Source organism: Electrona antarctica (genome assembly GCF_951216825.1).
Source record: "Electrona antarctica genome assembly, chromosome: 16".
In the NCBI taxonomy this organism is placed as follows: domain Eukaryota; kingdom Metazoa; phylum Chordata; class Actinopteri; order Myctophiformes; family Myctophidae; genus Electrona; species Electrona antarctica.
In genome coordinates, this window is record NC_136797.1 from 2,037,171 (window position 1) to 2,109,259 (window position 72,089).

The 72,089-nt window shown below is 44.8% G+C and overlaps 1 protein-coding gene across 3 annotated transcripts; it reads left to right on the plus strand.

Annotated features, from left to right (window-relative positions):
• The first annotated feature begins 3,816 nt into the window (after positions 1-3,816).
• Positions 3,817-60,054, plus strand: LOC306939913 (3-hydroxy-3-methylglutaryl-coenzyme A reductase-like). 3 transcript variants are annotated; one of them, XM_079524722.1, is made up of 21 exons: positions 3,817-3,858; positions 9,152-9,372; positions 10,251-10,353; positions 12,284-12,371; positions 14,151-14,235; positions 14,398-14,503; positions 16,772-16,878; positions 17,923-18,042; positions 19,461-19,603; positions 21,640-21,767; positions 22,578-22,952; positions 33,909-34,312; positions 37,321-37,515; positions 44,488-44,646; positions 46,462-46,619; positions 49,286-49,391; positions 51,258-51,428; positions 53,693-53,833; positions 54,660-54,818; positions 56,320-56,474; positions 59,920-60,054. In XM_079524722.1, the coding sequence occupies exons 2-21, from the start codon at positions 9,208-9,210 to the stop codon at positions 59,954-59,956; spliced, it is 3,105 nt and encodes a 1,034-aa protein (XP_079380848.1). In that variant the 5' UTR covers positions 3,817-3,858; positions 9,152-9,207; the 3' UTR covers positions 59,957-60,054. The 3 variants fall into 3 exon arrangements, with proteins under 3 accessions (XP_079380848.1, XP_079380847.1, XP_079380849.1); XM_079524721.1 differs by lacking the exon at positions 3,817-3,858 and adding an exon at positions 5,988-6,117; XM_079524723.1 differs by lacking the exon at positions 3,817-3,858 and adding an exon at positions 6,049-6,116 and having other exon boundaries at positions 9,158-9,372.
• The last annotated feature ends 12,035 nt before the right edge of the window (positions 60,055-72,089 follow it).

The following is a 72,089-nucleotide window of genomic DNA, read 5'->3' on the forward strand; positions in this document are numbered from 1 at the left end:
GCGCTATAGTGTAGCCCAGTGGCTCAGAGCCTCAGCCTGATGGTGGCGCTATAGTGTAGCCCAGTGGCTCAGAGCCTCAGCCTGATGGTGGCGCTATAGTGTAGCCCAGTGGCTCAGAGCCTCAGCCTGATGGTGGCGCTATAGTGTAGCAGAGTGGCTCAGAGCCTCAGCCTGATGGTGGCGCTATAGTGTAGCCCAGTGGCTCAGAGCCTCAGCTTGATGGTGGCGCTATAGTGTAGCCCAGTGGCTCAGAGCCTCAGCCTGATGGTGGCGCTATAGTGTAGCCCAGTGGCTCAGAGCCTCAGCCTGATGGTGGCGCTATAGTGTAGCCCAGTGGCTCAGAGCATCAGCCTGATGGTGGCGCTATAGTGTAGCAGAGTGGCTCAGAGCCTCAGCCTGATGGTGGCGCTATAGTGTAGCCCAGTGGCTCAGAGCCTCAGCCTGATGGTGGCGCTATATTGTAGCCCAGTGGCTCAGAGCCTCAGCCTGATGGTGGCGCTATAGTGTAGCCCAGTGGCTCAGAGCCTCAGCCTGATGGTGGCGCTATAGTGTAGCCCAGTGGCTCAGAGCCTCAGCCTGATGGTGGCGCTATAGTGTAGCCCAGTGGCTCAGAGCCTCAACAGTCTAATTTCTCCCCCGGTCCAGAGGGATGTCCCTTTGGTCTAGTGGTTAAGATGTTGGACTTTCACACGGCCCACGGGAGACCTGAGTTTGAATCATCTGCACATGTTCGGAACCCGGGTGGGTTCCCCATTCCAAAGGCACAGTACGTTACCAGTCGACTAAAGAGCCATGGCCCGATAGGCGAGTAGTAACGCAGCACTCTATAGCCTACAGTCGTCTGCCCAACCTGGAAGCACGTCCACGCGCGCCAGCCAGGAGCTAGTCTCGACTGACTGGGGGGACCTCCACCCCAGCAAGGAGCTAGGCTCCACTGACTAGGGGGACCTCCACCCCAGCAAGGAGCTAGGCTCCACTGACTAGGGGGACCTCCACCCCAGCCAGGAGCTAGGCTCCACTGACTGGGGGGACCTCCACCCCAGCAAGGAGCTAGGTTCCACTGACTGTGGGGACCTCCACCCCAGCAAGGAGCTAGGCTCCACTGACTAGGGGGACCTCCACCCCAGCCAGGAGCTAGGCTCCACTGACTGGGGGGACCTCCACCCCAGCCAGGAATTAGGCTCCACTGACTGAGAGGACCTCCACACCCAGCCAGGAGCTAGGCTCCACTGACTGGGGGGACCTCCACCCCAGCCAGGAGTTAGTCTCGACTGACTGGGGGGACCTCCACCCCAGCCAGGAGCTAGGCTCCACTGACTGGGGGGACCTCCACCCCAGCCAGGAGTTAGTCTCGACTGACTGGGGGGACCTCCACCCCAGCCAGGAGTTAGTCTCGACTGACTGGGGGGACCTCCACCCCAGCCAGGAGCCAGGCTCCACTGACTGGGGGGACCTCCACCCCAGCCAGGAATTAGGCTCCACTGACTGGGAGGACCTCCACACCCAGCCAGGAGCTAGGCTCCACTGACTGGGGGGACCTTCACCCCAGCCAGGAGCTAGGCTCCACCTGACTGGAGGGACCTCCACCCCAGCCAGGAGCTAGGTTCCACTGACTGGGGGGACCTCCACACCCAGCCAGGAGCTAGGCTCCACTGACTGGGGGGACCTCCACCCCAGCCAGGAGCTAGGCTCCACTGACTGGGGGGACCTCCACCCCAGCCAGGAGTTAGTCTCGACTGACTGGGGGGACCTCCACCCCAGCCAGGAGCTAGGCTCCACTGACTGGGGGGACCTCCACACCCAGCCAGGAGCTAGGCTCCACTGACTGGGGGGACCTTCACCCCAGCCAGGAGCTAGGCTCCACTGACTGGAGGGACCTCCACACCCAGCCAGGAGCTAGGCTCCACTGACTGGGGGGACCTCCACACCCAGCCAGGAGCTAGGCTCCACTGACTGGGGGGACCTCCACCCCAGCCAGGAATTAGGCTCCACTGACTGGGAGGACCTCCACACCCAGCCAGGAGTTAGGCTCCACTGACTGGGGGGACCTCCACCCCAGCCAGGAGCTAGGCTCCACTGACTGGGGGGACCTCCACCCCAGCCAGGAGCTAGGCTCCACTGACTGGAGGGACCTCCACCCCAGCCAGGAGCTAGGCTACACTGACTGGGAGGACCTCCACACCCAGCCACAGTCTCAAAGTGTTTTTACTGGTTAAATAAAGGTTAAAAATCACACCCGTGTGAAGTGAGGGGCGCAGCTCTTATCATCTCACAACATCAATTACAACATAATGTGTGTTTAAGCAGCGGGTGCTAATGTTTGTTTTAGTCTCAAAACAAACATTACATTTATCTTTATTGTCTAATGTTTGTTTTAGTCTCAAAACAAACATTACATTTATCTTTATTGTCTAATGTTTGTTTTAGTCTCAAAACAAACATTACATTTATCTTTATTGTCTAATGTTTGTTTTAGTCTCAGAACAAACATTACATTTATCTTTATTGTCTAATGTTTGTTTTAGTCTCAGAACAAACATTACATTTATCTTTATTGTCTAATGTTTGTTTTAGTCTCAAAACAAACATTACATTTATCTTTATTGTCTAATGTTTGTTTTAGTCTCAAAACAAACATTACATTTATCTTTATTGTCTAATGTTTGTTTTAGTCTCAAAACAAACATTACATTTATCTTTATCGTCTATGAGGCGTTTTCTTAAACAAGCATCGTTGAAAAACAAACATTAAAGCTAAACCCTCAAAAAAGACAAAATAAAGGACCTCCAAATTGACACATATTAATGTTTTGTGCCAGGGACCTCCAGAAGAGAAGAGTTATGTTGCACGGTGGCACAGTTGGTAGTGCTGTCGCCTCACAGCTAGAAGGTCCTGGGTTCGATTCCCGCTCGGGACTCTGTGGCTGCTGGCGGCGTGTTTCCTATTCCGCGTCATCAGTGCCCATACCTGAGGCGGGGTTGGCGAAAGGGCCTTTCTGTGTGGAGTTTGCATGTTCTGAATTTGCCCGTGTCCCCTAGGGTAGGTACCCTCACAAAAACATGCAGTAATCCTGGTCTCTAAACTGCCTCCCCCTGGCCAGAAAGGAACTGGTTGGAATAACGTGTTCCTTCCACGCGCTACGTCCAACCAGGGAAACTCCCCCCTGTCAGGTGTAAAGGAGCAACTTGGACACTCAGGCATGAAGGAAGCATGAGTTCAAGTCCGTTGCTCTCCCCATGTCCCCCATATATGGGGACTAGGTTGGCGGAGGGTGTGCAGAGCCCAGGATCACATTCGATAATTGACACAGGGGTGAAAAATGGGTTACAAAATCGTGGGATAAAAATTATACAAAAAAAGAAAAGAGTTATGTTAAAATCATGTCAACATTATTCACAGTTCTCTAAACGTTTCGAATTTCTGCAAAAAATAGCAGGTGCACAAGTGCAATCAGTGCTTGTTGATCTGCTATTTTTGAGTATATATGCAACATAAATGCATGAAGAAGCATTTAAAACGATTGTGATGCTGTATTAACTACTGAGTCATGCTGGGGACCCCCTGGAACCCCCTCAAGGACCCCTGAGGGTCCCTGGACCCCACTTTGAGAACCACTGGCGTGTTTGGAGAGGACATGTACCCCCTTTCTGAAACCAGCTCCTCGCCACTCGCTCTACACACTTGCCCTCGATATGCGCGTTCACGCGAGGCTGCGCCATATTAAGTGTCGTCCGAAACCAAGCAGCCTTGAGTGGAAGTGGCTTATAAAGCCCTCAAGAGCGAGTCTGTGCCGATCTAGACTCGATTGCCTTGTGCAGCCCTGTTCTCTGTCCGCATGGAAAACGCGACCTACAAATGTAAGTACCACCACAAATAAATGATAAATAAACTCCTCCTAAACAATCTTCATCTGATGCAGAATAGACAACACTCCAACTGATGTTCACAAGGGCTCTTTATTTACCCCACCGTGAAAAAAACGATAAATGAAAGTTATGAAACCACACAAACAAAACAACTTATGATTTATAAACACCATGGATGTATATGACATGTCATTTTTGACACGCTGTATTTCCTTTTTCCATATTAATGAAATCCACATGTCACAAACATACACGATAAAATGCAATATAACTGTACAAACAAAATAACAGGTAACACAATTGCGTGATGGTAACCATGGCAACGAATGGTGTCTGTTTCCTGTTTCTGCACAAGGAGGGCGAGTGTATTTCCAAACAGTTTTTTATACCCAGCACCCTTATCAATGGAACTTGATTCAGCTGGAGGGGCACTTTCTGACGAGGGAACCTCCCGAGAGCACTTCAAGTCAAGGGACTGGTTTCAGAAAGGGCTTAGGGTGTAGGGCTGTAGGCCTATATACTTCATTTATACAGTGTGATTCTACTGCCCCCATGTGGTACAAGAACGCCAGATCATGATCATTAAATAATCCTGAAAATGTGAAAATGTATAGGCTATTTTCTGTTTTATTAATGAGCTGGAGAGACGGGGAGACTCCTTTTCTCTTCGCAGATAAGTAAGCCTGGGACGGAGGCTAGGGAGACCCCTGCTACTGAACACACACTATGAATTTGAACTGGGGACCACCCACCACATCCTGACAACAAGCATTTGGCATAACGTTTAGGCATTCAATTAAATATTGTGAAAATAGCAGATCTACAAGCTCACAACGCCTCGCAACACATATAGGCTATTATTTGAGAATTTGCCCATTTTTATAGTAGGCACATAGTTTGCTAATTACTTTTGAGGCAGTAGGCCTAATGGTTTTTTTGTATAAGTATTCCTTAAATTGTCACTTTTTGTCATCTGTGGTCATCTTTGTTTTTTTTTGTTATAAATTGTTTTAATGTAAGTTTGCTTGGCCTCAATCTCAAATACAAAGAAAGAAGGTTCATTTGGAAAGACTACATTTGGATGTATGTGAACTTTAGCTAGAATAATGATCAAATTAATTTGAATTTAATCTTATTACTATCACTACTGAAGCCAAACAGAAACAGCACTTTTCATTTTTCCAATAAAGACAAAAGTCAGAGTCAATTATTGTCGAGCAATTATTAAAGTTAAAAACTATTCACGACGTCATCACGCGGCGACGGATGCGTCCTGCTCCTAGTGACGTCATTTACTGTACCATCCCAATGTTGCCATGTCTGCTTATTATAAGCGACTTACTTTGGGCTTGTTTTTCTGTAAAGTGTCTTGTAATTTAAATATATTGGCAGTTGCAGGTTGCTGTTAGTTGGGGCTTGTTTCCCAATGTGTAGTTGCTTATTTGGGCTTGTTTCCTATAATATCGTTTAAACCAGTGATCCTCAAACATTTCCATGTCAAGGACCCCCAGATAAATGTATTTGTCCAAAAGCGTACAGCATCTAAACATATGTGTTGTTAAAATGTTTCAAAGAATATTCCACATTTTCTCCCCCCATGATTGTTTTGAAACTAGCAGATCTACAAGCTCACAACGCGTCACAACGCATCGCATTGCGACGCGTTGTGAGCTTGTAGATCTGCTAGTTTCCAATAGCCTAAAGGTCAGGCTTCTTTTGGGCTTGTTTTATAATGTTGTTTAAACCAGTGAATTCTCACACATTTCCATGTGAAGGACCCCCAGATTAATGTAGGCCTATTTATAGACCCAACATCTAAAAAGAAAATATGTTGTGCCATGTGTCATTAAAATGTTTCACTTTTTTCCACAATAGGCTATTTGTCCTTGAAAATAGTAGATCTACTGAGCTCACAACAACGCGTCGCATTGCGACCTCTAGCCGTTGTGAGCTTGTAGATCTGCTATTTTCCAGTAGACTGCACTGAGGTCGATCAGGCTTTCTTTTGGGCTTGTTTTTCATGATGAACCTGGTTTGCTTGTTTCTCTCACACAATCTGGCAACCCTGCTAGTGTCGTCATCGTTGACTCACCAATGGGTGTGGACCATAGGGTGTGGACCAATGGGTGTGGACCATGGACAGTGTGTTAATGTTAATGTTAATGTCATGTCGTGTCATCAGGGTTGATGTCAGTCAGTCTGTCTGTCATTAAATGAAGGTTAAATCCTCCTAAAAGCTTCTCCGTCACGGTAAGACTCTCCAGGTGTTTAATTAACGCTCACAGTGTCGTCACGTCACGTTATAACCTCCTTATAAGGACTTATTATCTGTTATTAATCTGACCGTTAGCATGACTAGCCTAGCACCATGCTAACGCAATGCAACGCTGCAGACACAGTGCTACACAAGGATGCTAACATGCTAATAACAACAACAACAGTTATCGCATAAACCAGTGGTTCCTTCGAAGTGGGGTCCGGGGACCCCCAGGGGTCCTTGAGGCTAAATGATAGTTAGGAACCAAATGGACCCTTATGGGTCTGTAACTCTGAGTGTACAAATGCAACCAAATGGACCCTTATGGGTCTGTAACTCTGAGAGTGTAACGCATGGAACCAAACGGACCCTTATGGGTCTGTAACTCTGAGAGTGTACAGATGGAACCAATCCATTTGTACTCTCTCAGAGTTAAATTAACATTGATTTTACAATATAAATTCCAGATCCCAGAGATAGATATACCCGTTAAATGGGGGTCCGTAGACTAATGCATGTCAAACTGGGGGTCCTTAATTGAAATTAAACGGGTTGAGAATCACTGCTAGAGCCGTAAAAATCTTCTCTTATGGGGGGGTCCCTGTCATATCTTTTCAAATGGGGGTCCGCGAGGTTGGGGGTCCGCGAGGTTGGGGGTCCGCGAGGTTGATTAAACAATGTGTCACAACTTTTCCTAACTATAGTGACATTTAGCCTAGCTGTGGTGTGGCTAAATGTCTCTCAGCTAAGCTAAGAAGCGAGATGAAGCAGGGACCACCTTAGCTGAGAGAGATGAAGCAGGGACCCCCTTAGCTGAGAGAGATGAAGCAGGGACCACCTTAGCTGAGAGAGATGAAGCAGGGACCCCCTTAGCTGAGAGAGATGAAGCAGGGACCACCTTAGCTGAGAGAGATGAAGCAGGGACCACCTTAGCTGAGAGAGATGAAGCAGGGACCACCTTAGCTGAGAGAGATGAAGCAGGGACCCCTTAGCTGAGAGAGATGAAGCAGGGACCCCCTTAGCTGAGAGAGATGAAGCAGGGACCACCTTAGCTGAGAGAGATGAAGCAGGGACCCCCTTAGCTGAGAGAGATGAAGCAGGGACCACCTTAGCTGAGAGAGATGAAGCAGGGACCCCCTTAGCTGAGAGAGAGATGAAGCAGGGACCCCCTTAGCTGAGAGAGATGAAGCAGGGACCACCTTAGCTGAGAGAGATGAAGCAGGGACCCCCTTAGCTGAGAGAGATGAAGCAGGGACCCCCTTAGCTGAGAGAGATGAAGCAGGGACCCCTTTAGCTGAGAGAGAGATGAAGCAGGGACCCCCTTAGCTGAGAGAGAGATGAAGCAGGGACCCCCTTAGCTGAGAGAGATGAAGCAGGGACCCCCTTAGCTGAGAGAGAGATGAAGCAGGGAGCCCCTTAGCTGAGAGAGATGAAGCAGGGACCCCCTTAGCTGAGAGAGAGATGAAGCAGGGACCCCCTTAGCTGAGAGATGAAGCAGGGACCCCTTAGTTGAGAGGGATGAAGTGGGGACCCCCTTAGCTGAGAGAGAGATGAAGCAGGGACCCCTTAGCTGAGAGATGAAGCAGGGACCACCTTAGCTGAGAGAGATGAAGCAGGGACCCCTTAGCTGAGAGAGAGATGAAGCAGGGACCCCCTTAGCTGAGAGAGAGATGAAGCAGGGACCCCCTTAGCTGAGAGAGATGAAGCAGGGACCACCTTAGCTGAGAGAGATGAAGCAGGGACCCCCTTAGCTGAGAGAGAGATGAAGCAGGGACCCCCTTAGCTGAGAGAGAGATGAAGCAGGGACCCCCTTAGCTGAGAGAGATGAAACGGGGACCCCCTTAGCTGAGAGATATGAAGCAGGGACCCCCTTAGCTGAGAGATATGAAGCAGGGACCCCCTTAGCTGAGAGAGATGAAGCAGGGACCCCCTTAGCTGAGAGAGATGAAGCAGGGACCCCCTTAGCTGAGAGAGATGAAACAGGGACCCCCTTAGTGTGTTCAGTGTGCCGAAGTCCTGACGTCACTCGCTCATCTCCTGGTTCACGGAAGTTTTTCTCTATGGAGAATAACATTGGGGTCATCTGAAAATCGTCTCATATAAGAACTGTGGTCCAAAAAGAAAAACAATCAACAAACAAAACGTCTCAGCGAAATTGTCAGGGAGGTGTGTCTATATCGTTTACGACAGTCAGTCACTCATATTTGATAGTCTGTTTCTAGTAAAATGTAACTAATTCAACAGCAGTAACAATAGCGTTTTCTCTCAGTCAATTGATTCTTCATATCATGAGTGAAACGGCCGGGATGATTTGCTTATTTTTCAAACACAGTTCTTATATGAGGCGATCTAAGATCCCCCTATGGGGATTATAATACAAGTAAAACACAGTTCTTATATGAGACGATCTAAGATCCCCCTATGGGGATTATAATACAAGTAAAACACAGTTCTTATATGAGGTGATCTAAGATCCCCCTATGGGGATTATAATACAAGTAAAACACAGTTCTTATATGAGACGATCTAAGATCCCCCTATGGGGATTATAATACAAGTAAAACACAGTTCTTATATGAGGCGATCTAAGATCCCCCTATGGGGATTATAATACAAGTAAAACACAGTTCTTATATGAGGCGATCTAAGATCCCCCTATGGGGATTATAATACAAGTAAAACACAGTTCTTATATGAGGTGATCTAAGATCCCCCTATGGGGATTATAATACAAATACAACACAGTTCTTATATGAGGCGATCTAAGATCCCCCTATGGGGATTATAATACAAATACAACACAGTTCTTATATGAGACGATCTAAGATCCTCCCTATGGGGATTATAATACAAATACAACACAGTTCTTATATGAGACGATCTAAGATCCTCCCTATGGGGATTATAATACAAATACAACACAGTTCTTATATGAGGTGATCTAAGATCCTCCCTATGGGGATTACAATGCAAATAACACTTCTTATATGAGGTTATCTAAGATCCCTCTATGGTGTCATTCTCCAGACAGGTGACTCAGCAACCAGCAGCAGGTACCAGCAGCAGGGACCAGCAGCAGCACCATGCTGGCGTGCGTGTTCAGGCGCTACGGCCTGCTGGTGGCCTCCCACCCGTGGGAGGTGATCGTGGGGACCATCGCTCTGACCGTGTGCCTCATGTCCGTCAGCGGCCTGCCGGGCAACCAGCAGCAAGTGTGCACCTGGAACCAGTGTCCTGAGGTCCAGGAGGTCAGTTCACTGCTCCTCTATTAATACCTGCACCTAGAACCAGTGTCCTGAGGTCCAGGAGGTACTACGTGCCAATTTAATGTGTTTATTACAATGTGTTTATTACAATTTAACACCTGTTAGTGTTTTAAAGCATTATGTTATACTTTAGCTATTGAAAAAATAGCAGATCTACAAGTTCATAGTGCGGCACCGAGAGCCGCGCTACGAACTGTTAATTCTTTTTGAAAATTTGTGAAAATGTGCCTCAACGTTTTTAACTCAATCTTTGCTTCTGGGGATGTCCCTGAAACAGTGACCTCATCCTCTGTATTCTCTCCTCCAATAGCAGAAGGTCCCGAGCAGTGACCTCATCCTCTGTATTCTCTCCTCCAATAGCAGAAGGTCCCGAGCAGTGACCTCATCCTCTGTATTCTCTCCTCCAATAGCAGAAGGTCCTGAGGAGTGACCTCATCCTCTGTATTCTCTCCTCCAATAGCAGAAGGTCCTGAGGAGTGACCTCATCCTCTGTATTCTCTCCTCCAATAGCAGAAGGTCCTGAGCAGTGTCCTCATCCTCTGTATTCTCTCCTCCAATAGCAGAAGGTCCCGAGGAGTGACCCCATCCTCTGTATTCTCTCCTCCAATAGCAGAAGGTCCTGAGGAGTGACCTCATCCTCTGTATTCTCTCCTCCAATAGCAGAAGGTCCTGAGGAGTGACCTCATCCTCTGTATTCTCTCCTCCAATAGCAGAAGGTCCTGAGGAGTGACCTCATCCTCTGTATTCTCTCCTCCAATAGCAGAAGGTCCTGAGCAGTGACCTCATCCTCTGTATTCTCTCCTCCAATAGCAGAAGGTCCTGAGGAGTGACCTCATCCTCTGTATTCTCTCCTCCAATAGCAGAAGGTCCCGAGCAGTGACCTCATCCTCCGCTGCATGGCCATCGTCTACGTCTACTTCCAGTTCAAGAACCTCCGGCAGCTAGGATCCAAGTACATCCTGGGTATGGGATATTAAATATAATATATATATACATCCTGGGTATGGGATATTAAATATAATATACAATTTACAATTTAGGCATTTAGCAGACGCTCTTAATCCAGAGCGATTTACATTAAGCAAGAACAAAAAGCATGGGAATACATCACATATATAAAAAGCATTTATCAAGAAACATGCGTAAGCTAAGAACGTAACTAGAACATTATCTATATAATGACACTATACATATAAACTATACATATATATTATACTATGCTGTACATATATACTATGAAGTGCTATGACTACATACAATGCAATTATTGTGCTGTCTACATGACATGCTATAAGTCTGTTTCAAATGCTATCTAAGTCTAAAAAGTGCTGTCTAAGGGGGGTAGGGTAAGTGCTATGGGCCATGGTGGAGTCTGAAAAGGTGGGTTTTCAGACTACGGCAGAAGATCGGGAGTGATGCTGCAGTTCTGATTGCAACGGGAAGTGCATTCCACAGTTTTGGGGCCAGAAGGGAGAAGAGTTTGGGACGTGTGGAGCGTTGTCCCGGCGTTTTTAGTGAGGGTACTTCCAGCTTCCCTGCGTTGGCTGATCTGAGTGCGCGGGAGGGTTTGTAGGGTTCAATCATGCTTGCAAGATATGGGGGAGCCATACCTTTGGTTGCTTTAAATGCCAGCATCAGAGTTTTGTATTCTGTGCGGGCAGCGACCGAGAGCCAGTGCAGGGAGCGGAGAAGGGGGGAGACATGTGAGAATTTTGGCTGGTTGAAGACCAAGCGAGCTGCGGCATTTTGGATCAGTTGGAGAGGCTTAAGTGCACATGCCGGTAGGCCAGTGAGGAGGGAGTTACAATATACATCCTGGGTATGGGATATTAAACATATACACATCCTGGTTATGGGATATTAAACATATATACATCCTGTGTCAATAGTACTATTTAAATACATCTGTGCATAACTTCGACAGCAATAGTGTTTGCCATAGTTTTAGTCGACAGGATTAACACAGACTGGTCGGTGTGACAATCTATCCTGGGACCACCCGGGTCAGAATAAGGTCATGTGTTCAACGTCTCTGTGGGCCGAGTGTAACAATCTGCCTTTTACACTGAAAGGATCATTATTGCTAAAGGAAAAAAAAACAACGTGATCGTCGGGTTAAATCTGTGGTAGTTTATATAGAAGCCACAAAAGGATGTTGAGCGAACAGAATGCCAAGTAATACAGTCCTACAGCAATAAGGTCATGTGTCCACCATGTGTCCACCATGTGTCCACCATGTGTCCACCATGTGCCCACCATGTGCCCACCATGTGTCCACCATGTGCCCACCATGTGTCCACCATGTGTCCACCATGTGTCCACCATGTGTCCACCATGTGTCCACCATGTGTCCACCGTGTGCCCACCGTGTGCCCACCGTGTGCCCACCGTGTGTCCACCGTGTGTCCACCGTGTGTCCACCGTGTGTCCACTGTGTGTCCACCGTGTGCCCACCATGTGTCCACCGTGTGTCCACCGTGTGCCCACCGTGTGCCCACCATGTGCCCACCATGTGTCCACCATGTGCCCACCATGTGCCCACCATGTGCCCACCATGTGCCCACCATGTGTCCACCATGTGTCCACCATGTGTCCACCATGTGTCCATCATGTGGCCACCATGTGTCCACCATGTGTCCATGTGTCCACCATGTGTCCACCATGTGTCCATCATGTGTCCATGTGTCCATCATGTGTCCATCATGTGTCCATCATGTGTCCTCCATGTGTCCACCGTGTGTCCACCATGTGTCCACCGTGTGTCCACCATGTGTCCACCATGTGTCCACCATGTGTCCATCATGTGTCCATGTGTCCATCGTGTGTCCATGTGTCCACCGTGTGTCCACCATGTGTCCACCGTGTGTCCACCGTGTGTCCACCATGTGTCCAGGTATCGCGGGTCTCTTCACAGTCTTCTCCAGCTTCGTCTTCAGCACGGTGGTCATTCACTTCTTCGGGAAGGAACTGACGGGCCTCAAGTAAGTCATCATCACACGCACGCACGCACGCACGCACGCATGCACGCACGCACGCACGCACGCACGCACGCACGCACGCACGCACGCACGCGCGACTGAAGGAACTGACAGGCCTCAAGTAAGTCATCACACACACACGCGCGCACGTGCACACACAGACACGCACACACACACACACGCCTGACGGGCCTCAAGTAAGTCATCGCACTCAGTTCCTACATTCTTTCTAAGAATGACCCAAACCATTGATTCATCATGCAACTACGACATAATGGTGCTTTAACTGGACATATTACATGGCTTGGTTGAATGCTTGATCCTGATTGGTCAATCGCTGAATTCAGTGGTGTGTTATTTCTTGATAACGGACCGCTCCGCTCTATAACAGACCTCTGCCTAATCAAGCCCTCAGAGCACCAGCTGCGACCCGCTTGATTTACTGCTGTTTCCAACATGACAGCCATGTAAACACACACACACACTAGTGACACACCATGTCATTTACAGCTAAACGTTGCTCTCAAAAATGTTTTTGAAAACATTTGAGCGAGAAATAGACTAAGCAGTAAAACCCGGAAATGGATTCTATTTGATCAACTCACTTCCTTGTTTTCCGACAGTGCTCCAGCCTTGCGGCTGGGCAGACGCAGCCAGGGCGAACTTATGGAATACTTTTTTTGTTGTGTTTTGGGTCAATGTATTAATTTCTGCGGATACAAAGGGTGATTAACTCAGGGTTAAACTCCATGTCAGTGAATGATCTCCCGATAATGACCACCTAGCCAGATATTATCCCTTACACATCACACAAGACAGAATGGTGAACTTTATTCAGTTTTTATTTAGTTTTGGTCAATGAAAAAAGGTATATATAGTCGACGAACATGATAACCCATGATAATATTGCTGTTTTCATTCCAGTGAAGCGCTGCCATTCTTCTGTTTTCATTCCAGTGAAGCGCTGCCATTCTTCTGTTTTCATTCCAGTGAAGCGCTGCCATTCTTCATGATAACCCATGATAATATTGCTGTTTTCATTCCAGTGAAGCGCTGCCATTCTTCATGATAACCCATGATAATATTGCTGTTTTCATTCCAGTGAAGCGCTGCCATTCTTCTGTTTTCATTCCAGTGAAGCGCTGCCATTCTTCATGATAAGTTATCATGAAGAATGGCAGCGCTTCACTGGAATGAAAACAGCAATATTATCATGGGTTATCATTGATAACCCATGATAATATTGCTGTTTTCATTCCAGTGAAGCGCTGCCATTCTTCATGATAACCCATGATAATATTGCTGTTTTCATTCCAGTGAAGCGCTGCCATTCTTCTGTTTTCATTCCAGTGAAGCGCTGCCATTCTTCTGTTTTCATTCCAGTGAAGCGCTGCCATTCTTCTGTTTTCATTCCAGTGAAGCGCTGCCATTCTTCTGTTTTCATTCCAGTGAAGCGCTGCCATTCTTCTGTTTTCATTCCAGTGAAGCGCTGCCATTCTTCTGTTTCCATTCCAGTGAAGCGCTGCCATTCTTCATGATAACACATGATAATATTGCTGTTTTCATTCCAGTGAAGCGCTGCCATTCTTCTGTTTTCATTCCAGTGAAGCGCTGCCATTCTTCATGATAACACATGATAATATTGCTGTTTTCATTCCAGTGAAGCGCTGCCATTCTTCTGTTTTCATTCCAGTGAAGCGCTGCCATTCTTCTGTTTTCATTCCAGTGAAGCGCTGCCATTCTTCATGATAACACATGATAATATTGCTGTTTTCATTCCAGTGAAGCGCTGCCATTCTTCCTGCTGCTCATCGACCTCTCCAAAGCCTGCACGTTGGCCAAGTTCGCCCTCAGCTCCAACTCACAGGTGACCTTTCACCCCTGACCCCTGACCCCCGTCAAACACGACACCACACACCCCATTTATATTCAGAGAGTTGTGGGCATACTTGACATATCTCTGTGTACGTGTGTCATCACTGTCTCCTCAAACCTGTGTGTCTGTGCGTGCGTGCCTGTGTGCGCGCAGGAGGAGGTGAGGGAGAACATCTCTCAAGGAATGTCCATCCTGGGACCGACCTTCACTCTGGACGCTCTGGTGGAGTGTCTGGTCATCGGTGTGGGAACCATGTCAGGTCAGTTAAACTACATTACCCAGAACACACTGCATTAGAACTACATTACCCAGAACACACTGCATGTAGGAACCATGTCAGGTCAGTTAGAACTACATTACCCAGCACACACTGCATTATAACTACATTACCCAGAACACACTGCATTAGAACTACATTACCCAGAACACACTGCATGTAGGAACCATGTCAGGTCAGTTAGAACTACATTACCCAGCACACACTGCATTATAACTACATTACCCAGAACACACTGCATTAGAACTACATTACCCAGAACACACTGCATGTAGGAACCATGTCAGGTCAGTTAGAACTACATTACCCAGCACACACTGCATTATAACTACATTACCCAGAACACACTGCATTAGAACTACATTACCCAGAACACACTGCATTAGAACTACATTACCCAGAACACACTGCATGTAGGAACCATGTCAGGTCAGTTAACCTAATGTCCTATTAATATGGTTACTGGTACGGTACCAGTGGTACGGTACCAGTGGTACGGTACCAGTGTGTAAACCTAATGGACCCTTGTTTGGTCTGTATGTGAAACGGGATAATCATTGTCCTCCTAACAGGTGCTGTTGTGGTTGTCCTCCTAACAGGTGTTGTTGTTGTTGTCCTCCTAACAGGTGTTGTTGTTGTTGTTGTTGTCCTCCTAACAGGTGTTGTTGTTGTTGTCCTCCTAACAGGTGTTGTTGTTGTCCTCCTAACAGGTGTTGTTGTTGTTGTTGTTGTTGTCCTCCTAACAGGTGTTGTTGTTGTTGTTGTTGTTGTTGTTGTCCTAACAGGTGTTGTGGTTGTCCTCCTAACAGGTGTTGTTGTTGTTGTCCTCCTAACAGGTGTTGTTGTTGTTGTCCTCCTAACAGGTGTTGTTGTTGTCCTCCTAACAGGTGTTGTTGTTGTCCTCCTAACAGGTGGTGTTGTTGTTGTCCTCCTAACAGGTGTTGTTGTTGTTGTCCTAACAGGTGTTGTTGTTGTTGTCCTCCTAACAGGTGTTGTTGTTGTCCTCCTAACAGGTGTTGTTGTTGTCCTCCTAACAGGTGGTGTTGTTGTTGTCCTAACAGGTGGTGTTGTTGTTGTCCTCCTAACATGTGTTGTTGTTGTCCTCCTAACAGGTGTTGTTGTTGTTGTCCTCCTAACAGGTGGTGTTGTTGTTGTCCTCCTAACAGGTGTTGTTGTTGTTGTTGTCCTCCTAACATGTGTTGTTGTTGTCCTCCTAACAGGTGTTGTTGTTGTCCTCCTAACAGGTGTTGTTGTCGTCCTAACAGGTGTTGTTGTTGTCCTAACAGGTGTTGTTGTTGTTGTCCTCCTAACAGGTGTTGTTGTTGTTGTCCTCCTAACAGGTGTTGTTGTTGTCCTCCTAACATGTGTTGTTGTTGTTGTTGTCCTCCTAACAGGTGTTGTTGTTGTTGTCCTCCTAACAGGTGTTGTTGTTGTTGTCCTCCTAACAGGTGTTGTTGTTGTCCTCCTAACAGGTGTTGTTGTTGTCCTCCTAACAGGTGTTGTTGTTGTCCTCCTAACAGGTGTTGTTGTTGTTGTCCTCCTAACAGGTGTTGTTGTTGTTGTCGTCCTAACAGGTGTTGTTGTTGTTGTCCTAACAGGTGTTGTTGTTGTCCTCCTTACAGGTGTTGTTGTTGTCCTCCTTACAGGTGTTGTTGTTGTCCTCCTAACAGGTGTTGTTGTTGTTGTCCTCCTAACAGGTGTTGTTGTTGTTGTTGTCCTCCTAACAGGTGTTGTTGTTGTCCTCCTAACAGGTGTTGTTGTTGTTGTCCTCCTAACAGGTGGTGTTGTTGTTGTCCTCCTAACAGGTGGTGTTGTTGTTGTCCTCCTAACAGGTGTTGTTGTTGTTGTCCTCCTAACAGGTGTTGTTGTTGTTGTCGTCCTAACAGGTGTTGTTGTTGTCCTCCTAACAGGTGGTGTTGTTGTTGTCCTCCTAACAGGTGGTGTTGTTGTTGTCCTCCTAACAGGTGTTGTTGTTGTTGTCCTCCTAACAGATGTTGTTGTTGTTGTCCTCCTAACAGGTGTTGTTGTTGTCGTCCTAACAGGTGTTGTTGCTGTTGTTGTCCTCCGTCCTAACAGGTGTTGTTGTTGTTGTTGTCCTCCTAACAGGTGTTCCTCAGCTGGAGATCATGTGTTGTTTCGGCTGCATGTCGGTGCTCGCCAACTACTTTGTCTTCATGACCTAACAGGTGTTGTTGCTGTTGTTGTCCTCCGTCCTAACAGGTGTTGTTGTTGTTGTTGTCCTCCTAACAGGTGTTCCTCAGCTGGAGATCATGTGTTGTTTCGGCTGCATGTCGGTGCTCGCCAACTACTTTGTCTTCATGACCTTCTTCCCTGCCTGCGTCTCCCTGGTGCTGGAGGTAATTAACATGGTGTACAACATTTATCTAACCTTCATCTGTGCCTTGCGTTGCGTGCGTGCGTGCGTGCGTGCGTTGTGTGCGTGCGTGCGTGCGTGCGTGCGCCCTGTATGCACCTGTAGAATTTAAGATGTGCGTAGTACTTCCCTTTCTATTTTCGATTCTATTTCATGTATGTATAGTGTGTCCTCATACACGCCAGCTTAATGGTCACTCGGAAGCCACTCTGTCTCTGGCGCATTTTTTTTAATGTTTACAGGTATTTGTAGTGTATTTGTACTAGTGCTGTCCCGACTAAGGATTTGTATAGTCGAAATTAATATGAATAAATTTGCTGTTAGTCGACTGATAGTCGACTGAACACCCCCCTGCCCCGAAAAAAACAAAAACAAAAAAATTAAATTACTACAACTACAATTAGGATATACCAGTCATTGTGAGAACGTTTCTAGCATATGGCTTTTCTAGCATTAGTTGCCTAATTACTGTAGGCCCTGTTGCACACCGTTCACATATAATGCTTGGGTTAATCCATCCCTGACCGCTGAAAGATCATACAATAGCCTAAATATATATATACTAATGGTTTGTCATAATGGATATAGATTTTTTTAATTAATTTAATTTGAAATGAACATTGTCAGATATTAAGAAATGGAATAATGTTACAGCTTGTAAGTTTGTATGGAGTATGGAGTGTGTATTCAATATAATTTGCCATTGCATTCTATAAAACAATGGCAGTGAATCGTGATGCATTGGGAGATTGTAGATCTGCTACTTTCGCATCATTTTTAAAAGTGTCTAACACATTTTCTTCATACTTCTTCATACTTTAGTAACTTTAAAAACACAAGAAAAAATGGTATCAGTGAAAAAACAAAAAAAACTAAACATTTCTTTTTTTTTTTGGTGAACATTGACTGAGAGGTTGTCAGTCGACTGAGACCCGTTCCGATCGATTAGTCGACTATTCGACTAATCGAGGTCAGCACTAATTTGTACTATGTTTACAGGTATTTGTAACCATGTATTTATCTCCAGTTATCCAGGGAGAGCCGTGAGGGTCGTCCCGTCTGGCAGCTGAGCCACTTCGCCTCCGTCCTGGCCGAGGAGGAGGACAACAAACCCAACCCTGTCACCCAAAGGGTTAAAATGATCATGGTGAGAAATAATACCTCTGTTTGATATGAACACGCACGCACACACACACACACACACACACACACACACACACACACACACACACACACACACACACACACACACACACATACACACACACACACACACACACACACACACATTTGAATTATTTTATTTGGATCTGCACAAGAGGCGCAATAGAGAGTATGCGCATGCTTAAAGTGAATGGCACATCGAGTGGCAAAGCAACAGGCAAAGTGAGTTTAACATTGTTTAATGTTGTTTAATGCAATCAGACAGGACTTCTCTGTGTGGATGTCTGGGCTGTCGAGGCCAGAAAGTAGTTTTTTGCCACTCAGTAGGCGTTCCTGCATAACTTCCTGGTTTGATGATGTCACATGCATACCCTCTATACAATAGACCCAAACACTGATCAGAATTAGGTTACATTATATGGTCCAACTAGATATAACTGCTGCACATGCTTAACACACAGAGGGAAGCACATTGATGACATACTATTACTTGACACTACTAGACAGGATGTTTTTTATTTTTTTAAGCCACCTAGGGATAAATGAAACAACGCCTTCTCCAGATAGACAGACGCGCACACACACACACACACACACGCACACGCACACGCACGCGCGCGCGCATGCAAGCCATACCATAAAGAACCATCTAGTTGATTTAAAAAAAAATCATATAGAGCGTCACAGTCCCGCCCCCTTTCATGACAACGAGCCCGGAAGAGAATCCCCCATTCATTTTTCCCATAGACGTTTCAGAAAGTATTTATTTAAAGACCTTTAAGCCTGTATTATTGTCATGAGTTGTCACCATCCGAGTTGTCACCACTCACACATGACACAAGGTTTTGGGCCCAACAATTAATGAGAAAGAATAAAAATAAGTGTTGTACCGTGCCCTTTTTTTCTTCTTTCTAATTATTTGTTCGGCCCAAAAATTTTTTTTTATTGTCATGATTTGTCAACACAAGAGTTGTCTTTGTCCGCGACTTACAGGTCTTTAAATAAATACTTTAAATATGTATAACTCTCTACTACAGTCTCTAGGCCTGGTCCTGGTCCATTCATGTTGATGCTCTGTCTCTCTATCTCTATCTCTATCTCTCTCTCTCTCTCTCTCTCTCTCTCTGTCTCTCTCTGTCTCTCTCTGTCTCTCTCTGTCTCTCTCTGTCTCTGTCTCTGTCTCTCTCTCTGTCTCTCTCTCTCTCTCTGTCTCTCTCTCTCTCTCTCTCTCTCTCTCTCTCTCTCTCTCTCTCTCTCTCTCTCTCTCTCTCTCTCTGTCTCTCTCTCTCTCTGTCTCTCTCTCTCTCTGTCTCTCTCTCTCTCTGTCTCTCTCTCTCTCTGTCTCTCTCTCTCTCTCTCTCTCTCTCTCTCTCTCTCTCTCTCTCTCTCTCTACACCATAGTCTCTCGGCCTGGTCCTGGTCCACGCTCACAGCCGTCTAGCGGCAGAGAAGTCGGGTCACAACAGCACGTCGGAGGAGGGGGAGGGTCCCGTCGGCCACCGCCTGGACCCCCCCGGCTCCGTGTGGTCTCCCCACATCTCCAGGTAAACCCCTGAAATGTCACGTCGCTTGTAGACCAAAGACTGTGATCGATGTATTATATCCATTCTGATATTTTGCGTATACCGTATATATCACCACATAGTAGCCCCACTAGCCTGGGCGGCAGGTGTTTATCACCACATAGTAGCCCCACTAGCCCGGGCGGCAGGTGTTTATCACCACATAGTAGCCCCACTAGCCTGGGCGGCAGGTGTTTCTCACCACATAGTAGCCCCACTAGCCTGGGCGGCAGGTGTTTATCACCACATAGTAGCCCCACTAGCCTGGGCGGCAGGTGTTTATCACCACATAGTAGCCCCACTAGCCTGGGCGGCAGGTGTTTATCACAACATAGTAGCCCCACTAGCCTGGGCGGCAGGTGTTTATCACCACATAGTAGCCCCACTAGCCTGGGCGGCAGGTGTTTATCACCACATAGTAGCCCCACTAGCCTGGGCGGCAGGTGTTTATCACCACATAGTAGCCCCACTAGCCTGGGCGGCAGGTGTTTATCACCACATAGTAGCCCCACTAGCCTGGGCGGCAGGTGTTTATCACCACATAGTAGCCCCACTAGCCCGGGCGGCAGGTGTTTATCGCGCAACATTGATTTGGCCCCCGGGGGCGTTTAAAAGAAACAACATTGATTTGGCCCCCGGGGGCGTTTAAAAGAAACATGCCACTATTCACAGCAGGCTTTTATTTATTCCTGCACCGGGCCAGTATTTGGTTACAGCTCCAATTAACCTTTTTACTATTTTGAAATAGTAATGTAATGTAGATCGGCTGAACACAAAAAGTAGAAATGGTAAAAATGGCAAAAGAAGGGCTAAGGCACTGCATGGCGCAAACAGGGCCCCCGGTGTCCAAGTCTGTCATCGATACGCAAATGTCAGACTCGATAAAATACGTCAATGTCTTGGTCATGTGAAAGCAGGGAATCATAGCTTCAAATTGACATATTGGTTGTTCAGTTTGACCCACCAGTTTTGGAGATATGGCTTATAGAGTAATGTCTTGCAGAGAAACAGCGAGTTGAGAAAACAGGCTTGAAAAGGTTCACTTCTGTGGTCTCTAACATTACACCTAGCTACATGTTTAAGCATTTATTTCATATTTACATGTCTTCTGTGGTCTCTAACATTACACCTAGCTACATGTTTAAGCATTTATTTCATATTTACATGTCTTCTGTGGTCTCTAACATTACACCTAGCTACATGTTTAAGCATTTATTTCATATTTACATGTCTTCTGTGGTCTCTAACATTACACCTAGCTACATGTTTAAGCATTTATTTCATATTTACATGTCTTCTGTGGTCTCTAACATTACACCTAGCTACATGTTGAAGCATTTATTTCATATTTACATGTCTTCTGTGGTCTCTAACATTACACCTAGCTACATGTTGAAGCATTTATTTCATATTTACATGTCTTCTGTGGTCTCTAACATTACACCTAGCTACATGTTTAAGCATTTATTTCATATTTACATGTCTTCTGTGGTCTCTAACATTACACCTAGCTACATGTTTAAGCATTTATTTCATATTTACATGTCCATTTCAGCTCTGACACTTATTTCAGACATGCTCTAGTATGTGAAGAGTCTGCCTGTGCTATTAACTCGTCTTGCCGCCATGACTGTCTCTGTATCATAAAGAGTCACACATTGTATTCCTTAGCAATTGTATTTTTTTTGTAACTGACACACATTAGTTTGCATAACTGTTTCTGTGTTGTTGTCGTCAGCGTGGAGCAGGTGATCACTCTGGGCCTGGCGTTGCTCCTTGACTAACTGTTTCTGTGTTGTTGTCGTCAGCGTGGAGCAGGTGATCACTCTGGGCCTGGCGTTGCTCCTTGACTAACTGTTTCTGTGTTGTTGTCGTCAGCATGGAGCAGGTGATCACTCTGGGCCTGGCGTTGCTCCTTGACTAACTGTTTCTGTGTTGTTGTCGTCAGCGTGGAGCAGGTGATCACTCTGGGCCTGGCGTTGCTCCTTGACTAACTGTTTCTGTGTTGTTGTCGTCAGCGTGGAGCAGGTGATCACTCTGGGCCTGGCGTTGCTCCTGGCTGTGAAGTACGTGTTCTTTGAGAAGACGGAGGCCGAGTCCTCTCTGTCCCTGAAAGGACCATCCATCAGCTGTCACAGAGGGACAGGTGGGTCATTATTATTATCAGCTGGTCATTTTCTACACTAAAAACTGACTACCTTTTTACACTTAAAAACTAAGCAACGATGACTGAAACTGTGACTAAAATGTGTCCACAGTTTCGTCAACAAATACAATCTAGACTAAAATGTTAGCCTAAATGTTGTACTAACGGAGAAGAGATCCAGTACAACTACAAGACAAGTCTGTCAAGATTGTGTGCAGAAATAGCTGAAAATACATTGGCTATTATTTTACCTGTTTATTTAGGCTATTGTATACGGTGCTGCGTTACTACTCGCCTATCGGGCCATGTCTCTTTAGTGGACTGGTAACGTACTGTGTCTTTAGTGGACTGGTAACGTACTGTGTCTTTAGTGGACTGGTAACGTACTGTGTCTTTAGTGGACTGGTAACGTACTGTGTCTTTAGTGGACTGGTAACGTACTGTGTCTTTAGTGGACTGGTAACGTACTGTGTCTTTAGTGGACTGGTAACGTACTGTGTCTTTAGTGGACTGGTAACGTACTGTGTCTTTAGTGGACTGGTAACGTACTGTGCCTTTAGTGGACTGGTAACGTACTGTGTCTTTAGTGGACTGGTAACGTACTGTGCCTTTAGTGGACTGGTAACGTACTGTGTCTGGGGAACGGGGAACCCGGGTTCGCCTCCCGGCTGAGGCTGCATTTATACTGAGGCTGAGGCGCCACACTGTCTCTCTGCATTCTACACACCTGTTTGTTTACCTGGCTTATTGTCCTGAGTCCCTCTGGACTAAAGAGCGTCCGACTAAACGCCCTTCTTTGTAAATTGACAGAGTCGGAGTTCTGCAGGACCAGAACCACTTCAGAGAACTCGTCCTCCTCCTCCTTGTCTCTGAGGACTCCAGTCACCGTCTGTCCTCCTCCCCGGAGACTCAGAGGAGAGACAGAGACAGACAGCTGTCCTCCCCAGTCTCTGAGACACAGAGGAGAGACAGACAGCTGTCCCCCTCCTCCCCAGTCTCTGAGACACAGAGGAGACACAGAGACAGACAGCTGTCCTCCTCCTCCACAGTCTCTGAGACACAGAGGAGACACAGAGACTGAGTCCCGGTCTCCTAAACCTCCGAGCGCTGGCGTGTCCTCCCCTGCCTGCTGCAGAAGCACCACACCTGAGCCTGAGGTGCTCTCCAACGCACGCGAGACCGCTGGTGAGACTTCAGCGTCCATTCACGCACGCACGCACGCACGCACGCACGCACGTACGCACGCACGCACGCACGCACGCACGCACGCACGCACGCACGCACGCACGCACGCACGCACGCACGCACGCACGCACACACACACACACACACACGCACGCACGCACGCACGCACACACGCACGCACGTTGCTCTCAGCCATGATCACACAGTCATGATCGCCGCTCCTCGCTCGCAGCACTCTCGGGATGCTTGGAAGTTATTATCATTTCTGTGGTACACAGAACTACAGTACACAGAACTACAGTACACAGAACTACAGTACACAGAACTACAGTACACAGAACTACAGTACACAGTACACAGTACACAGAACTACAGTACACAGTACACAGTACACAGAACTACAGTACACAGTACACAGTACACAGAACTACAGTACACAGTACACAGTACACAGAACTACAGTACACAGTACACAGTACACAGAACTACAGTACACAGTACACAGAACTACAGTACACAGTACACAGAACTACAGTACACAGTACACAGTACACAGAACTACAGTACACAGAACTACAGTACACAGAACTACAGTACACAGTACACAGAACTACAGTACACAGTACACAGTACACAGAACTACAGTACACAGTACACAGTACACAGAACTACAGTACACAGTACACAGTACACAGAACTACAGTACACAGTACACAGTACACAGAACTACAGTACACAGTACACAGTACACAGAACTACAGTACACAGTACACAGTACACAGAACTACAGTACACAGAACTACAGTACACAGAACTACAGTACACAGTACACAGTACACAGAACTACAGTACACAGAACTACAGTACACAGTACACAGTACACAGAACTACAGTACACAGTACACAGTACACAGTACACAGAACTACAGTACACAGTACACAGTACACAGTACACAGAACTACAGTACACAGTACACAGTACACAGAACTACAGTACACAGTACACAGTACACAGAACTACAGTACACAGTACACAGTACACAGAACTACAGTACACAGTACACAGTACACAGTACACAGTACACAGTACACAGAACTACAGTACACAGTACACAGTACACAGAACTACAGTACACAGTACACAGTACACAATTTACAATTTACAATTTAGGCATTTAGCAGACGCTCTTAATCCAGAGCGACTTACATTAAGCAAAAACAAAAAGCATGGCATACATCACATGTATAAAAAGTAGTTATCATGAATCATGCGTAAACTAAGAACGTAACAGTGGAGTATCTATGTAAACTATACATACTATACTATATAATATATTATACATGTGTACTATAAAGTGCTATGACTACATAAAGTGCAATTCTAGAGCTGTCTACATAACAAGCTATAAGTCTGTTTAAAATACTATCTAAGTCTACATAATGTGCTATCTAAGGGGCTAGGCTAGGGCAAGTGCTACACAGTACACAGTACACAGAACTACAGTACACAGAACTACAGTACACAGAACTACAGTACACAGAACTACAGTACACAGAACTACAGTACACAGTACACAGTACACAGTACACAGAACTACAGTACACAGTACACAGTACACAGAACTACAGTACACAGTACACAGTACACAGTACACAGAACTACAGTACACAGTACACAGTACACAGAACTACAGTACACAGTACACAGTACACAGTACACAGTACACAGTACACAGAACTACAGTACACAGTACACAGTACACAGAACTACAGTACACAGTACACAGTACACAGTACACAGAACTACAGTACACAGTACACAGTACACAGAACTACAGTACACAGTACACAGTACACAGTACACAGAACTACAGTACACAGTACACAGTACACAGAACTACAGTACACAGTACACAGTACACAGTACACAGAACTACAGTACACAGAACTACAGTACACAGTACACAGTACACAGAACTACAGTACACAGAACTACAGTACACAGAACTACAGTACACAGAACTACAGTACACAGAACTACAGTACACAGAACTACAGTACACAGAACTACAGTACACAGTACACAGTACACAGAACTACAGTACACAGAACTACAGTACACAGTACACAGTACACAGAACTACAGTACACAGAACTACAGTACACAGAACTACAGTACACAGAACTACAGTACACAGAACTACAGTACACAGAACTACAGTACACAGTACACAGTACACAGAACTACAGTACACAGAACTACAGTACACAGTACACAGTACACAGAACTACAGTACACAGAACTACAGTACACAGAACTACAGTACACAGAACTACAGTACACAGTACACAGTACACAGAACTACAGTACACAGAACTACAGTACACACACACAGAACTACAGTACACACACACAGAACTACAGTACACAGAACTACAGTACACAGAACTACAGTACACAGAACTACAGTACACACACACAGAACTACAGTACACACACACAGAACTACAGTACACAGAACTACAGTACACAGAACTACAGTACACAGAACTACAGTACACAGAACTACAGTACACAGTACACAGAACTACAGTACACAGAACTACAGTACACAGAACTACAGTACACACACACACAGAACTACAGTACACAGAACTACAGTACACAGAACTACAGTACACAGTACACAGAACTACAGTACACACACACAGAACTACAGTACACAGAACTACAGTACACAGAACTACAGTACACAGAACTACAGTACACAGAACTACAGTACACAGAACTACAGTACACACACACACACACACAGAACTACAGTACACAGAACTACAGTACACAGAACTACAGTACACAGAACTACAGTACACACACACAGAACTACAGTACACAGAACTACAGTACACAGAACTACAGTACACAGAACTACAGTACACAGAACTACAGTACACAGAACTACAGTACACAGAACTACAGTACACAGAACTACAGTACACAGAACTACAGTACACACACACAGAACTACAGTACACAGAACTACAGTACACAGTACACAGAACTACAGTACACACACACACAGAACTACAGTACACACACACACAGAACTACAGTACACAGAACTACAGTACACAGAACTACAGTACACAGAACTACAGTACACAGAACTACAGTACACAGAACTACAGTACACAGAACTACAGTACACAGAACACAGAACACAGAACTACAGTACACAGAACTACAGTACACAGTACACAGAACTACAGTACACAGAACACAGAACTACAGTACACAGAACTACAGTACACAGTACACAGAACTACAGTACACAGAACACAGAACTACAGTACACAGTACACAGAACTACAGTACACAGAACTACAGTACACAGTACACAGTACACAGAACTACAGTACACAGAACACAGAACTACAGTACACAGAACTACAGTACACAGTACACAGAACTACAGTACACAGTACACAGAACTACAGTACACAGAACACAGAACTACAGTACACAGTACACAGAACTACAGTACACAGAACTACAGTACACAGTACACAGTACACAGAACTACAGTACACAGAACACAGAACTACAGTACACAGAACTACAGTACACAGAACACAGAACTACAGTACACACACACAGAACTACAGTACACAGTACACAGTACACAGTACACAGAACACAGAACTACAGTACACAGTACACAGTACACAGAACTACAGTACACAGAACACAGAACTACAGTACACACACACAGAACTACAGTACACAGTACACAGAACTACAGTACACAGTACACAGAACTACAGTACACAGAACACAGAACTACAGTACACAGTACACAGAACTACAGTACACAGAACTACAGTACACAGTACACAGTACACAGAACTACAGTACACAGTACACAGAACTACAGTACACAGTACAACAGTACACAGAACACAGAACTACAGTACACAGTACACAGAACTACAGTACACAGAACTACAGTACACAGTACACAGTACACAGAACTACAGTACACAGAACACAGAACTACAGTACACAGAACTACAGTACACAGTACACAGAACTACAGTACACAGTACACAGAACTACAGTACACAGAACACAGAACTACAGTACACAGTACACAGAACTACAGTACACAGAACTACAGTACACAGTACACAGAACTACAGTACACAGAACTACAGTACACAGAACTACAGTACACAGAACTACAGTACACAGTACACAGAACTACAGTACACAGAACACAGAACTACAGTACACAGAACTACAGTACACAGTACACAGAACTACAGTACACAGAACACAGAACTACAGTACACAGTACACAGAACTACAGTACACAGAACTACAGTACACAGTACACAGTACACAGAACTACAGTACACAGAACACAGAACTACAGTACACAGAACTACAATACACAGTACACAGAACTACAGTACACAGTACACAGAACTACAGTACACAGAACACAGAACTACAGTACACACACACAGAACTACAGTACACAGTACACAGAACTACAGTACACAGTACACAGAACTACAGTACACAGAACACAGAACTACAGTACACAGTACACAGAACTACAGTACACAGAACTACAGTACACAGTACACAGTACACAGAACTACAGTACACAGTACACAGAACTACAGTACACAGTACACAGAACTACAGTACACAGAACACAGAACTACAGTACACAGTACACAGAACTACAGTACACAGAACACAGAACTACAGTACACAGAACTACAGTACACAGTACACAGAACTACAGTACACAGAACACAGAACTACAGTACACAGAACTACAGTACACAGTACACAGAACTACAGTACACAGTACACAGAACTACAGTACACAGAACACAGAACTACAGTACACAGAACTACAGTACACAGAACTACAGTACACAGTACACAGAACTACAGTACACAGAACTACAGTACACAGTACACAGAACTACAGTACACAGAACACAGAACTACAGTACACAGAACTACAGTACACAGTACACAGAACTACAGTACACAGAACTACAGTACACAGTACACAGAACTACAGTACACAGAACTACAGTACACAGAACACAGAACTACAGTACACAGAACTACAGTACACAGTACACAGAACTACAGTACACAGAACTACAGTACACAGAACTACAGTACACAGTACACAGAACTACAGTACACAGAACTACAGTACACAGAACTACAGTACACAGTACACAGAACTACAGTACACAGAACTACAGTACACAGAACACAGAACTACAGTACACAGAACTACAGTACACAGTACACAGAACTACAGTACACAAAACTACAGTACACAGTACACAGAACTACAGTACACAGAACTACAGTACACAGAACTACAGTACACAGTACACAGAACTACAGTACACAGAACTACAGTACACAGAACTACAGTACACAGTACACAGAACTACAGTACACAGTACACAGAACTACAGTACACAGTACACAGAACTACAGTACACAGTACACAGTACACAGAACTACAGTACACAGAACACAGAACTACAGTACACAGAACTACAGTACACAGAACTACAGTACACAGAACTACAGTACACAGAACTACAGTACACAGAACTACAGTACACAGTACACAGAACTACAGTACACAGTACACATAACTACAGTACACAGAACACAGAACTACAGTACACAGTACACAGAACTACAGTACACAGAACTACAGTACACAGTACACAGAACTACAGTACACAGAACTACAGTACACAGTACACAGAACTACAGTACACAGAACTACAGTACACAGAACACAGAACTACAGTACACAGAACTACAGTACACAGTACTACACACACACACACACACACACAGAACTACACACACACACACACACACACACACACACACACACACACACACACAGAACTACAGTACACAGTACTACACACACACACACACACACACACAGTACTACAGTACACAGTACTACACACACACACACACACACACACACACACACACACACACACACACACACACACACACACACACACACACACACACAGTACTACAGTACACAGTACTACACACACACACACACACAGTACTACACACACACACACACACACACACAGTACTACAGTACACAGTACTACACACACACAGTACTACAGTACTACACACACACACACACACACACAGTACTACACACACACACACAGTACTACACACACACAGAACTACACACACACACACACACACACACACACACACAGTACTACAGTACACAGTACTACACACACACACACACACAGTACTACACACACACACACACAGAACTACACACACACACACACACAGTACTACACACACACACACACACACACACACACAGTACTACACACACACACACACAGTACTACACACACACACACACACACACACACACACACACACACACACACACACACACACACACAGTACTACAGTACACAGTACTACACACACACACACACACACACACACACACACACACAGTACTACACACACACACACACACAGTACTACACACACACACACACACACAGAACTACACACACACACACACACACACACACACACACACACACACACACACACACACACACACACACAGTACTACACACACACACACACAGTACTACACACACACACACACACACACACACAGTACTACACACACACACACACACACACACACACACATAACTACAGTACACAGTACTACACACACACACACAGTACTACACACACACACACAGTACTACACACACACACACACACAGTACTACACACACACAGTACTACACACACACAGTACTACACACACAAAGTACTACACACACACACAGTACTACACACACACACACACACACACACACACACACACACAGTACTACAGTACACACACACAGTACTACACACACACACACACACACACACACACACACACACACAGTACTACACACACACACACACACAGTACTACACACACACACACACACACACACACACACACACACACAGTACTACACACACACACACACACACACAGTACTACAGTACACACACACACACACACACACACACACAGTACTCCACACACACACACACACACACACACACACACACACACACACACACACACACACACACACACACACACACAGTACTACACACACACACACACACACACACACAGTACTACACACACACACACACACACACACACAGTACTACACACACACACACACACACACACACACACACACACACACAGTACTACACACACACACACACACACAGTACTACAGTACACAGTACTACACACACACACACACACACACACAGTACCACACACACACACACACACACACACACACACACACACACAGTACTACAGTACACACACACACACACACACACACACACACACACACACACACACACACACACACACAGTACTACACACACACACACACACACACAGTACTACACACACACACAGTACACAGTACTACACACACACAGTACACAGTACTACACACACACACACACACACACACACAGTACTACACACACACAGTACACACACACACACACACACACACACACACACACAGTACTACACACACACACACACACACACACACACAGTACTACACACACACACACAGTACTACACACACACACACACACACACACACACAGTACTACACACACAGTACACAGTACTACACACACACAGTACACAGTACTACACACACACACACACACACACACACACACAGTACTACACACACACACAGTACACAGTACTACACACACACACACACACACACACACACACACACACACACACACACACACACAGTACTACACACACACAGTAAACAGTACTACACACGCACAGTACACAGTACTACACACACACACACACAGTACTACACACACACACACACACAGTACTACACACACACACACACAGTACACAGTACTACACACACACACAGTACACAGTACTACACACACACACACACACACACAGTACTACACACACACACAGTACACAGTACTACACACGCACAGTACACAGTACTACACACACACACACACACAGTACTACACACACACACACACAGTACTACACACACACACACAGTACTACACACACACAGTACACAGTACTACACACACACACACACACACACACACAGTACTACACACACACACAGTACACAGTACTACACACACACACAGTACACAGTACTACACACACACACACACACAGTACTACACACACACACACACACAGTACTACACACACACACAGTACACAGTACTACACACACACAGTACACAGTACTACACACACACACACACAGTACTACACACACACACACACACACACACACACACACACAGTACTACACACACACACACACACACACAGTACTACACAAACACACACACACACACACACACACACACACACACACAGTACTACACACACACACACAATACTACACACACACAGTACACAGTACTACACACACACACACACACAGTACACAGTACTACACACACACACACACACACACAGTACTACACACACACACGCACACAGTACTACACACACACATTACACAGTACTACACACACACACATTACTACACACACACACACACACACACACAGTACTACACACACAGTACACAGTACTACACACACACACACAGTACTACACACACACACACACACACACACAGTACTACACACACACACAGTACTACACACACACAGTACACAGTACTACACACACACACACAGTACTACACACACACACACACACACACACACAGTACTACACACACACACAGTACACAGTACTACACACACACACAGTACTACACACACACACACACACACACACACACACACAGTACTACACACACACACAGTACACAGTACTACACACACACACACACACACACACACAGTACTACACACACACACACACACACACACAGTACTACACACACACACACACACACACACACACACACACACACACAGTACTACACACACACAGTACTACACACACATAGTACACAGTACTACACACACACACACACACACACACACAGTACTACACACACACACACACAGTACTACACACACAGTACACAGTACTACACACACACACACACACACACACACACACACACACACACACACACACACACACACACACACACACACAGTACACAGTACTACACACACACACAGTACACAGTACTACACACACACACAGTACTACACACACACACACACACACACACACAGTACTACACACACACACACACACACACACACAGTACTACACACACACACACACACACACACACACACACACACACACACACAGTACTACACACACACACACACACACAGTACTACACACACACAGTACACAGTACTACACACACACACACACACAGTACTACACACACACACACACACACACACACACAGTACTACACACACACACACACACACACAGTACTACACACACACACACACACACACAGTACTACACACACACACACACACACACACACACACACACACACACACACACACACACACACACACAGTACTACACACACACAGTACTACACACACACACACACACACAGTACTACACACACACACACACACAGTACTACACACACACACACACACACACAGTACTACACACACAGTACACAGTACTACACACACACACACACACACACACACACACACACACACACACAGTACACAGTACTACACACACACAGTACACAGTACCACACACACACACACACACACACACACACAGTACTACACACACACACACACACACACACACAGTACTACACACACACAGTACACAGTACTACACACACACACAGTACTACACACACACACACACACACACACACACACACACACACACAGTACTACACACACACACAGTACTACACACACAGTACACAGTACTACACACACACACACACACAGTACTACACACACACAGTACACAGTACTACACACACAGTACACAGTACTACACACACACACACAGTACTACACACACACACACACACACACACAGTACTACACACACACAGTACACAGTACTACACACACAGTACACAGTACTACACACACACACAGTACTACACACACACACACACACACACACAGTACTACACACACACAGTACACAGTACTACACACACACACAGTACACAGTACTACACACACACACAGTACACAGTACTACACACACACACAGTACTACACACACACACACACACAGTACTACACACACACACACACACACAGTACTACATAGGAGCATAGGAGGGGCTATCACCCTGTGGTACACAGTACTACACACACACAGCTGGGCATAGGAGGGGCTATCACCCTCAGTACTACACACACACAGCTGGGCATAGGAGGGGCTATCACCCTCAGTACTACACACACATAGCTGGGCATAGGAGGGGCTATCACCCTCAGTACTACACACACACAGCTGGGCATAGGAGGGGCTATCACCCTAAAAAAATGATATAAAAATCACACCCGTGTGAAGTGAGGGACGCTCTTATCATTGTACATCATGCATTCATTGTAAATGGGAATTGAATGTTTGTAAGAGGAAAATCTACACTATAGCTGAATATAGGAGGGGCTAGAGCCCCTCAATAACATCACTACACGCCCTGTTTAATAGTTTTGGTTGTTCACATGTATTTCTTTATGGCTGTCTCTCATGTTGTTGAACTGTCCTGTACGTCTTCATTGCTTTCTATCAGACGTCAGTGAGCCCTCGGAGACGGAGAGCCCCCCCTCGTCTCGACCTCAGCCCCCCCCGGAGACAGAGTGCCCCCCCTCGTCTCGACCTCAGCCCCCCCCGGAGACAGAGAGCCCCCCCTCGTCTCGACCTCAGCCCCCCCCGGTGACAGAGAGCCCCCCCTCGTCTCGACCTCAGCCCCCCCCGGTGACAGAGTGCCCCCCCTCGTCTCGACCTCAGCCCCCCCCGGTGACAGAGAGTCCCCCCTCGTCTCGACCTCAGCCCCCCCCGGAGACAGAGTGCCCCCCCTCGTCTCGACCTCAGCCCCCCCCGGTGACAGAGAGCCCCCCCTCGTCTCGACCTCAGCCCCCCCCGGAGGAGCCTCGAACCCTGGAGCAGTGCTTATCCATCCTCATGGACCCACGGGTAGGTGTTTGGTTATCGTACACCAAAACAACTTTACTTTCATGTTTTAGGTTGTTATTATTAGAGAAAGTAAAAGATGAGTGTTGAGTTTTTTTTCTCATTTGCTGCTTTCTTTCGTTTTGCGATTTTAACTATTTTTGACAGGAGGCTAAATATGTCTTTTTTTTTTTTTTACACAATTTTTTAGCGATTTATTTTTTTATATTTACTATAGTCCTACTAGACCCCATAAAATTACATCTGGCCACAAAAGATCCCAGGATCTACTGAATGTGAAGGGGGGTACTATAGGGGGGCTGCCATACTGTGTTGTATTCAGTATTTTAGCCGTGACGTGAGCGCCCCCTCCAGAGATACTTCAGTATTTCAGCCGTGACGTGAGCGCCCCCTCCAGAGATACTTCAGTATTTCAGCCGTGACGTGAGCGCCCCCTCCAGAGATACTTCAGTATTTCAGCCGTGACGTGAGCGCCCCCTCCAGAGATACTTCAGTATTTCAGCCGTGACGTGAGCGCCCCCTCCAGAGATACTTCAGTATTTTAGCCGTGACGTGAGCGCCCCCCTCCAGAGATACTTCAGTATTTTAGCCGTGACGTGAGCGCCCCCCTCCAGAGATACTTCAGTATTTTAGCCGTGACGTGAGCGCCCCCCTCCAGAGATACTTCCGGGTCCTACTTGTGTGTCGCTTTTGTGTCCCCATAGAGTTATACTGTGACGCTCCGTCGGACTAAATCTGAGACGAAAACAACCACGAAAGTCTAATTTTACTGCTTTCCTTTCCTCGCAACAACAAAGCTGCTGCTCTCCCAAATCTGGCTGACAGGCCGTCTGCCCCACACTGGATACTATCGCCATTTTATTTCATTGTGTAACTAAATCCTCATTAATTGCAAACTAGATTCAACATACTCAAGCCTGCACACATTCTAAATATGCCCCCGAAATATTGTACTGAGCAAATGGACTGTTACCACCTTCAATAATAATGATAATAATAGTCTTTAATAACATTAATAATTCTACTCGAGTTGGAAGCATTAAGACCCATTTTAACCCTCAATGGCTTCCTTTCTGAAAAATAACGTCATTGTAAAAAGATTCACGCGTTTAGATATTCTATTTACAATGAGATGCGGACGGGAGCTGGTGCCACTTGGACCCGGACGTAACGTAGCACTACAAAATGAGATGCGGACGGGAGCTGGTGCCACTTGGACCCGGACGTAACGTAGGACGGGAGCTGGTGCCACTTGGACCCGGACGTAACGTAGCACTACAAAATGACGTCAGATTTAAATACTGAATGGGCTCAATATGTCAGTTTGTCACCTCCAGGGTTGAATCGCTTCTGTTCATTTTTCCCCTGCCTAATTTTGAACGCAGTTCAGACTTTGTTTCTGACCGATCTTCTGCAGTCACATTGGGACAAATAGAAGCTCTGGTCCATAGCCTTCTACTGCTTCTACGATTCTGCCCTGCAGTATAAGGCTATGGGACTTTCAGTTTTAAATCTCAAATCGAAATCAGACCAGCCTCTCCTCTTTAGTGGAAATCTCACAAACGTTTGACCTACTCACCAATACAAAGACGGGTTGTGTCAATAGAAAGCCTACTTTCCTTAGTGGACGCACTCTGAGCCCCCCACCACACGTATAAACGGTACTTTTTGGCCAAAAGGGGATTTTGTTTCCACCGGAAAATAAATACTTTTAGTTACTCCAATTCGCCCTCTACCGATATTGCTTGTAGATCTGCTATTTTTCAATAGCTAAATTATAACATAATGTTTAAAACACCAAAAGGGGTTTCCCGCCCTGAATGGGTTAAAACCTTTTACCATGTAACGGCCGGGCTCCACCGGGCGCGTCAGCGTCGCGTCTCCGTCACCGTCAGGGAATGTTCCCTTTTTAATCAATGAAGGGTGGCTCCACTGCCCGCGTTGACGGAGACGCGACGCGTGCATTAAAATTGAACCGGTGCGTTTTTTGACGCGACGCGACGGAGACGCAACGCGTCCGGTGGAGCCCTGGCGTTAGGACTACGACTATACAAAGTAGACGGTATCGTCCATAAAAATGCCGTATCGGTATCGGTCTCAAAATAATCCAGATTAATTTCCCCGATATCGATGCAATAACAATGTGACCGTCAATGGCTCTGTATTCGGTCGTGATAACAGACACTTGGAACAAAGCATAGGCTATTTATTGATGGATTGAATACTTAAGTCCCTAGAGCCCTCAAGAGTTAAAGTATTGTTAAACATCTGCATTACTTAATTTACAAGAAGTCTACACAATTAGAGAATGTAGAAGTGTTGAATTGTTGTTTTGATCAACATTTGCCTGTTATCTCTCCTAATGGTACCAACATCAATACAGCATGGAACTATGTGGACAAAATATTATCCGACGACAACAAAATATTCTTTAGTTTTGGGTCTGAGAGACTAAATGTCATCAAACGGTGGTCCGTGGCTCAAATGGGTCTGAGAGGCTAAATGTCATCAGATGGTGGTCCGTGGCTCAAATGGGTCTGAGAGGCTAAATGTCATCAGATGGTGGTCCGTGGCTCAGATGGGTCTGAGAGGCTAAATGTCATCAAACGGTGGTAGGCTTTCTAATGACACAACCCGTCTTTGTTTTGGTGAGTAGCAAAAACGTTCCTTTAAAATACGCTAAAGAGGAGAGGCTGGTCTGATTTCGATTTGAGATTTAAAACTGAAAGTCCCATAGCCTTATACTGCAGGGCAGAATGGTAGAAGCAGTAGAAGGCTATGGACCAGAGCTAGACAAATAGAAGCATTTTTGTGTTGGCTAGTTTCACGCTGTTTCACAAATTACATATTATAGGAAGCGACATTTTTCATTTGTGATATTTGATTTCGCTTTAAGTTAATCCATGTGACATCTTCTCTCCGTCCCTCCAGAGGGGGGCGCCCGTCGCCTGATTCAGTCCAGATGTTTTGTAGATCTGTGATGTGTGTGTTCTCTCCGTCCCATCCTCCAGAGGGGCGCCCGTTGCCTTAGCGACGCGGAGGTGGTGAGCCTGGTGATGTCACGGGACATCCTGCCCTATAAGCTGGAGGTCGTCATGGAGACGGCCGAGAGGGGCGTGGCCATACGGAGAGAGATGCTGTCGTCCAAATTACCCAGTCCGTCAGCGCTGAAACTATTACCTTATAAGGACTACGATTATACCAAGGTAATTAACCCTTTACCTTATAAGGACTACGATTATACCAAGGTAATTAAACCCTTTACCTTATAAGGACTACGATTATACCAAGGTAATTAAACCCTTTACCTTATAAGGACTACGATTATACCAAGGTAATTAACCCTTTACCTTATAAGGACTACGATTATACCACGGTAATTAAACCCTTTACCTTATAAGGACTACGATTATACCAAGGTAATTAACCCTTTACCTTATAAGGACTACGATTATACCAAGGTAATTAAACCCTTTACCTTATAAGGACTACGATTATACCAAGGTAATTAAACCCTTTACCTTATAAGGACTACGATTATACCAAGGTAATTAAACCCTTTACCTTATAAGGACTACGATTATACCAAGGTAATTAAACCCTTTACCTTATAAGGACTACGACTATACCAAGGTAATTAACCCTTTACCTTATAAGGACTACAATTATACCAAGGTAATTAAACCCTTTACCTTATAAGGACTACGATTATACCAAGGTAATTAAACCCTTTACCTTATAAGGACTACGATTATACCAAGGTAATTAAACCCTTTACCTTATAAGGACTACGATTATACCAAGGTAATTAAACCCTTTACCTTATAAGGACTACGATTATACCAAGGTAATTAAACCCTTTACCTTATAAGGACTACGACTATACCAAGGTAATTAAACCCTTTACCTTATAAGGACTACGATTATACCAAGGTAATTAAACCCTTTACCTTATAAGGACTACGACTATACCAAGGTAATTAAACCCTTTACCTTATAAGGACTACGATTATACCAAGGTAATTAAACCCTTTACCTTATAAGGACTACGACTATACCAAGGTAATTAAACCCTTTACCTTATAAGGACTACGACTATACCAAGGTAATTAAACCCTTTACCTTATAAGGACTACGATTATACCAAGGTAATTAAACCCTTTACCTTATAAGGACTACGACTATACCAAGGTAATTAAACCCTTTACCTTATAAGGACTACGACTATACCAAGGTAATTAAACCCTTTACCTTATAAGGACTACGATTATACCAAGGTAATTAAACCCTTTACCTTATAAGGACTACGATTATACCAAGGTAATTAAACCCTTTACCTTATAAGGACTACGATTATACCAAGGTAATTAACCCTTTACCTTATAAGGACTACGATTATACCAAGGTAATTAACCCTTTACCTTATAAGGACTACGATTATACCAAGGTAATTAAACCCTTTACCTTATAAGGACTACGACTATACCAAGGTAATTAAACCCTTTACCTTATAAGGACTACGATTATACCAAGGTAATTAAACCCTTTACCTTATAAGGACTACGATTATACCAAGGTAATTAACCCATTTAGGCCTGACATTGAAATAAAAAAAAAGGCTTCAAAATCCTAATATGTTTCTGAAAACCCCATGTTTCTATGTCAGTGGTGCTCAACCTTTTTCATGTCAAGGACCCCCAGAATTATCTCTATTGGGCCACGGACCCCCATCTCAAAATATGTTGTTCCAGGGACCCCCCCAGAAACCAATATTTTAGTTAAAAATGTTCACTCTGAAATATATATTCAAAGATTTGCGCCACATTTTCACGATTTTTCAAAAATAGCAGACCCACAAGCTCGTAGCGCGCCACTCGGTGGCGTGCTACGAGCTTGTAGATCTGCTATTTTTCAATAGCTAAATTATAACAATGTTTAAAACACCAAAAGGGGTTCCCGCCTAAAATGCGTTAAACCTTTTACCTTATAAGGACTACGATTAGGTAATTAAACCCTTTAGGCCTGACGTCGAAATAAAAAAAACGTTCGCTCTGAAAGAATATATATTCAAAGATTTGTGCCGCATTTTTACGATTTTTCAAAAATAGCAGACCTACAAGCTCATAGCGCGCCACTCGGTGGCGCGCTATGAGCTTGTAGATCTGCTATTTTCCAATAGCTAAAGTATAACATGATGATTAGTTAAAACACCAAAAGGGGTTCCCGTCCAGAATGGGTTAAACCTTTTAGACCTGAGCTCGATTCTACAAATGTCTTCTATATCCTGACAGTTTTCTGAAAAACCTCATGTTTCTGTATCAGTGGTTCTCAAACTATTTCATGTCAAGGACCCCCAGAAATATATGTAATTGGCCGCCGACCCCCATCTGAAAATATGTTGTTCCAGGGACCCCCCCCCCCCCCCCCCCCGAAGCAAAGATTTGAGTTGAAAAAGTTCGCTCTGAAAGAATATATATTCAAAGAGTTGCGCCACATTTTCAACGATTTTTTCAAAAATAGCAGATCCGAGCTTGTAGATCTGCTATTTTTCAACAGCTAAAGTATAACATGATAATGCTTAAAACACCAAAAGGGGTTTCCCGCCCTGAATGGGTTAAAACCTTTTACCATGTAAGGACTACGACTATACAAAGTAGACGGTATCGTCCATAAAAATGGCGTATCGGTATCGGTCTCAAAATAATCCAGATTAATTTCCCCGATATCGATGCAATAACAATGTGACCGTCAATGGCTCGGTACTCATTTGGTCGTGATAACAGACACTTGGAACAAAGCATAGGCTATTTATTGATGGATTGAATAGACGCCTTATCAGACGACGTCACACTGATAAGAAACAGCATGCGCGCGCACAACGGCAGCAGAAGAACACCACCTCTCATAAGATGCAATGGAAAAGTTCTAACTGCATCACGTGTAGAAAATGCCCCATCAAACTTTCAGATGCTGTTTTTCTCCCAGTGTGGAGGAAGAATGATTAGGATTTGTATTGTGATCTCTCGCCCTTGAAATATATAGTCCTTGGTTTCTGTTGTGTTTGAACAATAATAGCAATTCAAAACAGTTGTCCTCCAAACCACACCTCCAGTCGCTGTCATACGAACGGGAGGTGCGCTCATGATAACGGCAGCAGAGCCTGTTTGTGCACGGCTGCACGCGCACCTGCAGCCCATCAAGTATAATTTATGCTTCGTCCCGCGATGGTGTCGCGCACGCAGACCTCTACGCTCACAACAGTCGCATCTGTGATGCGATGTGAGCTTGTATATCAGCTGTTCTCTGTGCGCAATACTGTTGGGCTTTGAAGTATAAATGTCTCCTAGGGTGCATCTCACTAGCCAACTCACAAGAGGAGGTTGAATGGACTGAAACCAGCGCTCCCCAAAACAACAGGTTTGGAGATCTGTTGGGAATTGATTCAATTAAACAGTGTGCCCAGTCCCAATGTTTGTAAACAAATAATTGGTCTATACTTAAGCCCCTAGAGCCCTCAAGAGTTAAATTATTGTTAAACATCTGCATTACTTAATTTACAAGAAGTCTACACAATTAGAGAATGTAGAAGTGTTGAATTGTTGTTTTGATCAACATTTGCCTGTTATCTCTCCTAATGGTACCAACATCAATACAGCATGGAACTATGTGGACAAAATATTATCCGACGACAACAAAATATTCTTTAGTTTTGGGTCTGAGAGACTAAATGTCATCAGATGGTGGTCCGTGGCTCAAATGGGTCTGAGAGACTAAATGTCATCAGATGGTGGTCCGTGGCTCAAATGGGTCTGAGAGACTAAATGTCATCAGATGGTGGTCCGTGGCTCAAATGGGTCTGAGAGACTAAATGTCATCAGATGGTGGTCCGTGGCTCAGATGGGTCTGAGAGACTAAATGTCATCAAACGGTGGTCCGTGGCTCAAAATGGTCTGAGAGACTAAATGTCATCAAACGGTGGTCCGTGGCTCAAATGGGTCTGAGAGACTAAATGTCATCAGATGGTGGTCCGTGGCTCAAATGGGTCTGAGAGACTAAATGTCATCAGATGGTGGTCCGTGGCTCAAATGGGTCTGAGAGACTAAATGTCATCAGATGGTGGTCCGTGGCTCAAATGGGTCTGAGAAGCTAAATGTCATCAGATGGTGGTCCGTGGCTCAAATGGGTCCGAGAGGCTAAATGTCATCAGATGGTGGTCCGTGGCTCAAATGGGTCCGAGAGGCTAAATGTCATCAGATGGTGGTCCGTGGCTCAAATGGGTCCGAGAGACTAAATGTCATCAGATGGTGGTCCGTGGCTCAAATGGGTCCGAGAGACTAAATGTCATCAAACGGTGGTCCGTGGCTCAAATGGGTCTGAGAGACTAAATGTCATCAAACGGTGGTCCGTGGCTCAAATGGGTCTGAGAGACTAAATGTCATCAAACGGTGGTCCGTGGCTCAAATGGGTCCGAGAGACTAAATGTCATCAGATGGTGGTCCGTGGCTCAAATGGGTCTGAGAGGCTAAATGTCATCAAACGGTGGTCCGTGGCTCAGATGGGTCTGAGAGGCTAAATGTCATCAAACGGTGGTTCCGTGGCTCAAATGATGAATAAATAAATCATGGACGTTGATGTGAAAAGGGTTGAAAACCACTGATTTAACGTATTCTTGTTCTAGTGTTTGCCATGTTGCATTACAGAACTCTATAGTGTGTACTCGTAGTTCACTGAACAGATATTCTACTGTTAGACAGATGTTAGGTTCTTATCTTACATAATCCTAGATGACTAGGATCACCATGTGTTGTTCCTGCTTACTGTCATTCGCTCTGGATTAAGTACCCATTTTGACCTGAGATCAGATTCTAAAAATGTCTTCTACATCCTGACAGTTTTCTGAAAAAGCTATGTTTCTATGTCAGTCGTTCTTTGATTTTTTCAAAAATAGCAGATCTACAAGCTCATAGCGCGCCACCGAGTGGCGCGCTACAAGCTTGTAGATCTGCTATTTTTCAATAGCTAAAGCATAACATAATGCTAACACCCAAAGGGCTTCCCGCCCAGAATGGATTAAGAGCGTCTGATAGTAAATTGTACATCAGAGAAATGTCCGTGGGGCTTTTTCCTCCTTCCGTTGAGTGTAGCTGTAGTAACATATTTCCGTCACCAGGTGTCACTAAATACAAGCCAGATTACTTGACTTGAACATTGTACAGTGTTTGTTATATTGTCTGTATGCTGTCCAGAGCCCCCCCCCCCACCCCCCCCTTTTAAGATCGTTCTAATCTATACCTAAAGAAGAAAAAAACATCACTGCATCAAAATCAATCTACAAACCAATACTATAATAAATAGTAAAACATTGGCCAAATTGTAAAATAATATGAGAAAATCTATAGGCGATCCCGAGGCGTTCCAAGGCCAGTTGGGAGATATAATCCATCTGGTCCTTGGTCTGCCCCGGGGTCTCCTCCCAGTGGAGATATAATCCATCTGGTCCTTGGTCTGCCCCCGGGGTCTCCTCCCAGTGGAGATATAATCCATCTGGTCCTTGGTCTGCCCCGGGGTCTCCTCCCAGTGGAGATATAATCCATCTGGTCCTTGGTCTGCCACCGGGGTCTCCTCCCAGTGGAGATATAATCCATCTGGTCCTTGTTCTGCCCCGAGGTCTCCTCCCAGTGGAGATATAATCCATCTGGTCCTTGGTCTGCCCCGGGGTCTCATCCCAGTGGAGATATAATCCATCTGGTCCTTGGTCTGCCACGGGGTCTCCTCCCAGTGGAGATATAATCCATCTGGTCCTTGGTGTGCCCCGGGGTCTCCTCCCAGTGGAGATATAATCCATCTGGTCCTTGGTCTGCCCCGGGGTCTCCTCCCAGTGGAGATATAATCCATCTGGTCCTTGGTCTGCCCCGGGGTCTCCTCCCAGTGGAGATATAATCCATCTGGTCCTTGGTCTGCCCCGGGGTCTCCTCCCAGTGGAGATATAATCCATCTGGTCCTTGGTCTGCCACGGGGTCTCCTCCCAGTGGAGATATAATCCATCTGGTCCTTGGTCTGCCCCGGGGTCTCCTCCCAGTGGAGATATAATCCATCTGGTCCTTGGTCTGCCCCGGGGTCTCCTCCCAGTGGAGATATAATCCATCTGGTCCTTGTTCTGCCCCGGGGTCTCCTCCCAGTGGGGATATAATCCATCTGGTCCTTGGTGTGCCCCGGGGTCTCCTCCCAGTGGAGATATAATCCATCTGGTCCTTGGTCTGCCCCGGGGTCTCCTCCCAGTGGGGATATAATCCATCTGGTCCTTGGTCTGCCCCGGGGTCTCCTCCCAGTGGAGATATAATCCATCTGGTCCTTGGTCTGCCCCGGGGTCTCCTCCCAGTGGAGATATAATCCATCTGGTCCTTGTTCTGCCCCGGGGTCTCCTCCCAGTGGAGATATAATCCATCTGGTCCTTGGTCTGCCCCGGGGTCTCCTCCCAGTGGAGATATAATCCATCTGGTCCTTGGTCTGCCCCGGGGTCTCCTCCCAGTGGAGATATAATCCATCTGGTCCTTGGTCTGCCCCGGGGTCTCCTCCCAGTGGAGATATAATCCATCTGGTCCTTGGTGTGCCCCGGGGTCTCCTCCCAGTGGAGATATAATCCATCTGGTCCTTGGTGTGCCCCGGGGTCTCCTCCCAGTGGAGATATAATCCATCTGGTCCTTGGTCTGCCCCGGGGTCTCCTCCCAGTGGGGATATAATCCATCTGGTCCTTGGTGTGCCCCGGGGTCTCCTCCCAGTGGAGATATAATCCATCTGGTCCTTGGTCTGCCCCGGGGTCTCCTCCCAGTGGGGATATAATCCATCTGGTCCTTGGTCTGCCCCGGGGTCTCCTCCCAGTGGAGATATAATCCATCTGGTCCTTGGTCTGCCCCGGGGTCTCCTCCCAGTGGAGATATAATCCATCTGGTCCTTGTTCTGCCCCGGGGTCTCCTCCCAGTGGAGATATAATCCATCTGGTCCTTGTTCTGCCCCGGGGTCTCCTCCCAGTGGGACGTGCATCGAGGACCTCCCTAGGAAGACGCCCGAGAGGCATCCTAACCAGATTCCAGGCGAAGAAGCAGCAACTCTACTCCGAGTCTCTCTCGTGTGACTTAACTTCTGACTGACGGGTTGTTGTTGTTGACGTCGTTTCCTAGGTGATGGGCGCCTGCTGCGAGAACGTCATTGGCTACATGCCGGTTCCTGTGGGCGTGGCCGGGCCTCTCCTATTGGACGGGACGCAGTGTCACGTTCCCTTGGCGACCACGGAAGGCTGCCTGGTGGCGAGCACCAACCGAGGGTGCAGAGCGCTGGCTGTGAGTACAACGTCTAAATAAACTCCTCACAAAAGAAGTTTGGAAATGTACATTTTGTCGGTCATTTCTCCAATTTAATAAAACCAATTGGTATTGTATTCTATGTCGCTTTCATTGTTGATTGGTCACCTTTGCAACAAGGTACAGCCTCTCCAATATGGCACAGTGTATGTATCATCTATATGGCAAAGCACTGATTATCAAAACATCAAAATGTAATGTAATGCACACACGCAAGTGGTGCACAGACCAGAAAAGAGAACACAACAGGAGAGGGGGCATAATTGGCACACAGCGCAGCACAGCACAGCGGCAAGAGAACAGACAATACAAAATATAACACTAGTGGCAGTACAGCCACTTCAGAACACAATAGACGACATAGGTCTATATTAACAATTATAGCAGCCAGCAGCAGTTTGGCACATCACCAGAATACAATCTGCTGTTACCTTCCACATTCACCACGTGAACCTTCTCCTCCTCCTCCTCCGAGAACAACTCGATGACGTTCTCATTAGTTTGTTATTTGCATGCAAATAAACAACAACCCGCACTGACCGGAGACGGAGAGGTTCATGCGTCCCGCGCGTAGAGCTAACCCAGAAACAGGACAGTCACTGCGTCAGCACAGATGTAGCCTCGGAAACCCAGACGTTTTATTTCCAGCACGGAGGTGGGGGGGATAAAGTTTGCGCGCTTCTATCTGTTACTTCTCTGACACGCAGTTCAACTTCATAGCCAGTCAACAGTGGGACACCTCACGCTGAGAGCCACACAGCTGCAGTTAGGTTCTTAATTAAGGGCACGTTCTGAATGCAATGCAAACTAATAGCGCTCCGGTGCGTTATGCAAAGGGAAAGAATGCTACAGTTTGAATTCTGTACACACGCAAGAGCAAAAAATATATGGGGAAAACAATTGAAAAAAAATGTTTTATTTTTTGACTTTCGACTTCTCCTATTTGAATTTGATTTGAATCGACTTGTGTTAATGAAATTGATGCATCAATGTTTTTAATGAATGCCCTAGTGCTTAGTGGATTGGATGATTGCACTCTCTCCAGGGTCCTCAGTAATGTGCGTGTGTGTGTTCCAGCTCAGTGAGGGTCTCCAGGGTCCTCAGTAGTATTCAGTATTTAAGTCCGACGTCATTTTGCAGTGCTACGTTATGTCCGGGTCCAAGTGGCACCAGCTCCCGTCCGCTTCTCATTGTAAATAGCAATATCCAAACGCGTGAATCTTTTTACAATAACGTTATTTTTCAGAAAGGAAGCCATTGAGGGTTAAAATGGGTCTTAATGCTTCCAACTCGAGTAGAATTATTAATGTTTTGTACAAGTGTCCATGACAAAGAAAATATATGATGTGGAGACAATAAAGACTATTATTATCATTATTATAGAAGGTGGTAACAGTCTATTTGCTCAGTACAATATTTCGGGAGCATATTTAGAATGTGTACAGGGTTGAGTATGTTGAATCTAGTTTGCAATTAATGAGGATTTAGTTGACACAATGAAATAAAACGGCGATAGTATCCAGTGTGGGGCAGACGGCCTGTCAGCCAGATTTGGGAGAGCAGCAGCTTTGTTGTTGCGAGGAAAGGAAAGCAGTAAAATTAGACTTTCGTGGTTGTTTTCGTCTCAGATTTAGTCCGACGGAGCGTCACAGTACAAAAGTAGGACCCGGAAGTATCTCTGGAGGGGGCGCTCACGTCACGGCTAAAATACTGAATAGTAACTGTGTGTGTGTGTGTGTGTGTGTGTGTGTGTGTGTGTGTGTGACTGTGTGACTGTGTGTGTGTGTGCTCCAGCTCAGTGGGGGCGTGGTCTCCAGGGTCCTAGCTGACAGTATGACCAGGGGTCCAGTGGTCCGGCTGCCCTCTGCCTGCCGGGCGGCGGAGGTCAAGGCCTGGCTGGAGAGCCAGGAGGGCTTCGCTCTGCTGAAGGAGACCTTCGACCAGACCAGCAGGTCAGTCAGATGAGACCCCTCCCCTCGATTCATGACATTTATATCAGTGGAGACCCCTCCCATCGATTCATGACATTTATATCAGTGGAGACCCCTCCCATCGATTCATGACATTTATATCAGTGGAGACCCCTCCCCTCGAGTAATGACATTTATATCAGTGGAGACCCCTCCCCTCGATTCATGACATTTATATCAGTGGAGACCCCTCCCCTCGATTCATGACATTTATATCAGTGGAGACCCCTCCCCTCGATTCATGACATTTATATCAGTGGAGACCCCTCCCCTCGATTCATGACATTTATATCAGTGGAGACCCCTCCCCTCGATTCATGACATTTATATGATGACCAGACCAGCAGGTCAGTCAGGGGAGACTAGAGATGTTCCGATACTGTATCGGAAAGGTATCGGTATCGGCCCTTATTTGGTCATATCGGTATCCGACACAGGGGTAAGGGGTTGACACTATAGAGCGTCGCAGTCCCCCCCCCCTTTCATGACGACGCCAGGCCCAGGAAATAATTCCCAATGCATTTTTCCTCCTAGACATTTCAAAAAGTATTCATTTAACCCATTTTGGGCGGGAACCCCTTTTGGTGTTTTAAACATTATGTTATAATTTAGCTATTGAAAAATAGCAGATCTACAAGCTCGTAGCGCGCCACCGAGTGGCGCGCTATGAGCTCGTAGGTCTGCTATTTTTGAAAAATCGTGAAAATATTTATTTCAGAAAACTGGAGGATTTAGAAGATTTGTTTTAATTTCGAGGTCAGGCCTCAATGGGTCAAAGACCTTTTAAGCGTCGTACGAAGCCAACTGGAGTCGTGACAAATCATGACATCATGAGTCATGACATCATGAGTCATGACATCATGAGTCATGACAAATCATGACAACAAACACAATATTTTGGACCAAACAAATAATTACAAAGAAGAAAAACAACAAAAAAAAGTGTAACCTGTCGTTTTCTTCTTTCTAATTATTTTGTATGGCCGAAATATTGTGTTTGTTGTGATGATTTCTCACAACTCGAGTTGGCTTCGTACGAGGCTTAAAAGGTCTTTAAATAAATACTTTTTGAAATGTCGGAGAATTATTTACTGGGCCCTGGTAGGGGTGTGGGACTGCGACGCTCTATGGCAGGTAAATACAATGTTGGTGCATGTGGAGTTTGCTTTGGAGTTTCCCAAAGTGCAAGTGCACATTTGAGTGAGGAGTCTGCTATAAACACAACACCAGATATAACCATAGAACCAAATGGACCTTAACGGGTCCATTTGGTTCCATTTGTACACTCTCAGAGTTAAATTAACTTTGGTTTTACAATACAAAAATTGTGGGTCCCAGAGATAGAAATGCCATTAAATGGGGGGTCCGTAGACTAATCCATGTCAAACTGGGGGTCCTTGAAATGAAACGGGTTGAGAATCACTGCTAGAGCCGTAAATATCTTCTCTCAAATGGGGGTCCACGGGGCTGATTAGTGTAGGATTTGGGGGTCCATGACATGAAAATGTTTTGGAACCCCTGCTTAATATGATGATGATGCTTGCACCTCTTGGTTCTCTGACATCTCCATGTGATTAAATATGACTACATTTACAATGTAGTCATGTATCAGACGCACAACACATTTTGTGCCCAAGACGTCTGTGGACGTCTTGGGTATTACCGCACGTGCATAGCCCAAGACGTCTGTGGACGTCTTTGGAAAAATATATATATATATATATTTTTTTATTTTAACCCTATTAAAAAAATCAAAACAATGATATATATTTTTTTTTAATACGTGGTGCCAAAGTTTGTGTTTTCGCCATTGAGAATGCATTTGGCGTTTAAATCAAAGTAAAAAGTTCCAGCATGTGTCTCCACAGTCAGCTGAATTATAAAAAATGTGAATGGATTTTCTAAGTGAAAGTGATTTTTGGGCAGTTTTGCGTGGGCTCTCAATGTGTTAAATATGACTACATTTACAATGTAGTCATTTATCAGACGCTCTTAATCCAGAGTGATTTACAGTAAGCAGGAACAACACATGGTGACACGTCACATACTTTAGAAACAGTTAATTCAGATTTTGCTTTAGTCAAACTCTTTTGAATGAACTTTAATTTAGTTTTAGTCACATTTTCGTCGACTGAAATGTTTTAGTGTTAGTCTAAACACTAAGACATGAAATGTATTTTTTGTCAGGCCTCGATGGCGTAACGGCTGATTTTACACATGGTTCCATGCTGAAAATAGCAGATCTTTAAGCTCACAACGCAGATCTGTTATTTTCAGCATAAAGTGACTTATCTTTTAGTTCTACTGGATCTCCACTAGTCCCTCACTGACGTTTTAGTCCAGTTTATATTTGTTAAAACGACATTGTCAACATACTTAGTCTCAGCTTTAGGCATCGTAGCTTAGTTTATATTTAGTTTTCCTCAGTAAAAAATGGCAGTCGACGAACATTCCTCGTCACAGTTTTAATCTGCGAAATCAACACTGTTGTGTGTGTGTGTGTGTGTGTGTGTGTGTGTGTGTGTGTGTGTGTGTGTGTGTGTGTGTGTGTGTGTGTGTGTGTGTGTGTGTGTGTGTGTGTGTGTGTGTGTGTGTGTGTGTGTGTGTGTGTGTGTGTGTGTGTGTGTGTGTGTGTGTTCGTGTTCCAGGTATGCTCGTCTAGAGAGGCTCCAGGTGGGTCTAGCAGGGAGGAACCTGTACGTCCGCTTCCAGTCTCACACTGGAGACGCCATGGGGATGAACATGTTGTCTAAGGTAGGGCTTGTAGATCTGATGCCATGGGGATGAACATGTTGTCTAAGGTAGGGCTTGTAGATCTGATGCCATGGGGATGAACATGTCTAAGGTAGGGCTTGTAGATCTGATGCCATGGGGATGAACATGTTGTCTAAGGTAGGGCTTGTAGATCTGATGCCATGGGGATGAACACGTTGTCTAAGGTAGGGCTTGTAGATCTGATGCCATGGGGATGAACATGTTGTCTAAGGTAGGGCTTGTAGATCTGATGCCATGGGGATGAACATGTTGTCTAAGGTAGGGCTTGTAGATCTGATGCCATGGGGATGAACATGTTGTCTAAGGTAGGGCTTGTAGATCTGATGCCATGGGGATGAACATGTTGTCTAAGGTAGGGCTTGTAGATCTGATGCCATGGGGATGAACATGTTGTCTAAGGTAGGGCTTGTAGATCTGATGCCATGGGGATGAACATGTCTAAGGTAGGGCTTGTAGATCTGATGCCATGGGGATGAACATGTTGTCTAAGGTAGGGCTTGTAGATCTGATGCCATGGGGATGAACATGTTGTCTAAGGTAGGGCTTGTAGATCTGATCCCATGGGGATGAACATGTTGTCTAAGGTAGGGCTTGTAGATCTGATGCCATGGGGATGAACATGTTGTCTAAGGTAGGGCTTGTAGATCTGATGCCATGGGGATGAACATGTTGTCTAAGGTAGGGCTTGTAGATCTGATGCCATGGGGATGAACATGTCTAAGGTAGGGCTTGTAGATCTGATGCCATGGGGATGAACATGTTGTCTAAGGTAGGGCTTGTAGATCTGATGCCATGGGGATGAACATGTTGTCTAAGGTAGGGCTTGTAGATCTGATGCCATGGGGATGAACATGTTGTCTAAGGTAGGGCTTGTAGATCTGATGCCATGGGGATGAACATGTTGTCTAAGGTAGGGCTTGTAGATCTGATGCCATGGGGATGAACATGTTGTCTAAGGTAGGGCTTGTAGATCTGATGCCATGGGGATGAACATGTTGTCTAAGGTAGGGCTTGTAGATCTGATGCCATGGGGATGAACATGTTGTCTAAGGTAGGGCTTGTAGATCTGATGCCATGGGGATGAACATGTTGTCTAAGGTAGGGCTTGTAGATCTGATGCCATGGGGATGAACATGTTGTCTAAGGTAGGGCTTGTAGATCTGATGCCATGGGGATGAACATGTTGTCTAAGGTAGGGCTTGTAGATCTGATGCCATGGGGATGAACATGTTGTCTAAGGTAGGGCTTGTAGATCTGATGCCATGGGGATGAACATGTTGTCTAAGGTAGGGCTTGTAGATCTGATGCCATGGGGATGAACATGTTGTCTAAGGTAGGGCTTGTAGATCTGATGCCATGGGGATGAACATGTTGTCTAAGGTAGGGCTTGTAGATCTGATGCCATGGGGATGAACATGTTGTCTAAGGTAGGGCTTGTAGATCTGATGCCATGGGGATGAACATGTTGTCTAAGGTAGGGCTTGTAGATCTGATGCCATGGGGATGAACATGTCTAAGGTAGGGCTTGTAGATCTGATGCCATGGGGATGAACATGTTGTCTAAGGTAGGGCTTGTAGATCTGATGCCATGGGGATGAACATGTTGTTAACGTTGTTAACTCAAATCTTTGCTTCTGAGGGGGTCCCTCCCTGGAACAACATATTTTCAGATGGGGGTTGGCAGCCGATTACAGATAATTTTTGGGGCTCCTTGACATAAAATATTGAGAACGACTGATATAGAAACATTTCAGAAAACTGTCAGGATTTAGAAGACATTTTTTAAATTCCGACGTCGGGCCTAAATGGGTTAACTGTATTTCCGTGCGTTGTGGTGTGTTCCAGGGAACGGAGAAGGCCGTGGCGAAGCTGAAGCAGCGTTTTCCAGACATGGAGGTCCTCTCGGTCAGCGGGAACTACTGCACGGATAAGAAGCCTGCCGCCATGAACTGGATCCTGGGCCGTGGGAAGTCTGTGGTGTGTGAGGCCACCATACCTGCCAGCGTGGTCAGAGAGGTAAGTCTGTGGTGTGTGAGGCCACCGTACCTGCCAGCGTGGTCAGAGAGGTAAGTCTGTGGTGTGTGAGGCCACCATACCTGCCAGCGTGGTCAGGGGTCTTTCACTACCTCCATAGTCTCGTATTGCCAGACTGTTGCCTCTCGCACATTTCAAACGCTTCCGTCGTACAGTCTGGAGCAACGGAAGCTCTGATCATGAGTAAAATATAAACGCTTCCGTCATACAGTCTGGAGCAACGGAAGCTCTGATCATGAGTAAAATATAAATGCTTCCGTCATACAGACTGGAGCAACGGAAGCTCTGATCATGAGTAAAATATAAACGCTTCCGTCATACAGTCTGGAGCAACGGAAGCTCTGATCATGAGTAACATATAAATGCTTCCGTCATACAGTCTGGAGCAACGGAAGCTCTGATCACGAGTAAAATATAAATGCTTCCGTCATACAGTCTGGAGCAACGGAAGCTCTGATCATGAGTAAAATATAAATGCAACGGAAGCTCTGATCACGAGTAAAATATAAATGCTTCCGTCGTACAGTCTGGAGCAACGGAAGCTCTGATCACGAGTAAAATATAAATGCTTCCGTCATACAGTCTGGAGCAACGGAAGCTCTGATCACGAGTAAAATATAAACGCTTCCGTCATACAGTCTGGAGCAACGGAAGCTCTGATCACGAGTAAAATATAAATGCTTCCGTTGTACAGTCTGGAGCAACGGAAGCTCTGATCATGAGTCAAATATAAATGCTTCCGTCGTACAGTCTGGAGCAACGGAAGCTCTGATCACGAGTAAAATATAAATGCTTCCGTCGTACAGTCTGGAGCAACGGAAGCTCTGATCACAAGTAAAATATAAATGCTTCCGTCGTACAGTCTGGAGCAACGGAAGCTCTGATCACGAGTAAAATATAAACGCTTCCGTCGTACAGTCTGGAGCAACGGAAGCTCTGATCACGAGTAAAATATAAACGCTTCCGTCATACAGTCTGGAGCAACGGAAGCTCTGATCACGAGTAAAATATAAACGCTTCCGTCATACAGTCTGGAGCAACGGAAGCTCTGATCATGAGTCAAATATAAATGCTTCCGTCGTACAGTCTGGAGCAACGGAAGCTCTGATCACGAATAAAATATAAATGCTTCCGTCGTACAGTCTGGAGCAACGGAAGCTCTGATCACGAGTAAAATATAAATGCTTCCGTCGTACAGTCTGGAGCAACGGAAGCTCTGATCACGAGTAAAATATAAAGCGGAAGTGGAGCCTCCTCCCCACTTCCGTTTCGTCTTTACAGTTGCGCAAATGTATCCTAGTAAAAATCTAAATCATCTAAGCATATATAGCTTGCTGCTTAGCAGAAATGGAAATAAAAAAATAAGCTCTAAAGATATTTTACAATTTACAATATATTTAGAACAGAAATGGAAGCTTCCTTACTCTGAATTCCGGAGGTGTAGTTCCAGACTCTATAGCATTCAGGAGGTGTAGTTCCAGACTCTATAGCATTCAGGAGGTGTAGTTCCAGACTCTATAGCATTCAGGAGGTGTAGTTCCAGACTCTATAGCATTCAGGAGGTGTAGGTCCAGACTCTATAGCATTCAGGAGGTGTAGTTCCAGACTCTATAGCATTCAGGAGGTGTAGTTCCAGACTCTATAGCATTCCGGAGGTGTAGTTCCAGACTCTATAGCATTCAGGAGGTGTAGTTCCAGACTCTATAGCATTCAGGAGGTGTAGTTCCAGACTCTATAGCATTCCGGAGGTGTAGTTCCAGACTCTATAGCATTCAGGAGGTGTAGTTCCAGACTCTATAGCATTCAGGAGGTGTAGTTGTACATGCTTACATGCTCTACTCTACTCTACTGTACTGTACTGTACTGTACTGTACTGTACTGTACTGTACTGTACTGTACTGTACTGTACTGTACTGTACTCTACTCTACTCTACTCTACTCTACTCTACTCTACTCTACTCTACTCTACTCTACTCTACTGTACTGTGGCTGTAAAATGGAGACATGCTTACACCTTCCCTAATGATTATATCTGGTTTCAGTATTTATTTATGGTGTATTGTCTCTATTACTAAGGTTATTGTAGCAGTCAATTTATATTGGGGGTTGGGAGGGGGTCCCGAGACTTTGCCAAAGCATTTTCGGGGGTCCCCGGCCAAAAACGTTGAGAACCCCTACTGTACTGTACTGTGCTGTACTGTACTGTACTCAGTGTACTGTACTCAGTGTACTGTACTGTATTGAAGGTTCTGAAGAGCTCTACAGCTGCGCTGGTGGAGTTGAACATCAATAAGAACTTGGTGGGTTCTGCCATGGCGGGAAGCATCGGAGGATTCAACGCCCACGCCGCCAACATCGTAGCTGCCATTTACATCGCCTGTGGACAGGTACTGGAAATATCACTATGTTCTAACGTACCGTAAATCCTCAAATACATTCCTTCCTTCAATAAAAAAGCCGTCCCCCCATTAAATACCGGGGGTGGCGTTGAATTAACCCATTTTGGGCGGGAACCCCTTTTGGTGTTAGCATTATGTTATGCTTTATAAAAACCGGGTTTTATGCTTTTATTAGCCGGGTTTTTTTGTGTTTTGTTTTTTTCAAGTGCCGTATCTGTTCCCTTCGCTGCCCGGCTGGCTGGTGTCACTATAGTGTCCAGATGCCGGTGGTCGCGTTGCTCGCGCACAACACAACAAACGGGAGAGAACGCCACTATGAGCACTTTTCATGGCCATGGACAACGAGAGCAGCAGTCTAACTGTTTCTGTTTGTGACATGACGTGCTGCGAGCTCGCAGATCTACGCTTCATGCAACGAATGTACCGTATACGTTCTATTAAAGGGTAGATCGCTAGCGGATCTAGCCTTTATAGAACCAACGTACCGATATGCTGTGAGCTTAGCCTGTCGCTAACGCGACCCCCTCCTCTCTCTCTCTCTCTGCGTCTCTCTCTCTCTCTCTCTCTCGTCTCTCTCTCGCGTCTCTCTCTCTCTCTCTCTCTCTCTCTCTGCGTCTCACTCTCTCTCTCTCTCTCTCTCTCTCTGCGTCTCACTCTCTCTCTCTCTCTAACGCGACTCTCTCTCTCTCTCTCGTCTCTCTCTCTCCCCCGTTGAAGTTGCAACAGTTGGATCACTGCAGTGTTGCACTGTTCATATTAGCTGCTTTGATATTATAGGAAATGGCCTACCGTACATTTTATTGTTATCCTCCAGGACGCCGCTCAGACGGTCGGATCTTCTAACTGCATCACGCAGATGGAAGCGTCCGGTTCGCACAGAGAGGATCTATACATCAGCTGTACCATGCCTTCTATTGAGCTGGGAACGGTGGGGGGGGGCACCAACCTACCACCGCAACAAGCCTGTCTACAGGTAATGCCTCCTTAAATCTAACTGATCTACAAGCCTGTCTACAGGTAATGCCTCCTTAAATCTAACTGATCTACAAGCCTGTCTACAGGTAATGCCACCTTAAATCTAACTGATCTACAAGCATGTCTACAGGTAATGCCAACTTTACCCATTTAGGCCTGACCTCGAAATTTAAAAAAAATCTTCTAAATCCTCCAGTTTTCTGAAATAAATATTTTCACGATTTTTCAAAAATAGCATTATGTTATGATCTGCTATTGAAAAATAGCAGATGAGCTTGTAGATCTGCTATTTTTGAAAAATCGAAGAACGACTGACATAGAAACATAGCTTTTTCAGAAAACTGTCAGGATGTAGAAGACATTTTTAGAATCTGATCACAGGTCAAAATTCCACCCGAAACTGAAAACATAACTTTATTACGTCACCATCGAGAGCCAGTTATACCCTGGCATTGGTACATATCTTCATTACGTCACCATCGAGAGCCAGTTATACCCTGGCATTGGTACATATCTTCATTACGTCACCATCGAGAGCCAGTTATACCCTGGCATTGGTACATATCTTCATTACGTCACCATCGAGAGCCAGTTATACCCTGGCATTGGTACATATCTTCATTACGTGACGTCACTCTCAAAATGATACAATACCACGGCATACTAGGGCATTAAGCAACTAGTCGACTAGTTTACTAGTCGACTAGTAAATCCACTAGTCGACCTTGTTGGTTCTAGTTGACTAGTTGATAAGAAAAAAAAACGTTTTTTATTTTTTTCCCCGATTTTGTAGGTCTCAAGATCAGGTAGATTATAGTTATAGTCACCAATAGATCAGGTAGATTATAGTTATAGTCACCAATAGATCAGGTAGATTATAGTTATAGTCACCTATAGATCAGGTAGATTATAGTTATAGTCACCAATAGATCAGGTAGATTATAGTTATAGTCACCAATAGATCAGGTAGATTATAGTTATAGTCACCAATAGATCAGGTAGATTATAGTTATAGTCACCTATAGATCAGGTAGATTATAGTTATAGTCACCAATAGATCAGGTAGATCATAGTTATAGTCACCAATAGATCAGTAGATTATAGTTATAGTCACCAATAGATCAGGTAGATTATAGTTATAGTCACCAATGTACACAGTTTTTAAATGTACAAATATTTATTTCCAAATATGTTTAACCACATAATAGGTGGTAGTAAACTAGTCAACTAGTCAACTAGTAAAAAGGACTAGAAGTGAATGCCATACGGCATACGCATGAAATCGCCAGACAAACCACATTACTTTAGCATCATGTGATTGTGATGTTACCAAAACGTTACGGATCAATTAAGGCCCATCGACATTTCGCTGTTTGTTCTTGGATAAGTTAATTACGAATCAAATAATAGATCTGATCATATGCTGGGTATTAACGTGTGTGCGTGTGTGTGCGTGCGTGCGTGCGTGCGTGCGTGCGTGCGTGTGTGTGTGTCTCCAGATGTTGGGTGTCCAGGGCAGCGTCCAGGACCACCCGGGCAGGAACGCGAGGCGATTGGCCAGCGTGGTTTGTGGGGCGGTGCTTGCAGGAGAGCTGTCACTCATGGCTGCGCTGGCGGCCGGTCACCTGGTGCAGAGTCACATGACTCACAACAGGTCTGTAGTCTTATGTGACATCACGGTGACATGTTTGTAGTCTTATTAAAACCCATTGTGGGCGGGAACCCCTTTTGGTGTTAGCATTATGTTATGCTTTAGCTATTGAAAAATAGCAGATCTACAAGCTCATAGCGTGCCACCGAGTGGCGCGCTACGAGCTTGTAGGTCTGCTATTTTCTTTTAAATCGACTCAAACGACTGACATAGAAACATAGCTTTTTCAGAAAACTGTCAGGATGTAGAAGACATTTTTAGAATCTGATCTCAGGTCAAAATGGGTTAAAATGACATCAGTGACGATCAATTAATATAATATTTGATTTGGCTTTTGTTCTAGACTAGAGGTACTAGAAACTTTTGATTTATATTTAACTCATTGATGCATTTTTACATTTTTCATTTTACTTTTTTTTTTGCTGGTGAAAACCAATTAATACATTACCCGCCAGCATTAATGAATCCCTCGCTAGCTTATTGCCAAGGTTTTATCGCGCGTAACACTTACTTTGAAGATCCAAATATCCGTAATCGCATCTTTCTGTGAGAAACTGCTGTGTGTTGTCATGACCGGTTGTTGTTGTCTCGCTCGGCGGTGGAAAAAGCTGACCGCGAGTATCACAGCGCCTGCTACAGGCCGTTGAAAACGCTTGCTCTGGGCAAAATCTGCCCCCTCAATGTCCCTTCCGAGATACAGGCCTCTGAAGACAGGGCGGACAATGCAAGTGGATGCGCGCGCATCTTCAAAATGGCCGCGGCCATGGTGTGTTTGTGTCCCAGAGTGTTGTTGCGGTAGCAACATCAGCTAGCGATCGAAACTGATAAAAAATGGATTCAACAATTCAAACCCGAGAATCTCGCGTTTGACGGAGAACGAGAGAAAAGTAGGTTCTCGTGTTCCATGTGTCCGGCGGGCAGACGGTTAAATAATCGGTATTATTTTGAGACCGTTCCAATACTGATATGGTCGATTCCCATTTAATCGTGCGTCCCTAGTGAAAAGGACCCATAGACGCCTTAACAGACGACGTCACACTGATAAGCAACAGCATGCGCGCGCACATAAAGGCAGCAGAAGAACACCACCTCTCATAAGATGCAATGGAAAAGTTCTAACTGCATCACGTGTAGAAAATGCCCCATCAAACTTTCAGATGCTGTTTTTCTCCCAGTGTGGAGGAAGAATGATTAGGATTTTTATTGTGATCTCTCGCCCTTGAAATGTATAATCCATTGGTTTCTGTTGTGTTTGAACAATAATAGCAATTCAAAACAGTTGTCCTCAAAACCACGCCTCCAGTCGCTGTCATAAGAACGGGAGGTGCGCTCATGGTCACGGCAGCAGAGCCTGTTTGTGCACGGCTGCACGCGCACTAGAGTTCTCATCGGGCCTGAAAATTAAGGCCCGGCCCTACCCTAACTGGGTCGGCCCGAGGCTCACCCCGACCCTAACAATTACCATAATGTCAGGCCCGAAAACCCGAAAAAGCCAGAGTGAAAAAAATGAGAAAAAAAGGAAAAAGAAAAATGCCACTATATGGCCGCGGCGCCGTGGATTATTGAGACGACCGTGTCAGAGAACGCACTAATAGTCTAGTCGCCGAAATAAAGGATTTATGTAACTCACGTTAATTGGCTGATAATTTCCAACATTCTAATCTTTTCCAGCAATTTCCAGGGGTGAGTAAACATCTTCTGAATCAAAGTAGCAGCGATCCTCTGAAGTGACGCAGTTAATTATGTCCAATAGGCTACGGGCAATATTATGACAATTGTCAACTTGGCTATAATCTACTAGGTTACTGTATAGTTTACATTAATCATTGCCTCTCAAACCCACATACCATGACGCGTAATGTGCGTTGCCTAACCAAAAGAACAGACATACAAACCATCAACATGCCGCTCGATGGCGTGTCGAGTCTGTCGACAGCTTGCAGATCTTTTATTTTGGGCAGTGGGCACACAACGAGGCGCGCTGCGTTGCGATGGGGAAATTAAATAGCTGTAGGCTACAGCGCGCTGCGATACGATTTGTAAACCAAATAGCTGTAGCCTACAGTGTGACTGTAACATTGCTTGGTCATCATGTAACTATATTACGTGCAGGCGCTTTCATAGTTATATGGAGCATTTACCGTTGATTAGGTAGCCTAATTTAGCTTATTCACCCAGCTGGGTTCAACGAGACAGCAGTGTCTCGTTAAGCCCCGACGTTTCCAAAACAAGCTATTGCGGATAAATCGATGGTCTTATAAAACATTTAAGCATATGGCAAGTTGACTTAAGTTATATAGTTGATGCTGAGCAGTAAGCAGCTCATTTGGTTGGCAAACCAGAGGCCAGCCAGCGGTAGCAAGTTCAACAACCACCGTTTTATTCTGTCACTTTGGTGCGCTGCTGCCTGCTGCATTTTGGGCCCGGCCCTACCCGAAAATGTCGGGCCGGGCCGGGTTCGGGCAGAGATTGAGAACTCTAACGCACACCTGCAGCCCATCAAGTATAATCTATGCTTCGTCCCGCGATGGTGTCGCGCACGCAGACCTCTACGCTCACAACAGTCACATCCGCAATGTGATGTGAGCTTGCATATCAGCTGTTCTCTGCGTGCAGTACTGTTGCGCTTTGAAGTATAAATGTCTCCTAGGGTGCATCTCACTAGCCAACACACAAGAGAGATTGAATGGACTGAAACCAGCTCTCCCCAAAACAACAGGTTTGGAGATCTGTTGGGAATTGATTACATGAAACAGTCACCCGTGCACCCAGTCCCAATGTTTGTAAACAATAAGCCTATCTCACAGAATTTCCCCGCCCCCTTAATACGCTCCCTTTCCGCGTTAGTGGTGATAGCGTGACGTCACTCCATAGACGCTACATGTTAACAGAGGTAATTTAAGAAGTCTACAACTTTTGTTTTCTCAAGGTAAGGTTTGTTCTATCTGTTCGAGCTGATTTACCATCTTGTTTGCTTCATAATAATATTGGTCTGTCACATTTTGACATTAGAAAATGTACTTAGATTCTCCAGAGAAAAAAAACGTGTAAATGCTAATGTTAAAGACACCACTATTTACCGGAAGTGGGCGTGGAAAGCGGGCTGTGAGATAGGCCTATTAATTGGTCTATAGCGTTCAACGTGCTCGATCATGTGACCGTGAAAAGGACCTATAGCGTTCAACGTGCTCGATCATGTGACCGTGAAAAGGACCTATAGCGTTCAACGTGCTCGATCATGTGACCGTGAAAAGGACCTATAGCGTTCAACGTGCTCGATCATGTGACCGTGAAAAGGACCTATAGCGGTCAACGTGCTCGATCATGTGACCGTGAAAAGGACCTATAGCGTTCAACGTGCTCGATCATGTGACCGTGAAAAGGACCTATAGCGGTCAACGTGCTCGATCATGTGACCGTGTGATGTCAGCGTTTTCTCTCCCGTCAGATCTAAAGTCAACCTGGCGGAGACGTCCCAGACGTGACGACAGACACCGATGCATCCTGGGAGTTTGAGTCCGGCTTTTCGAGTCCCCAACATCAGGGTGGTGTACCCCAGTGGTCCTCAACGTGGGACCCCCGGGGGTCCTTGGGGTTCCTTGGGGGGTCCTTGGGGGGGGGGGGGGGGGGGGGGGGGGATCCACACTGAGAGCACGGAGGGTACAAATGAAACCAGATGGACCCCAAATGTTTTGGCTCACGAGACCATTTGAATGGACAACAAGTGTATTAGGGTTCTATTTTCATCTCTTATCCCTAAAACCTCTTGGCCTTTTTTTCTCCTTTTTGTTTTACTGTCTTGAAAAACGTTTTGAAGTCGTTCAAACAGCCGATCTGCAAAGCTCCATAACGGCGTGTGGATGTGGATCGGCTAGTTTCACACAACAATTCTAAAAAAAATTATTGAACCCATTTTAGGGCGGGAACCCCTTTTGGTGTTAGCATTATGCTATGCTTTTAGCTATTGAAAAATAGCGCTACGAGCTTGTACAGTAGGTCTGCTATTTTTGAAAAATCGAAGAACCACTGACGTAGAAACATAGCTTTTTCAGAAAACTGTCCGGATATAGAAGACATTTTTAGAATCTGATCTCAGGTCAAAATGGGTTAAATTGTGACGAAAACAAAAATATAAAGCCAAAGAAGTTTAGGCTAGAGATACAGTACAGGGAACTGGTGTAAATGAGGCCCAGCGCTGCTTTGAGGAAACATTGCCAAGAAATATGATGGTTACAAATTTTCAAACTTTTAGTTATTTTCGGCGTGAGTCATTAGTTTTCGTTGCAATGTGTCTGCCGCGTGACGTCAAGGTAACGTCACCATGATCAGGCCGCGTGACGTCAAGGTAACGTCACCATGATCAGGCCGCGTGACGTCAAGGTAACGTCACCATGATCAGGACGACATTTTGACTTTTTTTTGTCATGATTGTGTCTTGAACTACGAAGCCTCCGGGAAGGCATCATTTCACAACAATTTAACCGTTTAAAGCCTTTTAAAAGAGCCGATCTACCAGCTCACGGCGCGTCGTAGAGCGCTGTGATCTACAAGCTCACGGCGCGTCGTAGAGCTGTGATCTACCAGCTCACGGCGCGTCGTAGAGCTGTGATCTGGGCTGTTTGTTTGTTTTCACACATTTTAGATTTTGTGTTGCCCGATAATGAAATGCCCAAAACGGAAAACGCCATTTTTTTTAAAAATTTAAAGTGCTTAGCAGGACGTCCAGTAGATTTGTTGTTTTTAGTTGGGGTTTTTTTTCCTGTCAAATGACGACGACATTTTGCACTTTTCAGACCAACCTGTTGTGAGGTAGAGATGAAGCTCGTTAGTTTGTATTGATAACGAGCGCCTTATCGTTCAGGCTTATCGATCAGGCTTATCGATCAGGCTTATCGATCAGGCTTATCGTTCAGGCTTATCGATCAGGCTTATCGATCAGGCTTATCGTTCAGGCTTATCGATCAGGCTTATCGATCAGGCTTATCGATCAGGCTTATCGATCAGGCTTATCGATCAGGCTTATCGTTCAGGCTTATCGATCAGGCTTATCGATCAGGCTTATCGATCAGGCTTATCGATCAGGCTTATCGTTCAGGCTTATCGATCAGGCTTATCGATCAGGCTTATCGATCAGGCTTATCGTTCAGGCTTATCGTTCAGGCTTATCGATCAGGCTTATCGATCAGGCTTATCGATCAGGCTTATCGATAAGCCTGATCGATAAGCCTGAACGATAAGCCTGAACGATAAGGCGCTCGTTATCAATACAAACTAACGAGCTTCATCTCTACCTCACAACAGGTTGGTCTGAAAAGTGCACTAAAAACAACAAATCTACTGGACGTCCTGCTAAGCACTTTACATTTTTACATTGTTATCGGGTTTTTCCGGGTATGGAGTTCCATCCCTAGGTACCTCAATCATCACAACTCTATTAACATGGCCTTGTTCTGTGCTTTTGTTTTTGTTTTGTTTTTGGGGGGGGGGGGGCTATTTTTTCAATTTTAATTTAATTTATAACTGTTTCTTCTCAACCTTTTCTGTATCACTAGCCCATTCTGGACGGGAACCCCTTTTGGTGTTTTAAGCGTTACGTTAAACTTTTGAAAAATAGCAGACCTACAAGTTCAGAACTTGTAGGTCTGCTATTTTTGAAAAATTGTTAAAATGTGCCTCAAATCTTTCAAAAAATTGTCATGATTTAGAAAACTTTTTTTTAAAAATTTCGACATCAGTCCTGAATGGACTAGGATCCACTTGAAAATCTCAAAAGAGTTCGAGTGGAACTGACGTAGAATACCTTTTAATTTATTGATATCACAATGAAAAATGTACCCCCCCCCCCCCAAAAGGTTTTATAGAAAACATACCATGAAATGTTTTCAACATTATTTATGTCAAATGAAGCCACAGGTTGAGAAACAACTGGTTTATAGTAACTATATTTCTAGTAGCTGGATGTTGGCCCAGCTGTCAGAGATGTTCACATTGGGTTCTCTATGTGATCCGAGCCATACTGTATGGATGAGTGTAATTAAAATGTACAAAGTGTTGTGTTTTCCATAAAGGAGACAGAGCTCACAGTGGCCTTAAATAAATTAATACTGCAAACTGTTTAAAGTCAATGTCTGTTTTTCATTGGCTTCCTAAACGAAACGTTTAAACGCTTCATGATTAATAATAATAATGAATTGCATTTTTATAGCGCTTTTCCAAGTGCTCAAAGCGCTCTACAACGGTTCATTCATTCATACGTTGGGAGGTGAAGGTTCATTCATTCATACGTTGGGAGGTGAAGGTTCATTCATTCATACATTGGGAGGTGAAGGTTCATTCATTCATACATTGGGAGGTGAAGGTTCATTCATTCATACATTGGGAGGTGAAGGTTCATTCATTCATACGTTGGGAGGTGAAGGTTCATTCATTCATACGTTGGGAGGTGAAGGTTCATTCATTCATACATTGGGAGGTGAAGGTTCATTCATTCATACATTGGGAGGTGAAGGTTCATTCATTCATACATTGGGAGGTGAAGGTTCATTCATTCATACATTGGGAGGTGAAGGTTCATTCATTCATACATTGGGAGGTGAAGGTTCATTCATTCATACATTGGGAGGTGAAGGTTCATTCATTCATACATTGGGAGGTGAAGGTTCATTCATTCATACGTTGGGAGGTGAAGCGGCGAACAGTAGACGCCAGCGTCCTCACTTCCCACATTCACACACCGACGGTGGCGAGCTCACACCGACCGACTCATTGGTGGCAATGAAGGGTTCAGTGTCTTGCCCAAGGACACTTCCACATGTGGACAGGAGGAGGAGCCGGGATTGGAGCCGCCGACCCAGGGATCATTGGACGACCTGCTCTACCTCCTGAGCCACAGCCGCCCTTCAACTGATTCAACCGTCTTTCTTAAGGTAGGAAGAAGAGACCTACTACACTCGATTGGGGCGGCAGTAGCTCTCTCTCCGGACAATCTTTTAGATATTACCCTTATGGGAAAGAAAATGTTAAAAATTAAACACAGCTTTTACTGTAAGCAAGAACTACAAGAGAGCTAGGTTGAGAACTACAAGAGAGCTAGGTTGAACTACAAGAGAGCTAGGTTGGAGAACTACAAGAGAGCTAGGTTGGAGAACTACAAGAGAGCTAGGTTGGAGAACTACAAGAGAGCTAGGTTGGAGAACTACAAGAGAGCTAGGTTGGTGGTTGAAGGTCGTACATGTAACTCTGGACCAGTGTTGATTTTATTTTGGACACCGATTTCATCTCTCAGCTACTTGTGTGGTTGTTCCAATAGAAGACAGCAGATGGCAGCAGAAGCCTGTCTCCAATCTCACAAGGCTCTGTGACCTTAAAGGACCACTTCACCACTTTTCAACTTCTCTTCCTATAATTGGTCCTAACTAATGTTCATGATAAAACACCCCAATTTTTTCCTACTCAGTCTGTGTCTCATAGGAAGGCTCTGGGCAGTTCAGAAACCCGTCCACCAGTGACATCATCGATGGTAAGCGATCCAAGCTAATAGAAACGGCAGGCTTTCTTTTCCTGAAAAGTTGCAATGCAAAAGTTGAAGCCATCGTTCTCACGATAATACAAATCTAAATATATTTTAAAACAAATCTTGTTTAAAAAAAAATTCTGCTTAATGATGATGTCACTGGTGGACGGGTGTCCAATTTACAATTACAATTTAGGCATTTAGCAGATGCTCTTAATCCAGAGCGATTTACATTAGGCAGGAACAAAAGTATGGGAATACATCACATATATAAAATGCATTTATCAAGAAACATGCGTAAGCTAAGAACGTAACTAGAACATATCTATATAATGACACTGTTGAGCGACTACAGGAGATGAATGTACAAATAAGTCGCTGAGAGGCGATGGGATGGGCCAGGTTGTCAGACGCGCTCCGCAAACAAAAGAAACTTGCTGGGTCCAAAACAATGCGTTTAAGTGGTTTTATTGAAGCAATGTGAAAGGTGCTCAAACATAAAGAAAAGTAGCCACAGCGATCAAACGTAAATAAAGTAAATAAAAGAAAGCAAAATAAGCGGCATAAAGCGGTCAACAAAAGTACGGCGTCCCAGACACCCCCTCTCTCACTGTGTGTTCAGCAGGTGAACAGGTGATGTTAAATATAACCAGGTCCGCCCCTATGCCCGTCAATCAATCTTTCACTTAGACACCAGTGACAGCCCATTCATTTCATTGACCATGACCAACATATAAATAATAACCAACATAACCATTTCATGGCTCCTACACGCCAGCCCCTAATTATTAGGTTATTACATAATAATTACATCACATTATACATAATAGGAGGCATGAAATAAAAGTAATCCATTAACAATTTCCTTTTTCTCATAAAGAATGTAAGAGCCTTTCTTCAGCCGAACGCAAAAACGATTCATTGTTCATGAGGCAAGATGTTCCTGCGCGAATAGTCATTTTACGGGTAAACACTCGAGTGTGTGTGTGTGTGTGTGTGTGTGTGTGTGTGTGTGTGTGTGTGTGTGTGTGTGTGTGTGTGTGTGTGTGTGTGTGTGTGTGTGTGTGTGTGTGTGTGTGTGTGTGTGTGTGTGTGTGTGTGTGTGTGTGTGTGTGTGTGTGTGTGTGTGTGATCCACGGAATGATAATTGTAAAGTTATTCAACCTGAATCCAACAGGCAATGGAATTGTCCAGACATTAGTCCTCCTCGGCCCCCCGGATCAAGCAGATCTTGAACAGATCCAGGCAGTTGTCCACTCTCCATTTCCATCAGTGGGCAAAGTAGGTAGATGTGACTATCCTCCTTCACATCTTTGCCTTTGTGAGGCCTGTAGACGTCCTCTGCAATCCTCTTTAGTAGGGTGAACTCCATCATTTCCAGTTCCACCTTCTCAAATGCTTCCACTGACAGGAAACTTGAAACTGTTTCCTTCTTAAATGTCTCCATATCCCTTTTCATTGAACATCTCTCTTGGTTCACGTCTAAGTCAGACAGTTGAAGGTCCGTTTTCACTTCTTGTCTCCTCCTCTCACAAAGAGAGGAGGAGAGCCAGATCATACAACTTAAGATCCAAGCTGCAGCCTTTATCATACGGGTCCCAGATTCCAAATATGGGATCTCGTGAGTCAGTGCACCAACCTCCTCCTTGGTATGTATAGCTTTGACCACAACAGCTTTCTTGACCTCAGGGTCATCTGATAATAGTTGATGAGTATCCTGTGGGATGGTGAAGTCCCTTCTCCTGAATGGTAAGCCGATCGGATAATGGCCATTGACCCGTTCTGTGAATGAATATTCTTGTTTCGACAGGTTGTTCGTCCATGCTGCATTCATGGAAATCTGTCTTAAACAGATGCTGCCACCGTTCATCCAAGTTCACGACAGACACCATGTTTACAGATAACTCTGGCTGCTGACCATCATTTGCATCCTCGCTGCCTCCTCTTAGCGGTCCATTCACAGTCCAGCCCAGCATCGTCCTGATGGCATAAGGACCATTATTTAGACTGCGAATAACTTGCAATGGTTCTAAAGCTGCGGGAACATTCATCCCTATCAATAGCTCAACGTCAGCATCGATCTCAGACAGCTGAACATGTTGTAAATGAGGCCATCTCAAGAGATCCTTCTGTTTTGGAATATTCCCCTTGTGGACAGGCATGTACATCTGTGTGTAAGCCTGGGGAAGGTTACAGAAGTGCTCCTCATTCAGACCAGCCACTTCCAGTCCGGACACACTGTAGCTAGAAACAACTTTCTCTTCACCCATTGTCCTTAACAGAATATTTGTCTTCCTCCCCGTGAGGTCAAGTTTGTGCATCAGAGCTTCGGTGCAGAACACTGCAGAGCTTCCCGGGTCCAAGAAAGCATAGGTGGTAACAGTCTTGCTCCCCTTCTTGGACCTAACATGTACTGGAACAATAGGTAGTTTACAGTCGTCACCAGCCCCAGTAACGCCACTCGATACCACTGTGCCGTCCACTGATATTCCTGACTTCCGATCAGATTGGTCAGACCCTTTGTCCAATTCTTTCCGAGTGATATGAAGTACAGTAGGATGATTACGACCACAAGTTTGACAAGTAATCTTCTTTCTACAAAATGTATTTACATGTCCAACACCCAGGCATCCGAAACAGACACCGTTTTCTCTCAAGAAGCCCATCTTCTCTTCGTGGGGTCTTTTCTCCAACTGGGGGCATGAATCCAACACATGTTCTCCTCCACAGCAAAGACAGGTCTTCATTATTTGAACATGTTCCATTTCTTCAACTTCAAGCTGAGACATAGATTTCACAGGGGTCGCAGTAGTGGCATAGCTGATTCCTCTCATTCCAGAGTGAGGTTGTGAAGTGCATTTGCTCACACCTTTAGTTGTTGCTGGTGGAGCATCATGTATGTTTCCAAATACTGGATCTGACAGTATTCTCACTTGTTTCCCAATAAAATCAGTAATGTCCATAAATGTAGCTCTACGTCTGTGTCTTTCCTGCAGATCACATGCCGCACTTCTCCACGTGTCCCGGTATTTGTATGGTAGCTTTCTGATGATGGTCAGCATATTTGCAGGCATGTCCAGCTCATGTAGATATTGCACCTGTTCCATTGCGTTACAGCAGCCTCTAAGGAAAAGACTGTACTCTTGAAAGGCTTTCACGTCTTCAGTTGTAATGGGTGGCCATGAAAGAGCTTTATCCATGTATGCGGATGCAATCTTTTGCTCGTTTCCAAACTCCTCTCTTAACAGAGCCTTGGCTTTAGCATACCCCCTCACTGGGTCTAAGTGCTGGCAGCTCCTAACAAGTTCCCTGGGAAGACACTTTGTCTGCTGCTCTAGATAATATAGACGGTCACTGTCCTTTTGAGTATTATTTTCTACTCCATTCTCAAAGGCCTTCACAAACGCAAGGTATTTTAGTGGATCCCCATCAAAGATTGGCACTTCTCTCTTTGGCAAAGAGGAGAAGCATTGTTGCTGTATCAACAGCGTGGTTATTTCGTTTTGCTTTCTCATGATGCCAAGCATCTCATTTTGACAGTTGGTTGCATTTTCATTTCCGCAGTTAACATTTTCAAAATGAGCATTTGCATTTTCAGAATGAGCCTTTGTATTGTCATGATTAGTTGCATTTGAACCATTGAAAACATATTGCATTTGTTGAACTGGGTGTGGCCTAGATTCCTGGTGCATAACTGACAGAGGCTGAGATTGTGAATGAATGAATTGGGAGTTGTTTTTGTCTTTAGGCCTTGTTCCTGTATCCACCTGATTTTGTAAGGTTTTGGGTGTGAATGGATTGGCATCAGCATTGAGAGTTTGTAGTTTTCCTTGTGCCTTTTCCACATAAGCATTCATACCATCCACAGTCTTTGTTTTTGAGGATCTCCCACCTACGACACTTTGCGATTTTAATACATTTAATTTTGCCATTTGTGCGGCAATGTCCTCATCCATTTTGAATTGCTCCTTTTTCTTGAGCAACTTTTCCTCCTCAGCTTCAAGTTCATGTTTGTCCTTTAATAGTTTTTGTTTGACTTGCATTGCTGCCAAGTCAGCTTGAGCCTTCAGACATGCAGAGAATCGTATGTGTCTGGAAGACTTCAGCATCCCGTTACTGCGGTAAGCCCTAATCCGTACTCAAGAAGGACCATATAAAATAGCTCAAGGCTGTATTGCTGATTACTTACAGTAGCTTAGGACCCCCGCAGTGGTGTCCGGTTAGAACTTAAACCAGGATGCTTTGACTTCTGCCTTCTCCCTGAAGCCGACCCTCTATATATTCTCCGACCAGGCTTGTCACGATGACTAAGCCAGTTAGCTCTGTCCATATATGGTTCTACCATATCTATCTGATATCAACACTAGGTCGGCTCGGGCCCAAATATAGGGATTGTCATACTAGACATGTCATATGTCATATAGCCCAACGTCCTAGTCAGAGTCTTCGTTACACCAATTATCAAATGAAGAATCATTATGCAGTCATGATGAAATGTACAATATAACTGCCAACAACTGTAGCAAACATACAAAAATACACATTTAAATATCTCCAAATGTGATTAATCATAGTTTGGACCAACATTACATACATTTAAATCATATATAATTCATAAAAAAAACTAAAATACCAAAAAAGAATAATAATAACATATTATGCTCACTGCAATTCTGACTATAATGTATGATGTATGTTTCTCTCGTGTTGGATATTCAGATTGTCATTAACCCATTTTCACCTGAGGATGATTCTACAAAAATCCTAACAGTTTTCTCGTTTTCGTTCTCAAACATTTTCATGTCAAGGACCCCCAAAAATATATGTATTTGGCCGCCGACCCCCATCTGAAAATATGTTGTTCCAGGGACCTCCCCCCAGAAGCAAAGATTTGAGTTAAAAACGCTCTGAAAGAATATATTCCAAATTTGCGCCACATTGTCACGATTTTTCAAAAATAGCAGATCTACAAGCTCGTAGCGCGCCACTCGGTGGCGCGCTAAAAGCTTGTAGATCTGCTATTTTTCAATAGCTAAAATATAACACCTTTTGGTGTTTAAAACACCAAAAGGGGTTCCCGCCAAAAATGGGTTAAGTGTATTCTGAGAAGTAGAGAAAAAATAATCACACTGTCTTCACTCTGTCCAATAACATAACAAATGCAGCCCGTAATCTAGGCGTGATGTTCGACTCCAGTCTCTCATTTAATCAGCAAGTCACTAAGGTTGTACAATCCTGTTTCTTCCAACTCCGTAATATAGCAAAAATAAAATCATTCATCTCATTCCCTGACCTTGAGAAGGTAATCCATGCTTTCATCACAACACGCTTAGATTATTGCAACTCACTATATTCCGGACTCAATAAAAAAACTATCTCCCGTCTTCAAATGGTCCAGAACTCAGCAGCCAGATTACTAACCAATTCCAGAAGGCGTGACCACATTACCCCTGTCCTCGCCTCCCTCCACTGGCTGCCTGTTCATTTTAGGATTGATTTTAAAATTTTAATTACCACTTTTAAGGCACTAAATGGCTTGGCCCCCATCTACATACAAGATTTGCTGGAGCCCCATAGGCCAACACGTAGCCTTAGATCGGCAAACAAGGCGCTCCTGGTAGTTCCGGCTACCCAGCGTGTCACCATGGGTGACCGGGCTTTCTCGGCCCGTGCACCTAAGCTGTGGAATGCCCTACCAGAGGCCCTAAGACAAATCACCCTATTGAGCTCTTTTAAATCACAGCTAAAAACCCACTTGTTCACGATGGCTTTTACTTAAATTATTGATTGTTTTATTTTGTGTTCACCTGTTTGTATTAATATTGCTTATTGTTGTTGTTTTATTCTACTACTGTATTTTAACCTGTATTGGAAAGCACTTTGTAACATTGTTTTAAAAAGTGCTTTATAAATAAAGTTTATTATTATTATTATTATTCACTTGAGTTAGATTTATTGAGCAACGTTCGCTTTACCGACCCACCTGTCCATTGGTGGGTGTGCAGAAGGACTTTACCGACCCACCTGTCCATTGGTGGGTGTGCAGAAGGACTTTACCGACCCACCTGTCCATTGGTGGGTGTGCAGAAGGACTTTACCGACCCACCTGTCCATTGGTGGGTGTGCAGAAGGACTTTACCGACCCACCTGTCCATTGGTGGGTGTGCAGAAGGACTTTACCGACCCACCTGTCCATTGGTGGGTGTGCAGAAGGACTTTACCGACCCACCTGTCCATTGGTGGGTGTGCAGAAGGACTTTACCGACCCACCTGTCCATTGGTGGGTGTGCAGAAGGACTTTACCGACCCACCTGTCCATTGGTGGGTGTGCAGAAGGACTTTACCGACCCACCTGTCCATTGGTGGGTGTGCAGAAGGACTTTTTCCTATACATTAAGTGCATTCAAAATATTTTTAAATATTGCTGATCACGTTTCTGTAATTATTATTGTTATTATCTATATTTTGTATATTGTGGTGGTAATATTGATCAGGAGTCTTAGTCTAAGGGACCCCTTAGCTGAGAGAGATGAAGCAGGGACCCCTTAGCTGAGAGAGATGAATGAAGCAGCATGAAGATGAATGAAGCAGCCCCCCCCCCCCCCCCCCACACACACACACTACATGTTGATTTCATGACATGCTAAAGTGTGTTTTCATAGGCCATCAACCATCTGCTACTTTCGGCTAATCCCTATTCCCCCCAGATGCGAGGGGTTCAAGTGGCTATTCCACTAAAGATAGCCTGGTTTCATATTTAAATAAACGTGTGCATCTTGGCTACAAGCTGTGCAACCTCTCTTCATTGTTGTTATAATAATTCTTAATTGTGTTGTTAACCCATAAGAAAGAACAAACTCCATAAAATCATCAACGTGTCCAGCAAAATAGCTGGGGCACGATTTGAGAGTATGACCTCAATGTATGAGACCCGGGTACTCAGGAAGGGGAATGCTATTACTAGGGACAATACACACCCGTTACACAGCCAATACCATCTGTTACCACCAGGGCGACGGTACATGGTACCTTCTCTGCAGGCTAGGGCCTCAAGATCGTTTGTTCCCATAAGTATAGGACTTGTGAACAAGCAGGCCCGTCTCAGTTCCGTGCATAAAGTGTGATGTGATGCTTCTTGGAACTATGACTGGTGGCCTTCTGTTGGCATTGTTTCATTATTGTCTATGTACTGTGAACTGTTTGTTATTATGTTTTGTGTATATCCTGATGACTGCTGTTCACAAAACAAATTTCCGAAAGTACAAATAAAGTATCTATCTATCATTTAGATCTGTTGTAATATACGTTGTTATACCTTTCAATCCGGATGCTAGCTCTGTGTCTCATCAGTTGTTGCATCATGTAGCAATACATTTGTTTTTGTTTTCTTTTTTGAATAAGAATTTGAGGGTTTTCAACACCTTAGGTTAGGTTTTTGAAGGCGTTTAATCAGCCTCAGGTCTAAATAAGGAGGTTTTAGAAGGCGTTTAATCAGCCTCAGGTCTAAATAAGGAGGTTTTAGAAGGCGTTTAATCAGCCTCAGGTCTAAATAAGTAGGTTTTAGAAGGCGTTTAATCAGCCTCAGGTCTAAATAAGGAGGTTTTTGAAGGCGTTTAATCAGCCTCAGGTCTAAATAAGTAGGTTTTAGAAGGCGTTTAATCAGCCTCAGGTCTAAATGAGTAGGTTTTAGAAGGCGTTTAATCAGCCTCAGGTCTAAATAAGTAGGTTTTTGAAGGCGTTTAATCAGCCTCAGGTCTAAATAAGTAGGTTTTAGAAGGCGTTTAATCAGCCTCAGGTCTAAATAAGGAGGTTTTTGAAGGCGTTTAATCAGCCTCAGGTCTAAATAAGGAGGTTTTAGAAGGCGTTTAATCAGCCTCAGGTCTAAATAAGGAGGTTTTAGAAGGCGTTTAATCAGCCTCAGGTCTAAATAAGGAGGTTTTAGAAGGCGTTTAATCAGCCTCAGGTCTAAATAAGTAGGTTTTAGAAGGCGTTTAATCAGCCTCAGGTCTAAATAAGGAGGTTTTAGAAGGCGTTTAATCAGCCTCAGGTCTAAATAAGGAGGTTTTAGAAGGCGTTTAATCAGCCTCAGGTCTAAATAAGGAGGT

What these genes read in the sequence shown, in the direction of transcription:
- LOC306939913 (XM_079524722.1), top strand. Translation starts at nt 9,208, where the DNA reads ATGCTGGCGTGCGTGTTCAGGCGCTACGGCCTGCTGGTGGCCTCCCAC. An exon ending in AGTGTCCTGAGGTCCAGGAG is followed by an intron (nt 9,373 to 10,250) that starts GTCAGTTCACTG and finishes CTCCTCCAATAG; the next exon opens with CAGAAGGTCCCGAGCAGTGA. An exon ending in CTGCCAGCGTGGTCAGAGAG is followed by an intron (nt 51,429 to 53,692) that starts GTAAGTCTGTGG and finishes ACTGTATTGAAG; the next exon opens with GTTCTGAAGAGCTCTACAGC.